This window comes from Castanea sativa, chromosome 9 (assembly GCF_040712315.1).
Source record: "Castanea sativa cultivar Marrone di Chiusa Pesio chromosome 9, ASM4071231v1".
Lineage (NCBI taxonomy): Eukaryota > Viridiplantae > Streptophyta > Magnoliopsida > Fagales > Fagaceae > Castanea > Castanea sativa.
Genome location: NC_134021.1, coordinates 33,824,755 through 33,892,601, shown reverse-complemented (window position 1 = coordinate 33,892,601; position 67,847 = coordinate 33,824,755). Strand labels below are relative to the sequence as shown.

Here is a 67,847-nt window from a genome sequence, read left to right as displayed (position 1 = left end):
AGGTTTGAAAAAAGAATTTCTACTTCTTCTTCTTCTTTTTTCCTTTAACAACTGAAGATTTGAGTTTAAAATTTGGGCATTGAGAATGGAAATTTAAAAAAAAAATTGGGAATGAAAATTTTGAATTGAAAATTTGGATTTCTAGAAGATACTTGAAGACTTTTGGGATTTTTTTTTTTTTTTTGGGTTGTCTGACTCAACTCAGTTTGACTAAGTTGGCTCAGCCTTGGTTGAGTTTAAGTGTGTGGGGGCTGAAAATTTGGCGCCCCACTTCCTTTTTTTTTTCTTTACTTCATCTTTCTCTACCTCTCTTCCTCCATTGTCAATATTCACTCTCTTCTTCCCCTTGGATTTTCTTCTTCATTTCATCATTTCTTCTCACAAAAAACACTTTTCTAAGCTTCTTAAGTTTCCTTCATTTATCTCTATCAATATTTCTTTAGATCTTTGTGTTTTGGGCATTTTCATCCCACACCCATTTTGGTGAAAACCCATCTTTCAAATCCATTTTTCTTTGCATCAAGATGGCTTCCTCTTCCAAAGGACCTTCTTTTCTTACTTTTCATGGTAAGAAATATAATCCGACATTTAATTGGCATGAGGAGGATGGACTTCTTCAAGACCCTTGGACCCATGCTCCATATTGTCATGTAGACACCAAGGTGAGTTTTTCTTTGAGTTTCTTTGCTTGGAAAATGTTGTTGCATGTTTCATTGAAAGTTTCATGATGAGATTTTGTCATTTGGTTGTTTTAAATTTGGGGCATTGCTTGATTGGTTATGTTGGAAAATGTTGGCTTTGGAGCATTCTTGAAGTATTATTTTTGTGATCATGGTGCAATTTGAATAATGTGGGTGGCTTATGGAATTTTGACAATGTAAGTAGATATTGATGTTGTTGGATGAATTTTTTGGATTTTGGGAATATTGTCATTGTAAAAAATTGATGGTATGTTTATGTGAATGTGTTCATGATAGATATGAAAAAAGTTTATTGGCATGTGTAAACTTTGGCAAAAATTTTGTGGGTATGTGCATGGAAAAAAAAATTTGAACATGGAAAAATTTTATGGGCATGAAATTTTGGAAGAATTTTGTTGGGCATGTGGTGTTGATTCTTGGAAAATTTGTGTGGTTATGATTTTGGCTATATGAGAATTTATTTGTGTATGAGCTTGTGGGATTTTTTTTTTTTTTTTTTGGTTATGTAGGGGTTGTTTTATTTTTTTGGCTATAGAAAAATTTGGTAGTTGTGTATGGATATGTGAAGAACTTTTTAGTTATGTTGAAATTTTGGTGGGGCATGATTTTCTTTTGTGGTGGTAAGGCATTGACTTTTTTGGACGCATGGAAATTTTTTGGACATGTGATTTTGGTCATGGGAATTTGTTTAGGCATGTGATTTTGGTCATGGGAGTTAATGAGCTGAATTTGTGTGTTGCAAAGCCTCAAGAGTCAAGGTAGTCTCCAAATGTTGAGAGGTGCATGGGCAACATTGTCTCCTAGCATCAAAACCATTATCAATGACGCAGGCTTGGTACTTTCTTCGAAGCCTTGTTGAATCATAAGACTCATGAGTACAACGATCTTCAGTTACTTCTTGCTTTGGTAGAGCGCTTTTGGAACACTACTTGCACCTTCTATTTTCCATGTATTGAGGAGGTAATTTTGACACCTTATGACTTCTCTGTTATCACTGGTTTGAGGTTGGGTGGTGAGAGAATTCTTGTCAATGATTCATTTACTTAAGCCGAACTCAAAAAACTTCTAGGTGTAATCCCTTCTAGAATGAGGAGTAACAATATCCCCTTGTCTTGGCTATGTGAAAGTATTCCTCATTGTGAGACTTTGGCAAAAGGTGCTCGCATGTTCATGCTTCTTTTTATTGGAACTTTCTTGTGTCTGGATTTAGGAAGTACCGTGAATCTGCGCTACCTAGAAAGTTTGAAAAGAGTTGGACAAATCCGAAATTATGAATGGGGAGGCATGGTTTATGCCACTCTGATGCACTTCATGACCCAACTTTCTAGGCAAAGTCTTTTAAGCTTGGGTGGAGCTCCATTTGTATGGTAGGTGAGGTTTGGAAATTTTTTTTTTTTTTTGGCTATGTGTAGGCTTTGGAAAATTATTTTGGTTTTGTGGTAATGGTGTTTTGGAGTTTTCAAGTCTGGATGTATGAGTATTTTGGAGTGGGCCATGAAACACAGGAGGAAGTTGCTGGCATTTTTCCTAGATTTCTCTATTGGTTGCCCCAGTAACATTTGTCTATACTCTCCAGGCGTTCTATGGAGATTTGGCGCTTAGTGATTGACAATCTGGCCATTGATGATGTGAGTTTTTTCTCCTTCTCCTTTTAAATCTTCAGCACTTGGTTATGATTCAGTCTCTTCTCTTTTTGAGCTCCTTTTTGTGATTTTTCAAATGAACTTAAATCCTTGGGCTGGATGTGAAGGGTATGCTGAGTGTGAGCGGGCTCTAGAATTGAATGGCTGCCAAGTGTTGTTTGAATATGGGCATGAAAAGTATTGGTATCTTGGTGATCGAGTGTTGACCCAAGTTGAACATGTCTATCCTCCTACAACAATTCTCGCTCCTCCTTGTCTCTCTATTTGGTTAGCTGACCTTCTAACTGATGAAGAGATTGTTCAGGCTCGTGTAGGCTTTGTTGTTCCAAGAACAGAAGGATCTTATTCTGAATTTATGAAAACTTGCCTGCAAGGTTGCTTGGCTAATCAAGGGGTGCTTCTTTTCTTTCTAAAGTCAAATCTTCATTTTGCAAATTCTTTCCATATTTCTACTTGGTGACAAAATTTGCATGTTGGATTTTCAGTCTCCACCTTCTGAAAGAGGGGAAGAAATTCCTTCTCCTCATCATGCTGGTAGTTCTTCAAGTTCTTTTGCAGAGACTTATCCTCATTTTTCAGCATGGCAATATGATGTGATGAATCCTGATGGAATGTATAATTACATGCCTTTGAATAGGCCAGAGCACGTGCCGAATATTCCTTGGCCCGATCCAGTGGGTTCTTAAATTTTCAGCCTTTTATCCTTACTTCTTTTTGGCTTATTGAATGGCTCTTGATCTGGCGGATTTGTGCTTCAAGTTGATGTGGATCTTGTAGAAGAAAGTATGAGGATGATTGGAGGCTTACAGTCACTGGCTCGTACTCAATCTTCCCAATATGTGCTCAACGATGCGAGCTGGGTATGCCTTGTTACTCTCTAAGTATCTCTTGCTTGAACTATACTTGATGGTGCAATTAAAACTTGATTCTGTTGACTTTTCAGGCACATAGAATGGAGGCTACTGATGATGCCAAGAGAATTTTGGAGGAAAGGATCAGGAGCCTTGAACTTGAAAATCACCAGTACGATCCTCGCTTTTTCTCGAGTGAAGAAGGTAATACTGAAGGTGGCTCCTCTAGAAGCAGATCAAGAAGATCCTCACGCAAGTAGACTCAAAGTCCCAATGATGTATGACTTGTGTTTTTATTTTTCCTGCAAAACAAAAAGAAGTGCTCCTTAGACAACCTTGTATTAATTTCCATGTTTTAGCTCTCTTTCCTGGGCATAAACACGAATCATAAGGAAACTTTAGCTAAGATAAATTTAGAATTCACTTGATGAGATCTTGTAGTATCAATTTAAACATATCTTTATTAGCTCGGTTGGAATCTACACTTGCTTAAATGAGGTGTAGCCGAATGCCCCTAGTTTAAAAAAATGAATGCATGATTTTTGAAAATCTTGATGATGAAATTTTTTAGAAAAATGATGGTGGCTCCCCCTTTTCTTTTCGAGAATAAATGAGCCACGGGCAAATGCCCATAGTTTAAAAAGGAATGCATCAATTTTGGAAATCTCAATGATAAATTTTTGAAAAGATGATGATGATCTTCTTCTTCTTTTTTGAAAATTGCATGAGTCATGGGCGAATGCCCCTAGTTTGGAACATAAATTCATGAGTCTTTGAAAAAAACATGATTTGATTAATTTTTGAAAACAATGATGCAAGTGATGATTTTTTGAAAACAAATGTGTTAGATATGTCAAAATGCCCCAATTTGATTAAAAAAATCTTTTTGAGTGTCACATGGCCTTTAAAAATTATTCGAGAACGTAAAATTGCATGGAATTGCATGAGCGTAGGATCGAGAGGCTGCATGCCACTTGACGAATGAGGAGTGCCATTCGGCACTTTTGGAGTGTTGTTCGGCACTTCTAGAGTGCGGAATGGCCCCGGGCCATGTTATGGCCTCCGCACCATGGTGGGCCGATTCCTTATGATTTTCCAATGCATGTTTCGCGTTTTCGCATTTTTTGAAAAACGTTTACTTCGTTTGTGATCATGAAACACTCTCCTAGTTAGCTACAAACTCTATGAAACCTATTTCAAACCTAATTGGGAATTGATGTGGTTCATATAAATAAATCCTCCTGCTACAATTCTCTGCATAAAGGTTAGCAACACACAATAATCACAAGCAAAAGTCATCCATGGCTAGCAATCAAAATTTTCCTCATCCAACAATTCATGATATCAACAGATGGGTTCGTGGCTTTGATTTTAGCACCAAAACCAATTTTACAGCCTTCAAACTAGATGGAATTAAGGCTTTGAGGAATGTTAAGATCAAGTGGGAGTTCCTTTGTGCTGCTGTGAAATTCTAGGATCCGGAAGATCATGTGTTTCGTTTTAACACTACTGAATTCTGTTCGACAATTGAAGAGTTTTTCGCTATTCTAGGCTATGATCCAAGCAGGAAATCTGTTGCAATTTCTTGCAATCCCAGGCATAAGGAATCTGACAGGCCAAAAATGTATTGACCCCTTGTGACAGATTAATTGATTAATTAGCCAAGTTTAATTAATTAATCAAATTAACATACAATGTACGTGGCAACACAAACAAATCACCAAATAACTAAATATGCAGTGGAAATTAAATGATACGGGGATTTGTTTACAAATGGGGAAAACCTCCGAGGCAAAAACCCCATCAGGTAATTTTAAGATCACCACTCTTGAGAATCCACTATTATCAAAACAAGCGGTTACAAGTAAAGTAATCTCAGTACCTTATACCAACCTACAGTTGAACCCTTACCCCAATACCCAATTGGATTTGTTCTGTAGTGACAATCTTTCCTTGTATTGCACGGCTCCCAATACGTGACTAACCAAAAGTTGCACGGATCCTAGTACGCGACTTAATCTCTAACTTGAGAAGGATGTTGGCTGCAAAGTTCTTCTGTTCATCAACCGATGAAGATCGTGAAGTTTCTTAGTCACAAAACCCTATGGTGTACAAACATTGAAGATGAACTAGGGCAAATATTGTCTCTGGTCACAATTTGCATGAACAAGACTTTGCTCACTCCTTGCGCAACCCTAGACGGCCCTTAAAATAATCCTTATATATGTTTAGGGTTGTGAGAAAAGAAAACCTAAACACATACTCACGAATTGGATGAAAAACAGCTCTGAAAAACTGAGTTTCATAAACCTCGATAGATAGCCATCTATCGAGCTAGCTGTCGAGCCATAGGCTTCAACAACTTTTAAACCTTGATAGATACTAGCTATCGAGCTAGCTGTCGAGATTTAAAATCTAGCACTTTCTTACTTGATTCTTGGACAGACTTGTATGGCTTCAATACTTGGACTTGAACTCTTTTTCCTTGAAGTATTAAACACATCCTAGATCTACCTAATTACAAGTAAGGTGCGTTTTGTCAAAAGATTAGCCAATACATAAAATGTTGACATATGTTCCTAACATCAAATCACATATGTCCTAACAGAATCTTTGTTTGATGCTATTGGTCTTTCTACTTCCATTACTGATAGTATGATTAAAGGCCATATGGTGAATCTTCATGCAATTATCTTTCGGCTGATTGACAAACGCACTTATAGGGTGGCCGACAATATGCAGAAAAACTTTGATTTGGCCTTATGCTTCATGGGAGAATTTTTACTTTGCTCTGGGAGATACAGTTTTGTGGATGCTTGACTATAAGTGTTGTGAGCCAAATTAAGGATGGTGACAACCCTATTTTTTTTATCTTGGCAGAAAGCCTTCTTGGATTGGATGTTGTATTTCATGGTGGAGAGACTCAGAACTTCTTAGGGAGTCCTTTGACTTTGTAGATATGGCTGATGGAGCGACTAGACATGATTACCAAGTCTACAACTGGTAATTATGAACCTAGCAGTTTTCTTAGCAGGGCTGTAATCAAAACTGAGTGTCAAACTGAGAGTGATTGGGTGAAGTTTCTGGACAAGAAATCTAGTACTTTAATTCAATGTGACTGTTATTGGTGGAAGTGCCCACCCCCTACTGCGGTCTCCAGGATTAGATCACATCTTTCTTATTAGGTTGTGGAGGGCAACTTTCTACAAGGAAGATAGACTCTTGAGGCAATTCAAATATGAACAAGGAATGACAGGTGGCAAAAGAAGAATACCTTTCTCTCCTGTGGACACAAATCCTACTACTGTAAAGAACATGTTGTTGGGTTTAGAGATGGCTGACCGGGTGGACCAATCTTTTGTCAATGTTCACTTTCACAGGATGACTACAGAATATTCTAACTGGCTAATAGATAAGATTGTTGACAAGGAAGCTGAGAGGATTGCTATGAAAGAACAATTTCTCAAAAACAACTGTTAAAGACTCGATGAAGACAACTATGAATTCAAAAGAAGAGATAGGGATGATGAAAATCCTAACACAAAAGAACTTAACGATCAGAAGAAAAAGAAAAGGCTGAAGACAAAGTGACTTTCTTATTTTTTGGCTTTGAACATGATTGTTTAGAAGTTGACGTAAAAACCCTTATTTTTAGGAATTATTTAGGGTTTGCATGTTAGGGTTCTGTTTATGGTGTAGGCTTTTTTTGTTTATTTTTTTATGGTTTGACTTAGGATTTAGGTTTTTGTGTAATGACATGGTTTAATGGAATGGTTGAACTTTTGGAAAAATTTTGGCTAATAGGCAAATGGTGAGTTTTGGGAAATTGTGACCGAACCAATGCATGGTGGCCTACGTACCCCCTTGGATAGAAGAATCTGGTCATCACATAGTTCATTGATTTTTTTTATTCACCTTAATTTTTGCCTAGGCTGCCCTTTCGGGTTTTCAACCTAGCAGGCTCTCTCACTTTTCTTTTTTTTTCACTCTCATTTTGCATAGATCACCCTTTCGGGTTTCCGACCTACCTTTTTCTCTTCTTTTTTTTTTTTGTTTATTTTTTGGTTGCTCTAATTTTTGCCTAGACCCACCTTTCAAGTTTTCAGCCTAGCGAGCTTTTTTTTTTGTCTTTTTTTTTTTTAATGGCTTGGTTTGCAACTACCACTTCAGACATGGTACTTCTTCAATTGATTCACGTTGGTTGGCTCAGTGAAAGGATTTGCTTCTAAGTCCATCAACCTTACAGCTCCTCCAGAGTATATCTGCTTGATAATGTATGGGCCTACCCAATTTTGCTTGAACTTCCTGTTTGCATCTTGCATCGAGGCTCGGATTTCTTTCAACACTAGATCTCCTAACTTCAAATCTCTGGTTCTTACTTTCTTATCAAAAGCTTTTCTAAGTCTCCTTTGGTATCCTTGAATGTGATATATGGCTTTGAGTCTTTTCTCATCCAGCATGCATAACTGGTCCTATCTGCTTTGCAACCAATCCGCTTCGGGGATTTCACTTTCCAGTACTATCCTTAGTGATTGGACACCCATCTCAATGGGAAGGACTGCTTCCATCCCATATACCAATGAATAAGGAGTGGCTCCCGTGGAAGATTAAATTGATGTTCTGTACCCCCAGAGTGCATAGGGCAATTGTAGGTGCCAGTCCTTGTAGTTCTTTGTGCTTTTATTCAAGATTCGCCCTATATTTTTATTTGCAGCCTTGACTGTTCCATTAGTCTAAGGATGGTAGGGTGAAGATTTATGGCGCTGAATGTTGAACTGTCGAAGTAGCTTCTCGGTTTCTCCTTTAAAATGTAATTCATTGTTAGAGATAATTTCATGCGGTACCCCATATCTGTAGATGATGTTGGTCTGAATGAATTGAGCAACTTTCTTTGAATTCAGAATCTTGTAGGAGACAGCTTCTACCCATTTAGTAAAATAGTCTGTGGCAACGAGTATGAATTCGTGGCCACTGGATGCTGTTGGGTGAATCTTCCCAATAATGTCTATTCTCCATGTAAAGAACGGCCAGGGTGATGTCATAGTATGTAATGGCATGGGTGGCATGTGTTTTAGATCTCCATGTACTTGGCATTGATGACATTTTCGAACATGAGCCGCACAATCGGCTTCCATTGTAGTCCAGTAATAACCTTGTCTCATTATCTTTCTTGATAGCATGTGTGCATTCATGTGTGGCCCATAACTTGATTCATGAACCTCCTCAATTATCTGTTGTGCCTCCTTAGCAGTTACATAAAGGAGATAAATTCCATCATATGATCTTCTATAAAGTCTTTCACCACAAATAATGTAATCGGTGGATAACCTTCAGATGGTCAATTGGTCATTTTTGTCTGTGAATGGTGGGTATATCCCATACTTGAGGCACTGTAGGATATCTAAATACCATTCGCCTTCCCCATTCTTTCCCTCATCTTCTTCTATTGTCATGTAGTAGGTTGGTTCTTCTTCCTGTTCCAACACTATCGGTTTGGCTGCATCTTCTTTTGGCCCATCCATCATGGATGTCATGGTTGCTAAAGCATCTGCAATTTGATTCTACATCCTTGGCACATACTGGTATTGAATCTTACTTAATTTTGATGTCCATTTCTGAAGACTTTCATGATAAGGCATAAGTCTTTCCTCTTTGACCTTAAAAGTCCACTCTAGCTTCATTCTTCTTAATTTCTGCTTGACCAGCTTCATGGTTGGATCTGTGGGAATGTAATGTTGTACTATATCCATATCAATTCTAGGCATGTCTTCAAATGACCAGGCAAAGACCTCTTTGAATTCTATCAGTAGTGCCACTAATGCATCTTTCTCTGAAGTGGTTAAGGTATTGCCAACTTGGATTATTTTGGGTTCATCCTCAGCTCCCAGGTTAATAGGTTGGGTTTCTTCTTTTATAGGTTCTAGGTGTCCATGTTTTAATTTCTTATTATTAAGAGTTTCTTTACCAATTTCAAATATAAAAACATTCAAAGCCAGCAAATAAGCAGAATCAGAAATCATATTAAAAGGAAAAGAGTTCTCAACAGACTCAACTAAAGCTGACTCAATTGGAAAACTATCACAAACAGACTTAACAGGAATAGAAATACTTTCACAAATAAACTCAATAGGAATAGAAACAATGTTTTTGGCAGGGGCGACTAGCTCAACAGCTTTGATCTTCTTGGCAAAGGTGACTGACTTGACGGTCTTGATCTTCCTCACAGAGTCCTCCATAGGGTGGGCGGCTCCCTCCCATGCCCAATTCTTCAACTCGGTCGTGGCTTCCACAATGACAGGTGGCTCCCGGTAAGCTCCTTCTTCCCTCAGCATCAGTACTGCGGGATTTACATCCATATAATCTATAGCTTCTTCTACAATCTCCATGTCTGTAGGCTTGTCGGTCACAAAAGCACCTAGGCACTCTATACTATCCATCCATTCATCAAATAGGTAGCGCTTGCCTCTGTTGCCCAAGTCAGTGGGTTAAGGGAGATGTTCTGGCTTGCCTTCTTCTTCCCTCTCATTACTACATTCAGCATTCTCAAATGTCATGATTCTAAGACTTTGGATCATTAGCTTATGGTCTAGTGCGGCCAACCTAGCATCTATGTCATCCTCCTCTTCAGTAGTGGGTGAACTTGATTCTGAATCATAATACGACCCCAATTCTAGAACTTCTCTTCCATGCTTGTCATACCTTGGGCCAGATCTTAAGCTAACACTCCAATCTGAAAGGTGCTCATGGAGATATTCTTCATGGTACATTCGATTGGCTTGTGCATTCTCTTCTCTTGCATTCTATAACACATTCATCGGTTTATTTTGATCACTATCAGTATCGCTCCACCTGTTAGCTTTGGCGTCGTCTTCAATGTCTTGATCATAAAAGTCCACATCACTATCATATTCTTCATAGAATATATCTGTATCTTCATCTTCTCTATCACTAGGGGGTTCACCCCAATCATCACCACTATACAAGCTATCATAACTTCTGTTGCTTCTGTCTTCACTATCAGTGCTACTGTCATCACCATCATGTCCACTATCATTGCTGCTATTGTCCACTATCTTCTATGTTACAAATATGATCTTCAAGAAGCGTTGTCATGGCGTCAGGATCCATGTAATCAGCCCAATCAGTAGGAACCCACATTGTATCTTCTTTCTTTGATTCTGGAACCTTGTTATGGCAGTCAAGTAGTATCTCAAATCCAGGCACCATTGTCTTTGTCATAGAATCAAATCTTGGCTTAGGGAACCCCCAATAACGTTGACTCTCCGGCTTTTACAAACTTCCCATTCAACGTAGGAGTGTAGGGCTTTAGAGGTTCTAGAGGACAAGTGAGTCCTTTTGCTTTGGCTTTGGCCATTTTTCTCACTTCCATCTCTAGCAAATCATCATCAATGGGCTTGTAGCCTAGCCCAAAAGGTGGTATTGCAGTAGGGATCATCGAATCTCGAACATTTGGCTTTTTCACAATTCTTCCCAAATTGATCCCCGGAAAGTAGTTCATCCTTCTCATCATTGCAACCACATTATTGTTACCATAAGAAGCAAAGCCCATTGGAATCTTCTCAACTTCTCTCTCTCTCTTTTCAGAAATAGGCCTTTCGATCATGAAGCCATCCAAGGTCAATGGCGCTTTCTCGAAATCAATACCATAAACAGATCTAGGCACAGTCAAAGTATCTCCATAGATGGTCACAATAGCTCCTTCGTGTGGAAATCGAACCTTTTGATGTAGGGAAGAAGGTACGGCCTTTGTGTCATGAATCCAGGGTCGCCCAAAGAGCATGTTGAAGCATGAGGCTATATTAAAGACCTAAAAATTCACTTGACCATTGGCCCTATAGTAAGCTCTAATGTTATGGTCCCCAATACCTCTCTTCTACTGTTGTCATATGCCTTCACATGTTGATCAGTAGGCACAAAGTCTTCAATATTAAGGCCCAGGCAGCTTGCAGTCTTCAGAGGACACACATTTAAAGCGCTTCCATCATCTATCAAAACCATCGGTATCCTCTTCCCCATAGAATCTACAGTGATATGCAAAGAGTCATTGTGGTGCTTCCCCTTCTTGGTCAGATCCTTGTCAGAATAAGAGATGGTGAGTTCCCTATTCATGGACCCAATCATAGCATTCAAATCCTAGGAGGTTGTGGTTGTAGGGACTTGGATTTGGTTTAGAAGATCTACTAGGTTTTGGCGGTGCTTGTATGAGGTTATGAGTAAACCCCATAAAGATATGTTGGCTTGTGTCTTTTGTAGTTGCTTGAGGACTTCATCTTTCTCAATAGGTGTATGTTAGGTAGATCTATTCAAGGCTTCCACAGGGTTGTCAGTCTCCAAATGTGGGGGTTTGAAGTGTCTCCCCCCTGTGATGTTGGTGATTTTTGTCGGATCATTGAGGTCAGTGTTTTGGGGTTTGAAGTGTCTCCCCCATTTGTGGGTGATTAGTTGTTTTCTTGGGGTTTGAAGTGTCTCCCCCCACTTGTGGATGTTTGGTTGTTTGTTTGGGGTTTGAAGTGTCTCTCCCTGTTTGTGGGCGTTTGGTTGTTTTCTTGGGGTTTAAAGTGTCTCCCCCCACTTGTGGATGTTTATTTGTTTATTTGGGGTTTGAAGTGTCTCCTCCTATTTGTGGATGTTTGGTTGTTTATTTGGAGTTTAAAGTGTTTCCCTCCATTTGTGGGTGTTAGGCAATCCTCGGGTTCTGATTCTTCATTCCATATGTCACATCCTGCGACGGTGGTAGATGCCCTATCCATTAATTCTTCCCATGTCATCAAGAAGCGTGCAGGTAGGTCACAAATCAGGTTGGATGGATCCTTCTTATTCTCCTCTTCAATCATCAAGCAATTAATCCTTGGTCCTCTCCCAAAGTTATGATTAGGCAAGGGATTGTTAGTGATGCTAGGCCTTGTAGGTGGCGTAATCACTTTGTTGTCTATGAAGTCTTGAATTGCATGACGAAGGGTGAAACAATGGTCAATATCATGACCAGGGACTTGGTGGTAAGCATATCTTTTATTTACATCAAACCTTGAGTGCAAGGGGTTTGGAATTGGTCTTGGGTCTAAGGGCTTCAGTAACCCTTTTGCTTTCAGCTTATCAAACACTTGGCTCATGGGCATGTACAACTCATGAAATTCTCTTTTAGGCCTAGGCCCTTGTGGTACTTGCACAAGTGCGATTGGTGCAATCAATTGATATGGATCATTTTTATGAATATTAGAAATTTCTGCAACCTTGGAATTAGATCCTATACTCTTTCTAAACCTTGGTGGGTCATTAGGCTTTATGGTTCCATTATTTAAATCATCCTCAATTTGGGTTCCAGCAGCAATTAGAGCTTTAAAATTGGGAAAGTATTGTGCAAACAAATATTTATGATACACATGTAACAAATTCTTTACAACCATGGCTAATTGTTCTTTCTCACTAGGCCTACACATCATCTGTGTGGCCTTAGCTCTCCACTTGGTAATGAAAGTGGAGAAGGACTTTTTGTCTCTTGCTTGGTAGTCTCGAGGTCTCTTCTTGTGATGTCAACTTCCGTATTGTACTTGTATTGCTTGTGGAACTCTTCGGCAGATGTCTTCCCAACTTCTTGCTCTTACATCATCTAGATTGAGGAACCACCTAAGAGCGGCTCCGATTAGTGTTTTGGAACATTTGAGCAAGCACTTCCTCGGTCGTGCCTAAGGGCTGCATAGCCCTCATGTACATCTTCATATGGGACTTTGCGTAACCGGTCCCATCAAACTTGTCAAGGGTTGGCATCTTGAACATGGGTGGCAATCTTGCATTTGGGAACAATGAGAGAGAATCATAGTCCATAAGGTCCTCCATCTTACAGGCTCTTCTAATCATCTCCTCCATCTTATTCTTTCTCTCGTTGATCTTCTTCTCACTTTCTACGATTGATGAATCATGTTCAATCTTGTCTTCCTCTTGACTACTCTTCAGATTCTGGAACTGTTGCATCATACGGTTCACGTCTTCCCTCAGCTGAATCTGACTAGCTACCATAGTGTTAAGTAGCTCTTGGGTGTTCATGGGTTCCTCTGGATTTGGGTGTTCTCCTTCCTCGGCCATAGTGTGGGGAGTCTCACAATTATAAAATTCATATCTTTGCGGGTTTTTTTTTTTTGGGATAACTCGATATATATAAATTTTCTTTTTAAGTTTCTTAATGACTCTCATAAAAAATATTCCTTGAGCTGCCTTTGGTTTAAAACCCTTTTTTTTAGATAGTTACAATATACTACTAATCCCGCAACTCAAACCTTTTTTTTTTTCTCTAGATCTTCAAACACTTTGAATGTATAGATATGTCAATTAAGCTATAAAGCTCTTGGCAACCATGTTTAAAACTTTAAATCAATGCCCCTACTCCCAAGTTCCAACCATCATAACTCAAACCCAATAATACCCGATGACTATCTATATTCATTATAAAGAAAAAAAAAACAATTAAAAGCTGAAAAGTAAAATTTTAGTTGTGTGGTTTAGGGCTCAACAAAAGCATCTTCAAACTTCTTCTTTTTCCTTTTATTTTTAGGTGCAAACTGTAAAGTTTAGGGTAGTAAAACCATAAATATATATATATATATATATATATATATATATATATATATATATATATATATATATATATATATATATATTGAGAGAGAGAGAGAGAGAGAGAGAGAGATTTAGAATTTGGTTGTAGCCAATGGCTGTAGATCCGTAGCTATTTCATCAATCAAATGTTTAAATTTTAATTTTTTAAAATTATTTATAAAAAATAATTTTATGGATCGAATAATAAATAATATCTGATTCGTGGAAAATTTACCATACATGTTAAGAACCAAAAAAAAAAAAAAAACATGTAATCCAATTAATGGTTAGATTTTCGAAAATATATAATTATATTAATTTTTTTTTAGTGGGAGTTATAGCCATTGGCTACAATCATTTTGTAACTAAACTTTGTCAACAAAATAAGTAAGTAAATAAAGCATAAAAATAATTTGAACCTAGAGCATTAGTTGGGTGAACAGGAAAGCAAGCCATCCGAATTTCCTCTTTGTTGAGGACCCTTTTGTTAACTGAAACTCTAGAAGCCTTTCCACAATTCCAAGACAAAAGGCCCAAGCTATTTCGGGTCTGCATCACAACTCCCTACGAAAGGGCCCACCAGAAAACAGGGCCATATTGCACTTGGCCCACAACAAGACCCAATTAGTTACTGAACAAAACATGGGTATTAAGATAAATCCAACACCAATGAAAGATAGCCCAACAACGCTAACCAACCCATGGGCCTATCTTGGAAACCAAAGGCCCACAGGCATGAGGCTGACAAAAATGAAAAATCAATTAACTTTTTTTTTTTCTTAATTATGATAGTGTGGGGGGTAAAAGGACCCAAGTGGGCATATGGGCCTTTGGACTGTAGCATAGAGGGCCGACCTGCTCCAGAATTAAACTCTACGAATTGGCCCATACGCCGAGGACCCGAGGGTACAGCCGAGAACGAGCTTCTCCTCGGACAAATGTAAGAGAACTCAAAACTTCATTATGAAGGTCAGGGCATAACTCTGGAAAGACTAATGGTTAAAAGGGGACACCCTGAACGTTCTAGATGCACCAGCGTTAAAGAAAATATCAAGTGCAAAGGCTGCCACCTCTGCATTAAAGGCTCTGCACCTACCTCCCTGGCCGCATTAATGGGGAAGTGACCCCTGAACAGTAAGACTGAAGCTTCTAGTCACTGTCCCAAATGTATCAGGGAAGGAAGTATTTAAGGGGGGTGGAGGTCAGAGAAAGGGGGGGATCAGCAAAAAAGAAAGAAACTAAGAATTGTAACTTTTAAGGAAGAAATATCAATAATACAGAAGTGGTCCTCGGTTTGTGTCCGAGGAGGCCTATTTTCAGTTATCCTTTGTTATCTACATGTGTTTGTAACTCTTAGCCCATTATTAAGTTCTCAGCGCTTCTAATCTAGGTTACAAGCCCAAGCTCTACAAATTTTATTGTCTAAGTCTCATTGGGCCTGAGCCCGTAGTTGTCTTTGGGTCCAGGTGCAATTGTGCTCTTACAATTGGCGCCGTCTGTGGGAAATCTAGTCTGGAAGGAGTTGGGATACTATGGCAGGCTTGGGTTCTCACCATGCAGAGTCACAAGGATCACAACAGGAGGATCTTTTCGAGCGTCTTGAGCGTCGAAGGGATCGTGAGGGAAGTGTCCATACAGAATACCCCGGGGCTAGCCATACTCATGGTGGGGGTAGCACCACCCATGAAGATAGTGCTAAAGCCATGCAGAAGGAGATTAATCGTTTGAAGAGAAAGTTACGTCGTGCCAGACGCAGGTCTTCACCATCCTCATCTGATCCTTCCTCAGAGGAGGTACGGGGAGGTAGCTACAGCTCAAGGTCATGCTCACCCCCCAGTGCAATGTCCTCTGGTGAGGAGGACGACCAGCCAACTCGCAAACGCAAGAAGCTTCCTTCTAGGGGCTTAGGTAATGATGCTATGAGTCGGGCGTTGCACCAACTCTCCAAATCTCCATTTTCACGGAGGATTGAGAAGGGGAGGCTTCCCAGGAGGTTTATGCAACCCACCTTTACCATCTACAACGGCCGGACTGATCCGGTGGAGCACGTGAGTCACTTTAACCAGAGGATGGCAGTGCACTCTCACAACGAGACCCTAATGTGTAAAGTTTTCCCCTCTAGCTTAGGACCTATTGCTATGAGGTGGTTCAACGGCCTTAAATTGGGGTCTATAGGTTCGTTTGGGGAGCTTACTAGAGCATTCGCTTCGCGGTTCATTACGTGTAGCAGAGTACCTCGGCCATTGGACTCGCTGTTATCTATGACCATGAGGGAAGGGGAGACGTTGAAAGCATACTCCGACCGTTACTGGGAGATGTTTAATGAAATAGATGGCGACTTTGATGAGGTGGCACTCAATACCTTTAAGGTAGGTCTTCCTAATGATCACGATCTGAGAAAGTCTTTGACTAAAAAGCCCGTCCGCAGCGTACGTCGCCTCATGGACCGTATTGACGAGTACAAGAGGGTGGAGGAAGACCAACAGCAAGGAAAGGGTAAGGAGAAGGTTATCCCGCAGGAAAGAAGGGATTTCAGGTCGGACAGGTACCACAATAACAAGCCGAGAAGAGATTATGTTGGGCAGCCCGGCTCGGCAGCACCTCAGGCTTTGAACACTGTGTTCCGAGAACCAGTACATCAGTTGCTGGAGAAAGTTCGTAAAGAGCCCTTCTTCAGGTGGCCTAGCAAGATGGCAGGAGATCCCACAAAGAGGAACCAGAACCTTTTCTGCCAATACCATCAGGATGTGGGCCACACTACCAAGAATTGTCGGACCCTTTGGAACCACTTGGAGCAGCTTGTCAGCGAAGGAAAACTAAAGCAGCACTTGTGCCAACCTAGCGGGCAGGGTAGTCAATCTGGTTCAAACAATCAGAGGAATAATCCATCTCGGCCGGCGTTAGGAACAATTAATGTTATTTTTGCTGCACCTGGCAGGACTGGCTCGGGTCCCACCAGGGTGATGGCAGTTTCACATCCTCAGGCCGAGGAGTTGGGCTGCAGGCCGAAGAGTTTGAAGCTAAATTTGCCCGTCTTGGGATTTTCCGATGAGGATAAGGTAGGGACTATCCAACCCCATGACGATGCTCTTGTAGTTGCGCTTAGGATAGGGAACTATGATGTGAGGAGGGTGATGATAGATCAGGGCAGCGGTGCAGATATCATGTACCCTGATCTATTTAAGGGGTTAAGATTGAAGCTGGAAGATCTTACTCCTTATGACTCGCCACTTATAAGCTTCGAAGGGAGAGCCGTTGTGCCGAAGGGACAGATCCATTTGCCCGTTCAATCCGGCTCAGAAACGGTTGAGGTGGATTTCATTGTGGTTGACGCGTACTCTCCATATACAGCCATCCTCGCCAGGCCATGGCTGCACGCTCTTGGAGCTGTCTCCTCTACCTTGCATGTTAAAGTTAAGCTCCCCTCGGGGGAATGTGTTGAAGAGATCCTCGGTAGCCAGTCGGTGGCTAGGCAATGCATATCGGCTGCAGTGCTGCACCAGATGGAAGCCGAGTCTTTGGCTCTGATCACCAAAGACTTATAGCAGTTAACAGCTCCTGATGCACCTGGAATGGTGACAGGAGAGGAGGCTCATTGTGAGGAGTTAGAGAAGTTTCTGATAGCCGATGATCCAAAGAGGTTCTTCCAAGTAGGCATATGTTTGCCACACCAGGAGAAGATGGAGTTGTTGGAATTCCTGAAGGACAATATTGATGTTTTTGCATGGGACCCTTATGAGGCTCCAGGCGTAGATCCGAACTTCATTTGTCATCGTTTGAATGTCAACCCTGCCATTGTGCCGAGAAGGCAGCCACCTCGACGTTCTTCCAAAGAGCATGCCGAGGCTGTAAAGGAAGAGGTGCTTAAACTCAAGAGGGCTGGGGCTATTAAAGAAATTTTCTACCCCGAATGGTTGGCGCATACGGTTGTGGTTAAAAAGAAGAATGGAACGTGGAGAGTATGTGTGGACTTTACAAATTTGAACAAGGCCTGCCCCAAGGATTCGTTCCCAATGCCGCGTATCGATCAACTGGTGGATGCCACTGTCGGACATCCTCGAATGAGTTTTTTGGACGCCTTCCAGGGTTACCATCAGATTCCACTAGCATTGGAAGATCAGGAGAAAACTGCTTTCATTACTCCAATAGGAAACTACCACTATAAGGTCATGTCGTTTGGGTTGAAGAATGCTGGGGCTACCTACCAGAAAATGATGACTAGAATGTTCGAACAGCAACTAGGGAAGACCATTGAGGTGTACGTAGATGATATGGTGGTGAAGGGTAAAACAATACCTTCACACGTAAAAGATCTAGCCGACACCTTCCAAGTGCTAAGAAAGTACAAGCTGCGCCTTAATGCCTCAAAGTGCTCTTTTGGCGTGGGGTCCGGAAAGTTTTTAGGATACATGATTACTCACAGAGGCATAGAGGTGAACCCAGTGCAGGTCAAGGCTATTCAGGATTTGCAGCCGCCTCGGAACCCAAAAGAGATCCAGAAATTGACCGGAATGATTGCCGCATTGAATATGTTTATCTCTCGGTCAGCTGACCGATGCCGTCCTTTCTTCCAATTGTTGAATAAATGGAAAGGGTTTCAATGGACCGAGGATTGCATGTTAGCTTTTCAGCAGCTTAAACAATATCTTTCTCGGCCACCCATCTTGTCTCGCCCCGACGCCGACGAGGTCTTGTTTGCTTATCTGGCAGTGGCCGTCCACGCGGTCAGCCTGGTCCTTATAAGGAATGAAAGCGGGGTGCAAAGACCGGTCTACTACGTTAGTAAGTCTTTAAATGAGACCGAGGTGCGCTATCTGCTCTTGGAGAAAGCACTTCTGGCCATAGTTCACGCCACGCGCAAGCTTCCTCATTATTTCCAGTCTCACACCGTAGTGGTTCTGACCCAATTGCCTCTCAAGGCGGTGTTACGCAGCGCCGATTACTCTGGTAGGGTGGCAAAGTGGGGGACCATTTTAGGGGCTTTTGACGTTAAATACCAGCCTCGCACCTCGGTGAAGGGCCAGGTCCTCGCTGACTTGGTGGCAGAGTTTACTGAACCATTGCTAGAAGAAACTCTAAAAGAAGCATACTTGGATGGGAAATCAGTTGGTGTGATCACGGCCGCAGTGCCTTCGACTTGGAAAGTATATGTGGATGGAGCTGCTAATCAAAGAGGGTCTGGTGTTGGACTTGTTCTAATGTCCCCTGAGGGAATTGTCTTCGAAAAATCTTTGAGATTGACATTCTCGGCTACTAACAATGAGGCCGAGTATGAAGCAGTCTTGGTGGGCATGCAGATGGTACGTAGGATGGGTGGAAAGGAAATCCATGTGTTCTCGGACTCTCAGTTAGTGGTCGGCCAAGTCATGGGGACCATGGAGGCTAGGGACCCCAGAATGCAGGAATATTTCGCCCAGGTCAAGCGTCACCAGGCTGAATTTGACTCCTTTGTCTTAGCTCATATTTCTAGGAGTGGAAACACCCATGCAGATTCTTTGGCTAAGTTGGCGACGTCCTCGGCTCAGGACCTGCCAAGGGTTATCCTCGTGGAGGATTTGTTGGAGCCAACTCTTACCGTTGTCAGCACAGTTCACGTTCATCTGATAAGGCCTGGACCTAGTTGGATCGACCCGGTTATATCTTTTCTTAAGAATGATACCCTTCCTGAGGACAAATCTGAAGCAGAAAAGATACGTCGAAAGGCGCCACGTTTCTGGTTGTCCGAGGACCAGAAGCTGTACAAAAGATCCTTCTCAGGACCGTACTTGTTGTGTGTGCACCCCGAATCAACGGAAGCACTACTGGAGGAACTGCATGAGGGAATTTGTGGAAGCCACACTGGGGGAAGGTCCTTAGCCCATAGAGCTCTGACTCAGGGTTATTGGTGGCCCAATATGCAGAGAGAGGCTCAAGACTATGCCAGAAAATGTGATCAATGCCAGAGGTTCGCCCCTAATATTCATCAACCTGGAGGGGTTCTTAACCCTCTCTCCAGTCCTTGGCCTTTTGCCCAATGGGGATTGGACATAGTGGGGCCATTTCCGAGAGCTGCAGGAAACAAAAGATGGCTTCTTGTGGGAACAGACTATTTCACTAAATGGGTTGAGGCCGAGCCCTTAGCAAATATCAGAGATGTTGATTCCAAGAAGTTTGTCTGGAAAAATATTGTCACTAGATTCGGTATACCACATACACTTATCTCAGACAATGGCGTTCAATTTGACAGCAAGGCTTTTAGGCAATATTGTGGTGACATGGGTATCATAAATAGATACTCCACTCCAGCTTATCCTCAGGGAAATGGGCAAGCCGAGGCCGTTAACAAGGTCATAGTCAGTGGGCTTAAGAAAAGATTGGACGATGCGAAAGGCAGATGGGTAGAAGAGCTCCCTCATGTTCTATGGACGTATCGGACCACACCGCGCAGGTCCACGGGAGAAACGCCATTCTCTATGACTTATGGAGCCGAGGCGGTGATACCTCTGGAATCCGGTTTTCCCACCCTAAAGACGAGCTCTTTTAGCCCGGAGAATAACAATGGACTCCTGGAGAAAGATCTTGATTTACTTGAGGAACAACGCGAGGCAGCTATGGTCCAAATGGCCTATTATCAACAGAAGCTAAAACAGGGATATGATGCTCACGTGAAGCTAAGGCCACTCGCAATTGGTGATCTTGTACTGAGGAAAGTTGTGGGCACTTCTAAGAACCCAACTTGGGGTAAGTTAGGTCCCAACTAGGAAGGCCCCTATCGCATTGTTTCAGTAGCAGGCATAGGGTCATATCGGCTAGCTGACTTAGATGAAAGAATTGTACCACGCCCATGGAATGTAAATAACCTTAGAAGGTATTATTATTAATAAAATGTACTTTTGTTAGTTAACATTTCAAAGTTATAAGTACCTCTTACATTTGAAGTTACTATTCTTAAGAATCAAACAGAAACTTGGTTAAGTGTAGTCCTCGGACTACAAACCTTGTGGAAATTGATGTCTTGTCATTTGTTAAACAGAACCTTAGTTATACCGGGTCCTCGGACCTCCTACTTTGGGGAAATTAACATTTGAAGTTACAGTTCTTAAGAATCAAATAGAAACTTGGTTAAGTGTAGTCCTCGGACCACAAACCTTGTGGAAATTGATGTCTTGTCATTTGTTAAACAGAACCTTAGTTATGCCGGGTCTTCGGACCTCCTACTTTGGAGAAATTAACATTTGAAGTTACAGTTCTTAAGAATCAAACAGAAACTTGGTTAAGTGTAGTCCTCGGACCACAAACCTTGTGGAAATTGATGTCTTGTCATTTGTTAAACAGAACCTTAGTTATGCCGGGTCCTCGGACCTCCTACTTTGGGGAAATTAACATTTGAAGTTACAGTTCTTAAGAATCAAACAGAAACTTGGTTAAGTGTAGTCCTCGGACCACAAACCTTGTGGAAATTGATGTCTTGTCATTTGTTAAACAGAACCTTAGTTATGCCGGGTCCTCGGACCTCCTACTTTGGGGAAATTAACATTTGAAGTTACAGTTCTTAAGAATCAAACAGAAACTTGGTTAAGTGTAGTCCTCGGATCACAAACCTTGTGAAAATTGATGTCTTGTCATTTGTTAAACAGAACCTTAGTTATGCCGGGTCCTCGGACCTCCTACTTTGGGGAAATTAACATTTGAAGTTACAGTTCTTAAGAATCAAACAGAAACTTGGTTAAGTGTAGTCCTCGGACCACAAACCTTGTAGAAATTGATGTCTTGTCATTTGTTAAACAGAACCTTAGTTATGCCAGGTCCTCGGACCTCCTACTTTGGGGAAATTAACATTTGAAGTTACAGTTCTAAAGAATCAAACAGAAACTTGGTTAAGTGTAGTCCTCGGACCACAAACCTTGTCACTATTCTTAATATCTTGTCACTGTTCTTACTCTTATCACCCGTTTTATGGAAATCATTATCTCAACATTCATTAATTTGGATCTCAAGTTCTTCATTTTTTAAGTGTTAAACAAATTTTTGTAAGGATTGGTCTTCGGACCTTACATTCTACTGAAAGCAATATGTCAGATTACAACGGTTTAGCTGTCATGTGAGTTGTCTAACTGTGACATTATTTGATGTCTAAATTAAGTTATGTGGCTGTTTTGAAGTCATAGTGGTTTGCATGGTGGAGTTATACTTATTTATTCTGTTTTCCCTTTAACTATTTGTTATTGAAAACTTTCATGGCAAGCACAAAAAGAATAAAGTAAAACGAAGACAACATGAACGAAAGTTGAATAAAAATTTTCTTCATTAATTATATACACAGAAGGAGAGTACAGAAAGTTCCTATACTAGGCCCTAAACTAGGGAAGGGGGGTCTTGAAGGGAGCTGCTGCCAGCCTCGGTACTCTTCAATTCCAGCTCAAAGGTGGACAAGGCTTATTTCCCTTTGTCTGTTGAAGGAATAGGGGGCTCCATGCTTTGGATCTGCTCCTTCTCGGCACCACTGCACTCGTCCTTCTCTTTATGGGAACCTTCAGGTTCTGTAGGAGCAGGAACGAGCTCTTGCACCATAGGAGGAAGGGCAGGAGAGGCAGCAATAGGAGGGTCTTCAATCTCCTGTATGTCTAGGGGAAGCCAGATGTTCTCGGGCTTCCTCAGCTCGGAAGCTTGAGGAACCCCTGCTGCATTCATGGCCTCTCCCCAGACCTGCTGACAGTACTCTCGGCACAAGGCCGCAAAAGCCTCTGTAAGCTCTTCTTGCGTTCTAGCCACCCCCTCCTGATAACTGGCCTTCTTCGCGGCCTCCAGGGTGTGCTTGTGGGCGCGAGCTTCCTCCTTCACCCGCGTAAGCTCCTTTTCCAAGTCAGAGCGTGCCTGTTGGACTTGGGCAAGCTCGTCATCCTTTTGGCGGAGAAGCTTACGCTGCCCCTCCACTTGGCTCTCCATCGTCTTCAAGCTGGCCTTGTCACCATCTCTTTCTCTTTTCAAGTCGGCCAGTTGTGACGTGAGCTTCCCGTTTTCTGCTAGGGCCTGGTCTAGGGACCTTTCTGCCTCTTGTCTTAGCTCCTGCTCCATCCAAGCGCGCTTCCGAGAGTCATCCACGAACTTCTCGGCCATGAAAATCTCTTGGATGGACTGCAAAAATGTTAGGAGGTTAAATGCAGTGAAGTGTTTACAAATAAAAGTAGAATAGAAGTGTAAGATGGAACTTACCAGAGCTAAACCCCTCTTTAACGAGAGGAACAGCTGCGGCTGGCCCATCTTCTCCAAGGATTCCATATCCTTGGGCAGCAGAAGAGGACGCTCCAACACCTCGGCTAAGTGGTGGGCATGGCCCTGTTGGACTGCCCTAATGCTGGAGTGGCAGGGAATTGGGGCGCCGTCCAGCCTCAAGTCAGGAGACCAAGTGGCTGGTGCTCGGCGCACCTCTGCCACGTCCCTGATCTCCCCACTCTCAACTGAGCGGGCGCGCCCTTTGCCCTTGTCCAGCTTCTGCTGCTGGGCCGGCGGTGGCTATTGTTTCAGCTTCTTTGGCTTCTCGCCACCAGCCCCCTCGGCATCCACTTTTCTTTTCTTCTTAGAATCGTCAGTGGGAGGTTTTGGCTCGACTAGAGGAGGGGGTGGTGGCAAGGCAGGGGGAGCTTGGGACCCTCTTGCTCATTTCTTTGCCACTCGGGCGCCTCTATTAGTCATAAGGTCCTTTAGCTTGTCCATCTCTTCTTCAATGGAACTGTCGTCTGGACGCGCTATCACTAGACCCGCGATCCCAAAGGCCTCGGCTTCTTCTTCTTCCTCGTCGGAAAGGATGACAAACGGGTTTCCGCGAGGTCGTGGGGAGTCCTCGAGCCGAAACTGGTCTATCTCCTCGTCCAATGTGTTCGAGGAAGACACTCGCTCCTCTGGGACAGCAATTGCCTGAGAGTGCACGGCGAGTGGGATGGCCGCGATGGGCTGTGTGTACAATACGGTGTTTGGGGCGTCAGGGATGTCGTGATCGGCCAAAAAGTGAGGTCTGGCTACGTTGATTCTCCTACGCCTTCGGTCACCCGCGATTATTGCGTTCTCGATCTCTTGGAAGTCCGAGGAGACGGGATCGTACCCCAGAATCAAGTGGGCTGCCCTAAGTTGTAAGTCTCTGCTGACGAACACCTCGGAACGTAGCACTCTGTTCAAATCTGCAACGTTGCAGTGGCTCAAGCGAGGGCGTACGTTTTGCTTATCTGCAAAGAAAAACATCCAAATAAACAAACATGGTCAGAGGTGCAGAACATATAATAAATTAAAGGTAGACACTCAAGTAAATGCAAATGCACATTCCTAGATGATTTAGGGAGTTATGGGATGGGAAGTTAAATCCTAAGGTGTCACACCTGGAACTCCCCACTCAACTGGGCAGTGGGGGCCGTCGTGCCAGTTGCCAGAAACGATGAGGTAGTCATCCTTCATGCCTTTATTGGACTTGGGCAAACAGGAGATCAACCTAACTACGCTGGAGCGGGATTTGATGTAGTAACCTACTCCAGTGAGTTTGTGGCATTCGTACATAAAGACGACATCATGCCAGGTGAGGTTCAGGCCCATTTGCTCGTTTAGAGCGTCGACGCTACCCAAAACTCTAAAAACGTTTGGGGCGCATTGATTGGGACACAACCGGTGGTTGCGGAGGTACTCCCTGGTTACAGGCTTCATTGGGAGGGTCATCCCACCTTCTACGAAGGCTACCATTGGGATGATAACCTCTCCAGCCTTCCTAGAACCGGCCACGGCTTCCGCCGGGCAATAATCTAAACCTACGTCGCTGGGAATATGATACTTGGCTCTAAAACCTTCCATCCCAGCAGCGGTATCAACTAAACATTTAAACTTTCCCATTAGAAAAGAATGAAAAACTAAGTTCTAAGAGGGAGAACTGTTATAAGGGGAGCCAAGGACAGGATCCGAGGAGAAAGGGTTAAGAGAAAAGAAATGAGAACTTACAAATTTCAAGTTGTGCAAATTTCCACGGATTTCTGCGGACAAAAGGTGATTGCTGATGTTTTGATGGGATTAGCCTCTGGAGAAATAAATGAAGGCGCAGGTTCCCAAAGCGTCGCGACGTGCGGGAAGCGGCCTCGAAATTATATTTGTCCCGCCCAAATTTTCGTGGAGTAACAAGGACCGTTGGATGCTCATCTCACCGTTGAACATGGGGGACAAGGTATAACTTACGGTAATAAATGCACACGTTTTTTAAAATAAAACCGCCAAGTGGCATCCTCTGGAACGCGAAACGGTCTTCACACGTGTAATTATTTACAGAACGTGTGGGGAGAGTTTTCGTTGGATCAAAACCCTATTTTTCTCCTCGGATGATGAAAAATAGAGTTTTGAGGGGCTATTGTGGGGGGTAAAAGGACCCAAGTGGGCATATGGGCCTTTGGACTGTAGCATGGAGGGCCGACCTGCTCCAGAATTAAACTCTACGAATTGGCCCATACGCCGAGGACCCGAGGGTACAGCCGAGAACGAGCTTCTCCTCGGACAAATCTAAGAGAACTCAAAACTTCATTATGAAGGTCAGGGCATAACTCTGGAAAGACTAATGGTTAAAAGGGGACACCCTGAACCTTCTAGATGCACCAGCGTTAAAGAAAATATCAAGTGCAAAGGCTGCCACCTCTGCATTAAAGGCTCTGCACCTACCTCCCTGGCCGCATTAATGGGGAAGTGACCCCTGAACAGTAAGACTGAAGCTTCTAGTCACTGTCCCAAATGTATCAGGGAATGAAGTATTTAAGGGGGGTGGAGGTCAGAGAAAGGGGGGGATCAGCAAAAAAGAAAGAAACTAAGAATTGTAACTTCTAAGGAAGAAATATCAATAATACAGAAGTGGTCCTCGGTTTGTGTCCGAGGAGACCTATTTTCAGTTATCCTTTGTTATCTACATGTGTTTGTAACTCTTAACCCATTATTAAGTTCTCAGCGCTTCTAATCTAGGTTACAAGCTCAAGCTCTACAAATTTTATTGTCTAAGTCTCATTGGGCCTGAGCCCGTAGTTGTCTTTGGGTCCAGGTGCAATTGTGCTCTTACATATAGGTACCAAAGTTACAATCAAATAACTTCAACATTTTATAATAATAATAATAATAATAACTTCAACATTGGTAGAAGGATCTTTTTCTTTTATTTTTATTTACAGTGTATAAAATATTTACTTAATTTTCTAATTATGTTTTTTTTTCTTTTTTTTTTTGAGAAGGTCTAATTATATTTTCTTGATAAATAAGAGTTTTGCGGTGGAAACTAGAAATTCACTAAAGCTAAAGAGATAATAGCGTTTTAGGGAAAAATTTGTTACGCACCATATTTAAATATGAATTAAAAATCTCTAATATGTCTTCAGGTGGACTACCATAAATCACAAATGCTCTAGCTAGATTAGTGCACGTCCTTACTAATCCATTAGCACACCTTTTAGCTTTGCAAAAGTAGTGGTTGATCCACCTATGGAAACAAGGAAACCAACAACCTACAACCATCCACAATTGGAAGAAACAACATTTTTACAGTAACTGGAGTTAGCAAGCAAGTCAAAAATAACTTTTGCATCTAATTCTATCTCTATAAATGTTAATTGTAACCTCTGTCACATTAAAAGACCATCTCTAAATGCCCACAGCTCCGCTAAGGTGATCCCAATTTTTCTTGAGAAATCCCCAACTCAAACTGATCACGAATAACATCCCCACCACCAACCGAACTAGGATTTCCATAAACAAACCATTTGACTTCAATTTAACCCATCCTATGCTAGGCCAATCTCATCTGATTATTTTAACTATTTGTTTAGTAGCAGCTCGATTGGTGAATAAATTATGATGGAATGACTTACATATGGCCAAATGAAAACAAAACCGACAAGTGTTTTCTAAAAGTTATTTAAATATTTTATCTTTCATTAATTATTGTACTATCCACATTATACAATATATTTAAGCAAGCCTATAAATACAAAAGATTTGACATATGATGATATGATAAATTGAGTTATAGGTAAAACAATAATGTCAGTAGTATGACCAAAACCCAAATTATAACAAATAAAAATTTATCACCTTAACTATTGTGAAAAATGTTGTAAAAATTTTTATGTAGGTAATATATATATATATATATATATATAGCCAAAGTTTAGAGATAATCCAGTTAGATTTTAATTGGATTCTTAATTTTGTACCACGTGTCCTATTCAATTTTTAATTTAGTGCCAAGTGAATTATTGAGTGTAAAAATAAAAAATTTCAAATCTAATTAGATTCTAAATTGGATTTCAATTGAAGTCCAATTTTTTACTACACATTCATCTAAATTTTTTATTTTTATGGTAAGTGAATTATTAGGTGCAAAAACTAAAGAATCTAAAACCAATTTAATTCTAAATCATATATATATATATATATATATATATATATATATAATGAAAAACCATTATCTATTTTAGAAATTTATGGTTTAAAAAAAATATAAGCTAATATCATGTATAATTTTAAGTTTAAACCTTTTCTCAAAAAAAATTAATTTGAATAGTATAATTATAACTTATTTAATTATACATATGCATATACACATGGCTTTATACTAGTTTAGATAAAGTTTGTTACGGTTTAAACCAAACTAATTCCTTTATTTTTGGGCAAAATAAAAAAAACAAAACAAAACAATAGGTAAGAACCGAGAACAGTTTGTCCAAGAGAAATATCCAAAGAAAACAAATTTTAGATTCTAGAATCCATCACTTGAAATGAAGGAGGCCACAGGTGCTCACCCAAACCACATCAACACAGCCAATCACCAAACAAGTAATCAAGAGAGGACTAAAATCACCAACCACGTGTCACGTACCCATTCATTCTCGCAGATTTCATTGGATGAGATTATATCACTGTCAGCCACATCTTATCCCTCCCCACCCCTTTAGTCTTTCACTTCATTAAAACTCTAACCACAGCTTTCAGCTTTGCCAAAACTCTGCTCCAAAAAATGGCAGCAGAAATGGCACTTGTAAAACCCATCTCCAAATTTAGCAGTGCTGCTCCCAAATTTGGCAACTTGAGAAGTGGTTCATACTCAAAATTCACCACCATCAAAATGACTGCCACTTCACAGCCTCCTCCACCTACTAGCACTACCAAGCCTAGCAAGAAAGCTGCTAAAACTGCCATTAAGGAGACCCTTTTGACACCAAGGTTTTACACCACAGACTTTGATGAAATGGAGACCCTTTTCAACACTGAGATCAACAAGAACCTCAACCAGGCTGAGTTTGAAGCTCTGCTGCAAGAATTCAAGACTGACTACAACCAGACACACTTTGTGAGGAGCAAGGAATTCAAGGAGGCTGCTGACAAATTGCAAGGCCCCCTAAGGCAAATCTTTGTGGAGTTCTTGGAGAGGTCCTGCACTGCTGAGTTCTCTGGGTTCCTTCTCTATAAAGAGCTTGGAAGAAGGCTTAAGGTATGCCCCTCTCTACCTCTTCAAGCCTGCACATTTCACTGAATTTGAATTTCTTGTACTATTTGAGATTAATTCGTCAAAGTATTGACAGATAAATTTTCTTAATTACTAGGGAAATTTTTGAAAGTTTAGAAACAAGAAGCTTTATATATATCTATGGAATTCAACTTCAGTCAATTGTCTCTTATTTGTCATCCAATTTATGGTAGTGGGTATTGTGAATGAGGTGAAACGTTGTCCTCTAGGATGAAAATCTAACCGAGCTTCTGGCTTAGTGATTTAGAATTCTGGCCTGCAATTTGATTTAGAAGCTAAATGTGATTGGTGGCTTTTACTAATTAGCTGTTCTCTGAAAGGGATGTTATGACAGTTATGTCTAGATTTGTCTCCTATCTAAGCAAAATGAAGGCCTTCCAATTTTCTTTTGGTTTGGATTAATAAAATTTTATCCTAATAGTATTAAGCTTTTATTTGATTTTTTTGAGGATTGATCCTGCAGAAAACCAATCCAGTGGTGGCTGAGATTTTCTCTCTCATGTCCAGGGATGAGGCAAGACATGCTGGGTATGCAAGCCAACTCTCTCTCTCTCTCTCTCTCTCTCTGTGTACATACTGTGTACGTACGTAAGTAGCTGCTAACAGAAATGTCAAATTGTTATACAATATGCAGATTCTTGAACAAGGGTTTGTCTGATTTTAACTTGGCATTGGACTTGGGTTTCCTAACAAAGGCTAGGAAGTATACATTTTTCAAGCCTAAGTTCATTTTCTATGCTACCTATCTATCTGAGAAAATCGGATACTGGAGATACATAACCATATACAGACATCTCAAGGCCAATCCTGAGTACCAATGTTATCCCATTTTCAAGTATTTTGAGAACTGGTGCCAGGATGAGAACCGTCACGGTGATTTCTTCTCTGCATTGATGAAGGCCCAGCCACAATTTCTCAATGACTGGAAAGCAAAGTTGTGGTCCCGATTCTTCTGCCTATCGGTACTTTTCCATTTTTAACAATTTACTCTGACTCTTCTGATTCATTTTCAAATGCAAAGTTTGTCTGTCAATGATAAAAGAAGGCAAGAGAAAACCTTAACAAGAAATGAAAAGAATAAATATTAGAAGTTCGCAATTATATGCAGCAGTCCTGAGAAATTAAATGAATCTGAGTTATTAATTTTTAGGGTAAAATATAGTTACACCACTTGTGATTTGTTGCAGTACTCTTGGCAACACTGGATTTTCAGTTCTTTTTCACCAAATCCACATCATAGCCTATTTCTTTTGATCAACTACACCCATCCACTTATGCAATCAACGAAAATTAGTTACATGAGAGTATTTGGATAACACAAGGGGTGGGATTAGAAAGAGATGACGATGTGTGTGATCATGTGCATCTGTTGTAACCAATTTGAGTTAATGATTTAAAAGAAATTAATAGCAAGTAGTTGATCAGAGAAATTGGATAGCATAAGAGGTATGATAGAAAAATGGAAAGGCAGTGTTAAAATAACTGCATCAAACCATAGGGGGTGTGGGTGCATTTTACCCTAATTTTTATTCCAACTTTCAATCACAATTCTAGCTTCTACTAAAGTTACACGGAAAGCAACATATTGAATTCCTAATTTGAAGTTATTTCCTCCGTTTTTGAGAACCAACCTTATTAGAATTGTTCATACTAAAATTATTACTCCCTAATTTTCGATATTTCTCTCACAACTTCATGAATTTACCTTGCAGGTTTACGTGACAATGTACCTCAATGATTGCCAACGCACAGCTTTCTATGAAGGCATTGGACTCAACACAAAAGAATTTGATATGCATGTCATCATTGAGGTGAGCCTGTGATCTTTAACTACATGCTAGTATGCTACATTTTCAATTTATGTTGACAATTCTATGGTATGTCTCATTTCGTTCTTATTTCATGCCATTTTTTGTGCCACTCAAATGCTAAATGAATTAGGAAAAGGAAAGGGATTATAAATTCTAATCCAAACCCAAAAGTTTGTCGGATTCCAAATTTTCAGTTATTTTCTTGCATTCCTTGGGCTGTCATCATTGTCTACACTAGTCAGACATATACCATAATATAGAATCTCGAATTTTCAATCATTTGAGTTGGGTGTTTAAAATTATGTTTATGCAGACAAACCGCACAACAGCTAGAATTTTCCCAGCTGTGCTAGATGTTGAGAACCCAGAATTCAAGAGGAAGTTGGATCGCATGGTGGAGATTAACGAGAAGCTGCTTGCTGTTGGGGAGACTGAGGACGCATCCTTTGTGAAGAACTTGAAGAGGATACCACTTATTGCAGCATTGGCCTCTGAGCTCCTGGCTGCATATCTAATGCCACCAATTGAGTCTGGATCTGTCGATTTTGCAGAGTTTGAGCCACAAGTTGTGTACTGAGGTTTCATGAGTTCCATCACATCCTTGCCATCTTCAGTTCCTGTAATTCTGTTAAAAGTACATTCACATGATTTTAGTGTAAGAAAGTGATTGTTATGAAGAGTTCATTGTATTTGTTGTAATGATAGAACTTGTTTCAGTACTAGTCATCCACATTTGTTCATGTTAGGGACTACAGTAGCATTACTTAAATTGTTCCAGTAATGAGGTCAGCGTGATGATATTTATATTCTGGTGCAACGTATAAACAAAAAGATTTTATAGAGGCCAAATCTGATTTCATGGATTTGTGGCTATGCTTTTGTCGAATATTAGTTTAATCAAGGAAGCTCCCTTGGTTGGAGTTAGTGATTAGTAATAATGTCATAAAAGAAGAGTTTGGGTTGGGGTGTTGCGAGGGGGAAGCTTTTTAAGACAGCTTGTTTTTAAAGTGAAACACAAAGTCCTACGAGTAGGTCCATCCACACCACCCTTTTTCTTTTATCCATTTTATGTAAAGAAGATCTAAAACTTAGATGTCTTTATTAGAAACACCAAAGATTTCAGAAAACACCAATTGACCTAAAGATCATTGACCCTTCTGCAACACTTTCACCAAAATAATACAGGATAAATAATGAGGTAAAGAGAATTTAGATCTACTATAGATCTAATATGAACCAGACAGAAAATGCCAAATTTCAAGCAAATTAACTCTTACAAAAGGGTTCAAGAAGATTACAACTTGTAGAAGAAAATGAGGTTGAAGTTGTAATAGTAAAAATTCAAATTCTAGGCTCAAAGGTTCGTATTCAAATATGAAATTTCATAAGTTAGATAAGGAAACTTGTGTACAATATGATTCAAAAATGGTTATCCATTCATCTTATATTTAACTAAATCCTAACCATCTAATTTTATTTAAAATCGAATACCAGTCATGACTATATAAAATACAACAAAATACTAAAGACATAAGGAGGACTAGTCAAGTAGTTAATAATATCTTTCAAAAAAGAAAAAAGTAGTCAATAATAACTAGGACTAGACAAAATGGATTAATGGACTAACGGTATTTTTATTTCTATTTTTTTTGCTCAAATTCTCCTACATCATTACTATTATATGAAATAATGCTATTAGGATTTAGGAAGACACTTGTGTTCATATCATATAAACTAGCCTAAATTATAGCATGGAGCAACCCTGCCCCCACCCCACCCCTAAAAGCCATGGCATGTTAACATTCTCTTCACTTGTGATGGATCCATTTCATGATTTAAATTAAACATTACAAACCGAAAAGTATATATAACGAAACATCATTTAAAAATTATTGTCTAATTCAAGAAATAAAATGTTAACCATGAAATAGAGGAGACCCCTCCCCCCTCTCCCAGTGTTGCTCTATTTTAGTTCACTTTCCAGATGCAGTTGACATTATGCTTGACATTTAACTAAATAATTCTGTGTGCACTGCCATTATAGTACACTTTCAGGAGTTTCCTTTATCCTCCCCAAAAAAATGAATGTCGGTATATCAATATCACTGTATACGAGGGGTAGAAAAGTCATTCTGTTGTAGTTGTAAACATTGGCTTACAATATTGGTAAATCACCGTATAGACTTCTCTTTTTTTTTTTTGATAATCAAGAATGTAATACATACGAAAAACTACTCTATGCATGAAAAACATAGAGCAAACCCAGAAAAAACAAGAAGAAAAAAAAAACTGAAAAAACAAAAAAGAAAGCCAAACAACAAAATAATTACAAAAGAGAAAGAGAGCTAAGAAAAGAGGGAAGAGGATCACTTGTCGTGAGTCTCCAAGCCCGAGACCAATCACAAAGAATCTCACTAAAAGAGGCAATCATCTGAACACCGGAACTACCTAAATGTTCTTCTCAATCTTTTGCTTTCTATGGAAATGTTCAATTTAGTTACATACCGCAATATGTTAATTTGGCATTGCCAAATTCTTCTGGAAGAAGAGTTACTTCCCTCATTATGCTGTTCTTGAAATTCAATTCAAAAAGTTCATATCATGCTAGCATCTTAATCATTTCTTTTTTCTAGTGATGAGAAATCTAGAGGCTCAGATTTATTTTGTGATATTATTGTTACACACGTGTGCAAGCACACACACAATCACAGATTTGTAAATTGCGAACGGATGGGTGATTCTACTGAACACAATGAATAACATTTACAAATTGATCACCTGAAGGAACCGAAAACAATGTACTCTGTATTCCTTCAAGTCTGATAGTCTTCAGGTTTACCCATATCCTACTCAAATGTCAACAGATTAAATCATCTAATCCAAGTTTGAATACAAAGTGGAAGTCCATCATTCTGATTTGCTCTTCATATCTGCTTTATCCTCTTTAGGCGACCGAACTACCAACCTAAATATCCATACAGCCAGTAGAGTTGCCTCAATTGGGGCAAGCCAGTATACAAGTATATGCTCCTTGGTTATATGATCCCCACGAGCAAAAGCCCATCCCATCACCTACATAAATTGGAACATGATAATCCCTTGAAGTTCAATACTTGGTGTTCTGCAGTTAAAATGGTGAAATTAAAGAAAATTTTAGAGTTATAGATAATTGAAAGTACTTACAGAGGCTGGGTTCATACAACCACCAGTTAGATCAGAGCCAAGTATGTGAAGAGTTAGCTTGGAGACACTTGAGATCCAAGTCTTCATGAAGAAATTTCCAGGGATTTTTTGGGCCAGACCAAGTGAAATAATAACAATTGCAAATGTCAGGAATCCTTCTGTTAGTGCACCTCGATGGATGTCAACACTTAAACGCGGCCCAAGTCCAACTTCAGGAAAGGTGTCAATAATGAGCCTTACCCCAATAATGGATCCAATAACCTGAAAAACAAAGAAAATCATTTCAGAAAACCCAAGCCAGCAAGCCTTATTATTTTAGCATAGCAAAATATTTACTCCAAACAATATTCTTGCAAATTCCTAATCATACAGAATGAGAATAATCAACTTTTATCAAATCCAATAGTTTCTCCTTCAGCCTTGCATTTCTTTTCTTTTTCTTTTTCTTTTTTTTTCTTTTTTTTATGTATCCTTAAACTAATTTAGTCTCAAGACTGCAGGACATTTCACCAAGAATATAGACTGAACCTATACAAATAGGGAAAGACTTCAATACATTGGCTGGTTAAATTTTCCTATCATTTATTCATAAAATGTATGTAATGACACTGATCCACATTCCTCATGATGCACATGTAGTAAGATCAGTAGCATAAGGCTGGATCGGAAGTCACAAGATTTCCAACAGATCAACCTAGTTAGTTCCATCCAAGTATTATGGATTTACGAATTCATGTTTGTGGGTGTGTTAGCAACCTATTTATGTGTGTATGCATCTGTGTGCATTTGTGTGTGTCCGTACATTTGAATCTTCTTAACTGTGTATTTATGGCTATTGGTACTCTAAACAGATAATAGAGTTTAAAATGACATGAATACTAATGAAAAAGTAAAAATAAAGCGAAATTTCTAAAATATCCTTTACACTGTTAGAAGTGGCAAGACTTAATTTAGAATCTTGTTTGCTTTTTGAAAAAAGTGTGAAGATAATATAGGAAATTGAAGACATAAAACTTTAACTTCAAAGGTTCATATATTTCAAGATAATTCAAAAGGAAACTTTCTGTTTTGAGACGAAGGGAATACATAACATGTATGTTATGCATGTATTTACATCAGTGTTTGTGTACTACGTTAGGTCAATACGGTAAACAGTTTTAATTCTTAAAAATTTGCAGCTGTACAAATTAGGACAAACTTCACAATTATGTCAAATAACCCTCTCTTCCTTTTCAAATAATATCAAGAGAACATTTAAGAATTAATGGTCCGTTTGGATTGAGGGGAAGGGAGGGAGAGTAGAGTAGAGTAGAGTAGAATTGGCCCAAAATTAGCCTATGTTTTAGCCAACTCTACTCTACTCCCCTCCACTCCCCTTCCTCGCCCTCAATCCAAATAGGCCCTAAGATAACAGTACAAACAGAAACATGTTTTCAAACATAGGGCAGCATATTATTATATCTGTCCTGTTCTTACTTTTACATCATAGATTCCTCCAATTTGCCACAACCACTATTTTCAAGTTAAATTGCAGTCTCTATTCATAAAGAGGGGTTTACAAGTGGTTTGTAATGTCATCAACACAAGGTGAAATTAATTAGTGTATAACACCATATCATTTAAATCTAAAGTAGTGTTTATGCTAGGATAAGTAGAGCATTATTTATATTGGTAAGTTTACAAACACCAAGAGGATTTTGAACTCACAAGTCACGACCTAACCCTCCACCCTTTCTTATGGGGGGCAAGGAGATGCCATTTAGGGTGCAACCCCTTTCTTTTTGTGTTGTAAATGTAAAATCATCAATGATTTATTAAATAGAGCCCTCTGTTTATTCTTACGTAAAATTACCGTAATCACTTTATAAACTTATGCTGTGACATGAGACATACAACACATGATAGATAGATGAGACAACAATTCTTCAAAACTGGGACATGATATGATTTTTTGATAAGTAGGAAAAAAAAATTGATAAGTAAAACTGGGACATGATATGATGGGGACACCTTAATTAATTAAATCAATTTTCTTTTTGGTCTATATATTATATCCAATTTTGATATTTAGAAGATAAATAACAAGAACTAAAAGATTTATAAAAATCTAAAACTAGATTTCAAAAAATAATAGATAGAAAAGAAGCACATATTTTGAGTATAAAATAACTATTATCTATGTTTAACTTGCACAACTCAAAATACACTATCCATAAATATCCTAAAATGACATCAATCAATTTGCTATTTGGTCCTTCAAATGTTTAAAATAAAGCATTCATATGTCCTTTTCCAATAGTTGACCCCAAAGAATTTTAGAATAGCATTTAAACCCCCATCTTAAGTTTGATAAAATTTTATTTAGCCCCACCCATGTCCTAGCTGTAACCCAGTTGTGTCCCAACCATATCCCAGCCATGTCTCAAAGTATCTGAATTCAACATTTATATTTTGATTTATGACATGTATGCAGCCATACCCAAGCTTTATCTGTGTCTGACTAGTGTCAAACAGTGATAAATATATAATATACCTTTCTTGTTCATGGAAAGATTTTTAATCTGACATATATGCTCTCAATTAAATTTATCTCATTAGTATTTGCATTATTAATGAGATAAATGTTCAACCAATATTTTTTTTGTTTGAAATTAATTTGGATATGGGACATTTAAAATGACCAACTATATATCATTCTCTTTAATCTCTCTATCTAACTCTCTAGTAACACAAATATACCGAAACTCTCTATAAACACAAGTATGTTCACGTACAAACAGTGTAGATAACATGAACACAACCATTTTCTTGCATGTTTTACTCTAGCTACCTCTCTGTAAACACGCTCTCATGCCATATACAAACAAAATAAAGAATAGATATTTTCAAATTGCTCATCCATGCATGTACATAACATGGATGAGCTCACTAGATCGATTCAAGATGAAGTCACTCAATGTATTTTTTTGCAGTTCATATAGTTTTATTGGATGAAACCAGACATGGAATCAATTTCAAGTTAAAAATTTGGAGGCTTTAGAATCTAAAGACTTTCGGAGATGAAAAGGTTGTAAGACTTGGTAAGTACTTTTGACATCTTGGATCAATAATTCATAAGGATGAAGAGATTGAAGAGGATGCAAATCATAGGAAGAGCAGGATAGATGAAGAGGAGAAGCACATCAAGAGTATTGTGTGATTGTAGATACCTACTAAGTTAAAAGGGAAAATTTTATAAGACAACTGTTAGACTAACTATGCTCTATGGTATTGAATTTTAAAGTTACTAAGAAGCAACATGCTCATATAGTAAGTGTAACTAAAATGAGCATTTTAGATGGAAAAGTATAAGCACAAGGAGATATGAGATTCAATATGAAGAAATCCGCTCAAAGATAGGGGGTGGTGAATAGTTAGTTATTCTCTGGAGTGATTAATGCACCAATGAGGAAAAGTGAGTTATTTGAGTCAAGTCTATTAAGGATCTATAGCCAACCTCAAAGTTTTGAGACGAAGAGTTGATTGTTGTATCTTAGGTAGACTTCCATATTTGCATAATCTTCAAATTTGAGGAGAGGAAAGTAACAGAACTATGTATCTAGCACGAAACGATGATGTTTTTTTCAATAGAATTAAAAACCTTTTGCGTAATCCTCTAATGTCATTTTTTTTGTTGGGGGTGAGAGAGAGAGAGAAATCAAAATCTTAAGCTATTAAGTAAAGCACGAAAGCCTATGACATCAAATCAAGAATAAGACATAAGCTATCCTTTGTCTCAAGTATAAGCTATCAGACCAATAACTCATTTATTCAATAAGGAATTATCAAACAGTAAGTGCACAAGGACACATTCAAGAAAAGGTGCATTTCAGATTTTCAACTCCAATCAGTAATATCAAACAGAAAGTGCGAACAGCACAAAGTATATATTCAAGAAAAGATGCTCCTGATATTTCTACAAAATTGCATTAAAGAAAATTAACAAAATTTCTTTGATTTAGATTTTTATTCTGGAACGAAGAATATTAAAGAAAAATAATCCACTAATTAAGCCTAAAACAAAAATTTGCCAGTATTAAGGCGAAATTATTCCATAATTTTTCAATCAAAACGACAAAACCAGAAACCTGTTTCCTCTTATAATCCTTCACTTTCTCTCCAACCAAACATGCAAATAAACCAAACCCAGTTCACTTATCAATCAAACAAACATATCTCAAAATCAGACAGCGCTTCAACACCCAAGATAAAGAAAAAACCCAATTCTCATTTTCAATCAAACCAGCCGATTTACCAATAGAATCATTGAAAGCACCAAAAAGAGCATACCTGCGCCGGGATTCTAGCACCAACATTAAAGATGAAATGCCTGAAATCACCAGAAATTGCATCAGCCAACACAGTGAGAGGATTATAGGCTCCACCTTTGGTTATCTTGCCCAAGAAAGCAAAGAAGAACAAAACAAGAATAGAGAGCATGCACTTGATAACCTCACCACGAGGTTCATGGCTGCCCAACCCCAAAATATTGTTCACAAAAATCTTAGTCAAAGCCCCTGACCAAACCCACATGAAAGAGATTATCAAATCTGAGACCAATAAACCAACCCCAGCCATTTTTTTTTTTTTCAAACAAGGATTCTGGGTTTTTTGTTTTGTAACTGTTTTTGGGTGTTGGCTAGGATTTAAGGACACGACTTTTTCTATGTGGGTGTGGAGAAAAATCTAGGAAAAGTAAATGTAAACGCTTTCAACTCATGTTGGAAGATCTTTGAGATGATGACTATGAATGATTCTAAAGAAAAGCAGAGATTCCATTGGGTTTCGAAGCGAAATTTCGTGTATTTGTTAGTTTTAACGTGTTGTCGTATGTTATATTCTCCGTGTTGGCAAGTGGATACAATAATGGGTCCCCACATTAGGGCGTTCGTGGATCATGATGCATGATTCGTGAGTCATGAAGTTAGGTTTGGTTCAAATTCAAATACTTTACCCAAGACTTTGTTTGGGAGTTTATAGGGAATGAAATAGAATGATGATACTCCTCAAAAAAAAAAAAAAATAGAATGATCATAAATTCATAAGGAAATAGAATGAAATAGAATAGAATGGAACATTTTCAAGTAAGGGAATGGAATGGAATTAAGTAATATTGTTTGGATATTTTAAAATGAGCAAGACTTAGGTACAGGTATTGTTCTTTAGATTCCCTTCTAAGATTCTGCCATGTGAATTTTTTCTCATGGAAAGGAAGTGTATTTTTAAGTTAAGTAGCCACATGGTTAAATCTTAAGAAGGGAATCTAAGGAACAACACCTAAACTACTGTACCTAAATTTTACCCTTTTAAAATAAAGAAATTAAAAGGAATGGAAATGAATGGAATTTAAGTAGCTTTTTTTTTTTTTTATGGGATAAGTAGCTTTGTTTGGAAGTAACATAGAGGGAAATGAATGGAATCTGTGCGCACCCAAGGTACAGTCAACAAGCTCAATCTATACTTGGACTCACAACTTATTTGTATTGTGGGCTTTGGATTTCCTACAATAGGTAGTTGCCTCTCACCTTCTACCCCCTTTTATAGTTGTAGGTAAGTGGGGGTGTTATGATTATTTCCTAATCTCACTCGTGTGGATGGGAGTCCAATTCCATTGCTTCTAAGTGGAGGTATTGTTGGGAACAGAGGTAATGGCATTAGGACTAGTTCCTGCCACCAAAAGGCTGTTCGGCAGCGATATTCCCCAAGACACTACTGGACCGTCGAGGCCTTGTATCCCCGAGCAATCATATTCTCGACCAAGTTAGAGTTGATCAAGAAGGGCTCGCTTTTGACGTTCAAGACATGATGGCCCCATTATGGTTTTTGGGGTTTAAGCTAGGCTTTGAGGTGCGTCCGAACTAAGGTCATAAGTCTAACGGGGATAAGGTCAAGTGTTGTCTCTCAAGGTCAGGGCCCAAGGCCCAATGGGCCTAAGGCCCTGCCCCATATGGTGCCACAAAGCTAAGGTCCAAGGCCCAATGGCCTGAAGCCCTTCCCCGTACATTAGCCCCCTTTATTTCGTGCCCGGCTACCAGGAGTGAATCAAGGACGATCTGAACGGCATTGTTGACCCCCGGGAAGCCCAATCGTCGACGGTTAAACGAATAGAATGGCCATCAATGCTTTCTTAAAAGTAGCGTCGCGCCAGGTTGTCACATCCATCAGTAATTACAACCTAATAGTTCGTGAATTGCCTAACGGTTCATGAACCGAGCCCACGCGTTTGGGGGTTATAAAAAGAAAACATAAGGGTTTTTCCCGCCTCCCTCTTCATTAAATGCTTCTAGCCCTATAAATGGTTTCTCCTAACCTCTCACACTACTCTTTACATCCTTTCTTCTTCAGTTTTCTCTCTGCCGAGCATATTTCTCCTGTGCGTAAATTCTCCAGTTCAGATGACCACTTCCTAGAGCCCACAATAAGTTGTCTTTACTCTTTCCTTTTCTTTCAATTTTTTTCTTTACTCTTAGAATTTAAGAATGGGTTACTCTGATCTCCTTACTTCTGAAGTGACTTTGGCTAGTTTTAAAGTGGCCTATGGCGTTCTTGGAGATGTCGATGTCGCCTACTGTCAAAAGGGCGATATTGCCCTCCAGAGGTGCTCTGATCCAAACGTAGCGTTTTTTCCTTTGATGTCCATCCTAGAGGGTGGGGTTAGGTTTCTCGTGAACCTTCTCATTGTAGGTGCCCTTAGGTTCTATGGCCTATGCCCCAACCAACTCCCCCCCAATTTTTACCAAGTTGTGAGTTATGTCAGTAGACTAAACCAAATATACGAGTTGCAACTAAACCATCACGACATCAACTTTATATATAGTTTATACAAAAATATTAAGACAGATTACTATTTAAAAACTAGGGACATGCGAGTACGGCTTATATCATGCCTTCCCGACTCTAACAGAAACTCGGCAAGAGAATTTGTCCAGGTGAGCGGCAATTGGCTTGCCGATGAGCTCCCCTGCCCACTTTCGCCGTGTGATGTTGGTCGGTACTGAGTACTTTTACTTGTTTTGAATTTGATGCTTTTGCTCATTTCATTCTTGCATACACTAACCAGCCTTCTTGTTGTTTTGGTGTAGAAGGAAAAAGATTTAAACCAGACCTTAGGGTCGTACGCGTGAGGGATCTCAATTTTGTACTTAGGTCGGAGATCTTTGTGTATACCGATGGTCAGCTCCGGGCGTCTCACTTAATTCTTGGTTGCAACCCAGTATACTCTACCTGGCAACCATTTAGCCAGGCTTTACTGGTGGACAACCCCCTTCTGTCATATATCGACGTTCGGCAAGCAAATTTGCTCCCTCCTTCTTTAACAGTTAGTGAAGCTCGAGACCTTGGTCCCCGGTACACTACCGCGGATGATCTTGCACCGATAAGGGACACCTCAACTGATATTGTATCTTGGAGCCGTAGAACCCACTTGCCCATTGGAGAGCTCGAAGCCCCAATTCAAGCAGTCGAACCAGCAGTAGCCGAGTCGGTGAATTCCTCGAAAGCGAAAGTCGATCAAGCGGATAATGAAATGGTGGTCCGGCGGAAGATGGGCCTAGCTCGTTTCGTGCCCAACGACCATCCACTAGGGCAGCAACAGCCACCTTTAGTCAGAAGTCAGACTCCTCTCCTACTCTTGCCCGTTCTTGAAAAAGGCAGCGAACAACCGACCAGCCATCCAAGGGCCCGGGGATGCTCCACCGAGAATTCCTCCAACTCAAGCAACGGGGGGAGTAGTTATACGGGAGCCAGGTGGTGCTATTCAGTCGGTCATTCAGTTAAGGTCAAATGTGGCGTCTTCCTCTTGTCAGGCAGCGGGCTGGCAGCCCGTCTTCAAGCTAAAGAGTGAGCCTCTTCCCGCCACAGCCAGTATCAGGACTTAGGCCCAAGGTGAAAGAGTCCAGGTTACCCAGAGCCTGACCTAGGGCCTCCTCTTGCCCAAGGACGTGCACTTCTATGCGGAGGCCACTAACGAGTCTTTAACTGCCCAGCTGCAATGGCACGTTATAACGGTAACATTCCTCATCCGTTTCTTTTTAGGCTAACTTATATTTTATTTAACTCAAGTGCCCGGGGTGTTTCTGTGTCCTCAGGCTGCACAATTGACCCATATAATGGATGAACGGCTAAAGGAGGCGGCTGAGGATGTCAGGCAGGAAAGGGCACTGAAGGATGTTGCTATGGCAACAGCAAATGACAAGGGTGAGGCCGCCGTGGCTGCCGAGAAGAGGGCTGTAGATTCCAAGAATGCCTAGGTGTTAATAGAGCATAGGCTGACTGAGCTGGAAGAGAAGCTGGGCGACATTGAGCTCAATCTGGTGAAAGCAGAGCATCTCAATTTAGCACAGGTAAACGAGATAGCAGACTTGAAGGCATCCTTAAAAGCATGTAAAGATAAGTGGTATAATTTGGCTTTACCGACGCTAAGAATTCTGCCGAGCCAGTTGTTTATGAAGCGCGGAAGCTTGGTTTCCAAGAAAGCTGGATGGCTGCTCTTCAAGCCATGGGGGTGTCGGACGACTCCCCGTTGAGGAACCCCGAGCAGATACCCTTCCTCGAGCCTCCGCCAGTCCAAAATCTTACCGGTGCTAGCGATGAGGACACCCCTAAGATGAGGGAGTTGGTGCAGGAAATCGATTCTCACGTGGTGGCCATCAACATGGAAGTCACCAGCACTCCTGAAGCTCAGCTTACCAGGAACCTGTTAGTTCTGCTCTCCTCTGCCACTCAACTAGCTGCCGACGAACGAAGCTCACTAGCCATAGAAATTGACCCAACTGTCCAACCATGAAAGTTTTTTTAATTATTCTTATGTCTTATCTTTATTTTTTGCTTTAAATGGTTTGCTTATAGTCACCGGGTTGTGGTGACAAAATAATGGTTTAATTTTTAGTTGTTTGACTAGTCATCGCAAGATGATGACTGGACGCCTTTTTCATCACTGTTTGTAAATAATAGCCGAATTTATGAATGATTGTGGTTGTCAACTTGCTCATCATACCTTACTTTCTCATTTATGATGACCGGCTATTCAAATCGAAGTTTACTTTCTATCTTTGAATGTTTTGATTTAAGGTTTCCGCTTGCTCGGTGATTAGGATTGAACCAAGAAGCAGGTTTTTGTCAGAATTATTTGATATAAGGTTTCCACCTGCTCGGTGATTAGGATCGAATCGAGAAGCAGGTTTCTGACCTTAGAATAATTTAATGTAAGGTTTCCACCTGCTCGGTGATTGGGATCAAACCGAGAAGCAGGTTTCTGTCCTTAAAATGAATAATTCGATATAAGGTTTCCACCTACTTGGTGATTAGGATAGAACCAAGAAGCAGGTTTCTATCCTTAGAATAATTTGATATAAGGTTTCTACCTGCTCGTTGATTAAGATTGAACCGAGACACAGGTTTCTATCCTTAAAATGAATAGTCTTAGTTCTCTTCATGTTTGTTAACCGGGGTTAGTGAGTTAACAATGATGGAACTATAGGTACAAATACATCTGCATAAATAAACATCACCCTTGTATTACTTTGTGAGGGTCCTTTTTTGGACAGTACCCAAACCCAAGTAGAAACAAGGATCCTGGGTCCTTTACTTGTTGTTTGGTGGACTGAGCTTGGTTCACCACAACTAAATGAGGGCTGATTACGAACCAAGTTGTGCACAAGTCACATAAATCTCCTCAAGGCAAAAATGCGATTTCTCCTAAACAATAAAATACTATTATAAGTATTTTAGTGTCATAAAATGACTCTTTACTCTTACAAAATAAGTAAAATAAGTATTCATAATATTCACAATGAGAATAAGATTGAAAAAGAGTATTTGAGGTTTATTTTTTATTGTATGAACATTTAAAAGAATTCCTTCACTTGGTACCCCGAACGTAATATCGTGGTATCCTGGACGTGATGTCGTGGTTCCCAGGGGTACTAGGCCTGTAAGAACCCAGAATGTTGATTCTCTAAACTATACGATATTTCTCCATGCTTATTATGCAATAAAGTTTTGTCATTTCCCTTTACTTCTGTAGGTCCTGCATAAGAACACACTATACAATACACATATCTTCCAATAATTGTTAGTTTCTTAGATTAGGATATACATTTTAATACATATACATATATGTAAATGAATTTTATGAGAATGAGTCAGCCGCGAGGATCCTAACCCCAATTCTCACAGACTTAATGCTTTTGCACAAGACTTGTGGGATTTGGAACTCAAGTCCAAGTGGCTTTGCTTGGGCATTACCTTCCAAGATAGTTAGGTGAGAAGGATTTTGTGGGAGAAAGTGATATCTGATGTGTGCATGTTTTTGGCATATGTTTCTTTAAAGGCTAAGTGATATTTCAACTAATCTCAAGGATATGAGACGAATTCCTACTCCTTGGCTCTCTCTTTTTTTTGTCCCTCTTTTCTTCCTCCTCCCTTGCTAGGCTTTTAAAACTCTAAGAATTTGTGTTTTGAATCTCTGAACTCTTCCCCTAAATCCCCATTTTTCTCCCCCTCATTTTCTGCTATGCCTTAGTGTTCCTTTTATAGCAGACCTAGTCTGGTACCCCGGGCGAGGACGTCCCAGGTTTGCTGGGTAAAACTATATCCTCTGGAACCTAAAAAAGTGCATTGGGTAGAGGTTTAGCTTATTTAGGCAATTATAACTCAAAAAGGGCATTTGACCTTAGTTATAAATGAAAGATTCCTTCTTGGAAAGTCAAATAAGTGGGTGAGCTACTCAATGTACTTGATGATAGCTTTAATTGAAAATGACAATTGAAAGAAAATTGTGGAGAGGTGTCATGCACATGGGGGAACTAAGTTTTCCATTAGTTCATGCATTCCAAGCAAATATATGAACCAAGGGAAACCTTCGGGATTCTCATTTCACCAAAAAACACTCTCCTACTGACCAAACCACTTCTCCCTTACTATTCACTCGGGATCCCACGGGCTTGGACCATGGGTTACAAAGAAAATACCTATTTTGCTGGATTTTTAATGGCTTTTTTGCTAGAAATCTAAACATACATCTTAGTTTTCCCATGTACTAGCCAAGGTCCTCTTCTCAAGGTTCAAAAAGACACATCAAGGTCCTAGGGCCTTGATGCACACTGATAGTTAGTGGTAAAACCTCTTTAGATTGTGAGCATTCCATGGATGGGAAAGTGGTCTTTTGTCCAAGTCCTCCAAATAGTACACCCCTGCTCCGGAAATGGCAGTTACTCTATATGGTCCCTCCCAGGTAGGTGCTAATTTTCCTGCATTGGCATCCCGTGTATTCCCTACAACCTTCTAAAGTACCAAATCACCGGCACTAAACTCCCTTCTCCTCAAGTTTCTGTTGTATCTCCAAGCAAGCTTTTACTAGTATTTTGCTAATCGTATGGTTGCCGACTCTCAATGCTCTTCCAACAGGTTCAACTGTCTTACCATTAATTCCTTATTCTCGGCTGGAGAGAATCCCAAAACCCAGGCACTGCACAAATTTACCTCGGCTGGTATGACTACCTCTGCCCCATATGTTAGAGAAAATGGAGTCTCTCCCGTGGACCTCCTCAAGGTTGTTTAGTATGCCCACAGAACATTGGGCAACTCTTTGGCCCACTTGCCCTTAGCACCTTCTAATCTCTTCTTTAACCCGTTCACAATGGCTTTGTTGGTGGCCTCTGTTTGGCCATTACTCTGCGAGTATACCGGAGTAGAGTACCTGTTCCTGATGCAGAGGTTGCTATAAAACTTACGAAAAGTCTTGCTGTCAGTAACTGCAGCCCATTATCTGATATGATAGATTCTGGCACCCCGAACCTTGTTACTATATTTCTCCATACAAACTTCTTAACATCCATATCCCGGATTTTAGCCATCGCCTTTGCCTCTACCCATTTGGTGAAATAATTCACGGCCACTAAAACAAACCTTCAGTTTCCTGTAACCTGAGGGAATAGACCAACAATATCTAGCCCCCACTGTGCAAAGGGCCACGGACTACTAATAGGATTTAGGCTCCCTGCCAGCTGGTGGATCATCAGGGCATGCTTGTGACACTGCTCACACTTTCGTGCATATTCGGTAGCATCCTTTTGCATTTGCGACCACCAAAATCTCTGAGTCATCGCTCGGTGGGCTAACGAACGTCCCCCCCATGTGACTGTCGCACATTCCCTTATGTAGCTCGGTCAGGAGTTCTTCAATCTTGTTGGGGTGTAAACACTATAAGTAAGGCCTCAAAAGACCTTCGGTACAGCTTATGATTAGCTAATAACTAATACCAAGCAGTTGCCCGGCATTTTCTTTCTGCTTCCTTTTCATCAGCCGGAACTCGATCCTCGGCTAGGAAGTTGATGATTGGATCCATCCAACACGATTTGGTTCCCGTTACCAGCAAGACACCTACCCCTGCATTAATACTTGGTTTGGCTACTAGCTCCACCTTGACTAATCGGGGTACCTCTTTAGTTAATGATGACACCAAAGTGGCCAAAGAGTCAGCATGCCGGTTCTCCCCCTACCCATTTGAAACACCTTTGCTTTCAGAAACCGATTCATAACATGCTTCATCAGCTGCAAGTACTCCATCATCCGAGGATCCTGGCTTCAAAACTACTTTGTACCTAATTAACTACCAATCAGGAATCCGAGTAAACCTCCACCTCCCGAGCACCTAAATCCAATACGACTCTCAACCTAGCAAGCAGGGCTTCGTACTCGACTTCGTTGTTAGAAGCCCTAAAGCCTAACCTAAAAGAATGCTCTAGTCTTATACCTTCCGGGGTAATGATGACAATTCTAGGTCCAGCTCCCATGGCGTTAGATGCACCGTCCATAAAGACCTTTCACGGGTGAACCTCCACATGACAAACCACTTCTGCCTCCTTCCTCGGGGAGAACTCCGCCACAAAATCGGCTAGAACTTGTATCTTCACCGAAATTCGTTAGTCTATACCTAATGTCAAAGGAGCCTAGCCGGGTCCCCTACTTAGCTATTCTACCCGCAAAATCTGATCTCTTTAGCAACAACTGTAGAGGATATTCAGTTAGTACATAAATGGTGTGGGCCTAAAAGTAATGGGGTAACTTCCTTGCATGCACTAGCGCTAAGACCAACTTCTCCAAAGGCAAGTACCTCGTCTCGGCATCAACCAAGGTCTTGTTGACATAATATACTGGCTGTTGCACTTCCTGATCCTTTAGAAGCACGGCACTCACGGCGTGTTCAGATACTGAGAGATACATGAATAATTCTTCACCATGTTCCGGGGCTATCAACATAGGCGCTTGTACTAGATACTCCTTCAGGTCCTAGAAAGCCTATTCACAATCCTCGTTCCACTGTAATCCCTTCCACTTCTTCAAAAGTTAGTAAAATGGATGACACCAATCGGCAAACTTGGAAATGAACCAGTTAAGGGCAGCTAACATGCTAGTAAATACTTGGATTTCCTTTGGGTTGCTCGGTGACTTGAGGCACTTCATGGCTTCAATCTGATCAGGGTTGACTTCTATTCCTCGGTTACTGATCAAATACCCAAGGAACTTGCCAGCCCCCACTTCGAAAGCACACTTGTCAGCATTAAGGCACAGCTTATGTTTTCGGAGTACTTCGAACACCTCTTTGAGATCATCAATATGTTGTGCCTCCAATTTGCTTTTTACCACCATATCGTCGATGTACACCTCAACTATACACCCAATCTTGTCTCTGAACATTTTCGACATCATCCATTGATAAGTGGCTCCAACAGTCTTTAGCCCAAATGGCATCACAGTATAATGGTAATTAGCATTAGGGGAAATGAATTCCGTTTTCTCTTGGTCCTCAGCTGCCAGGGCAATCTGATGGTAACCCAGGAAAGCATCCAAAAGCTCATTCTCGGGTGACTGTATGTGGCATCCACTAGTTGATCGATCTTAGGCATTGGGAATGGGTCTTTTGGGCATGCTCAATTTAAGTCAGTAAAATCGACACAAACCCTCCATTTGTCATTCTTCTTCTTCACCACTATGGTATTCGCTAGCCACTCCGAAAAGAAAACCTCCTTTATTGCCCATGCCTCCTTTAACTTCTTGATCTCTTGCTTAACGGCTTCGACGTGCTCCTTAGCTGTTCTCCTCGACTTCTGCTTCTTGAGAGGGAATAATGGGTCCACATTAAGCTTGTGAACTATGAATTCAGAGTCTACCCTGGGTACCTCGTACGGGCTCCAAGCAAACACGTCTACATTCTATACAAGGAACAGCAACATCCCCACCCTATCCTCGTCCTTCATACTTGCTCCTATCTGGAAACTCTTATCATCGTCTAGCAGTATCCTTACCTTTATTAGTTCCTCTGCACCACAAGCCCCCCTGTCCTCCTAGAGCCCCTGTAATTGCTACAAGGGAAACTCTTCGGCTGGCTCCTTCTATTTGATCTCCCTGTTAACAGCGGCCACCAAGCATTGCCTGGCCACTTGCTGATTTCCCTTCATTATAGCAATACCTTGCCCGGTGCAAAATTTGGCTTTCACATGCAGGGTGGACGGAACTGCCCCCATTGCATGAATCCATGGCCTTCCTAGAATTGCCGTATACAGCAAAAATGAGGCGACCACTATGAACGTCACCATTACCTTTTTGCCTTCCATGTTTGCGGGAAGTGAAATCTACCCTTCTAGGATCAACATCTAACCATTAAACCCTACCAGGGGTGTGTCGTATTTAGTGAGATCCTCATTTTTCAACCCAAGCCCCTTGAATAGGTTAGGATACATCACTTCAGCACCACTCCCTTGATCTATCAATACCCTCTTCACTATGAAGCCATTTATCTAGGTGGTGACCACTAAAACATTGTCGTGTGGCTGGATTGTTCCTTCCAGATTATCATCATTGAAGGTAATGGGCTCCCGAGTGAGCTTTAACTTCTTCTCGGAGGGTTGTTTTTTCGAGCAACCTTCTGCTGGCACCATAGTCAATACCCCTTTCCTTCCGGACATCACGGTACCCCTTAAAGCGGCATGGATGACCTCTATCACTCCCAATGGGGGTGGGAGAGGGTTTCCCCTAGGCAGAGCTCCCTATCCGGTGTCTTGATTCCTTGCGTCTACCACAAACTCTTTCAAGTACCTTACTTTCACCAATTGCTCTAGATGCTCTTTCAGCACCTTGCATTGCTCGGAGGTATGCCCCTTATGTTTATGGTAAGTATAGTACATGTTTTGATTTCTCCTTAACAGGTCAACCCCCATCTTATTCGGCCACCGAAAATACGACTCGTTTTTTTTCGATCTACAATTTTGTGCACCGGCTCTTTGAACGTCACGTTCACCTCCCCAACCTGTGTGCCCAACTCCTGAATCCTCAAATCCCTTCAGGGCCTCAATTGAAAACTCCCCTGTCGAGGCCGACTCATGATCGGAGCTTTACCTTTGTGGAGATGATTCAGGAGCCACATTCTCGTGGTGGTTGAGACCATCAAACCCATACCTCTTGTTAATACAAACATCAAAACCCTTTTTTTTTTTTTTTTTTTAAAAAAAAAAAACCAAATCTCAACATTTAGTTTCATCCAAGGACATGCAGATCAATTTCACGACAAGACTTGGTTCTTTGTCTTCTTTGGAAGACTTTATTTCCATCAATGCCTTCATCAAAGTGATTCTAATGAACATTGCCAAAAGCTTGTGAAAATCATTGGGTGGGTCCCTCACCAAATGTTGAAGCAACGATCACCACGCAAAGGTGCCAACTGTTGTTTCCAGAGCTCTAGTGGCATCTTTAAAAGGTTGGAGATAGTGGCTCTTCAACCGAAGAAACAACAGTTTGTTTATTTGATGAGATTCGATTTTCTGAAAAAGGGTGTTAATGAATATGTATTATGTATGGTAGGCTTTATTCTTTAACGTGTGAAACATTGACATGGCAAGCTAGTATTAGAGGGTGTAAACCAAAAAGTTTACACGAGGTCCTTATTGAATTTAAGCTCAAATGCAAAATCTACCCTTTAAATTTCTTCAAAGTTCATTTATGTGCTCTAACTTTGCTTTTATTCAATTCAATTCTTTAAATTTCAAAAGTGTTCAATTAAAGCTTCCATTAGTCTTCTGTTAAACTACCCATTAAATCTTCTTAAAATGACATTGCTTTGGTCCATTCATAATATTTAATTATTATTTTTTAAAAAAAAATTATATAAACATTAATTTAAAAAAAAAAGAACAAATGGAGCCAATAAAACCTACCCTCTAAGTTTCTTCAAAATTCATTTATGTGCTCTAACTTTACTTTCATTCAATTTAGTTCTTTAAATTTCAAAAGTGTTCAATTAAGGCTTTCATTAGTCTTCTGTTAAACTGCCCATTAAATCTTCTTAAAATGACATTGCTTTGGTCCATTCATAATATTTAATTATTAATTAAAAAAATTAAATAAACATTAATTTAAAAAAAAAAAAACCAAGAACAAATGGAGCCAATTTAGTCCCTACAACGTATTCAATTTTTTTCCTCAAAAAAAAAAAAAAAAACCTATTTGATTTTGTCTCTTCCGCCTCTCTTCTTCCGATGCCGAATTCGTCCTCCAAGTCTCCAACCCATCCTTCTCACTTTTGATTATGCCTTCAAACTCTTCTCCTTCAACCTCATCCATAACGAAATCAATCGGCCTGAATCCAATTCAAACTCCAATTTTGTTTACAAGATCATATATTCGGTGTGCAAGTTCGAGGACTTAGAGAAGAAAAACTTGAGCTCAGCATGCTTCGGGTTAGATCTCCCACCGAGTTAATCTGTGGTGAATGTTTGGTTTAATAGTGCAGGCTTCTTACATGTCTATCTCGGTGGATTGAACAGTACCAATGAGATCTGTGCCAAGTTCGTTCTCATTCAAATTATGGCCATCGTTTTCACACAATACCAAAACAAATGCAATTTTTAGGGGAGTTAACAGAATACTAACAAAGGCCTTAATTGGAAACTTTTGAAATCTAGAGGACTAAATTGAATAAAAGTAAAGTTAGAGTACTAAAATGAATTATGGTAAAACTTAAATGGTGAATTTTGTATTTTAGCCAAAAGAAAAAGTGGGTGCTCTCTCTCTCTCATTTTTTCTTCCTTATGTCATTTAATGCATTATGAGTATATTAAAATAATTAACATATATTACTCTAAAGTGAAAATTTATAAACGAAGTTTGAAGAAATTTAATAATATTACTCTAATTCAAATATTTTAAAAATCGCATTATTTATTTTATATCATTTTAATAACTTATAATAATTTGTTGTTTTAATAATATAAGTTAGGTTACATACGTTAATGCGTCATGAGCTTCAATACCCGATTTTGGTCCCCGCCAACAAATTCAAAATGATCAAGCATTAGCCCAAGCCCAAAAAAATCCAAAGCCCAAAAACAAACGTTGACCTAGGCCATCACTGTCGCATACAATATAAATGTGACAACTTTTGCATAAACAGTGTATGAGGAACAAGAGGCACAAACATTACTTCCTAAGTCCTAACCAGTTTACCAAAAAAAAAAGTCCTAACCACTTGCGACTATGAAAAATGGGCCAACACAAGAATTTCCATTAAATTAGCTTTTCTTATAAAAAAAAAAAGAGTTTCTTTATATAAAATATATACTTTTTATATCTTTTTTCCTCTGCTCTTAAGAAGACACATAAAATTGAGTGATGCTATAAATACTATAAATTTTATTACATATTTTTTATAAATTTATGTGTCACCAATCACAAAAATAATTACAAGTCTTATTTATTATGTTGTTAATTTGTAAACTTTTTGCAATAAAATTAGCGACAGTTTGAGCATTTTCCCCAAAAAAATTATGGTTAATAGAAATTTAACCAAATCACCATTAAGTGAATGAAAAATGCTAAAATTATTTAAATAATTTTACAAAAAACTTAAAAACTAAAGTAGTATATGAGTAAAGCGTATGATCATGTGGAGTAGAATATTTTTTGGAGGCTATTATTCGAAAGTTGGGTTTTAACGACAAATTTATTACTCTCCTAATGCTTTGTGTTACATTAGTGTCGTACTCTATCTTAGTTAATATGGAACCAAAAGACCTGATTAAACCTTCTAGAAGTATTCGATAAGGGGATCCCCTTTCCCTTTTTCTCTTCCTCATCTGCACTAAGGGTCTCCACGACCTCATCTGCCAAGCAGCTAGCCTAGGTGATATTCACGGGTTCACTTTGAGTAAGAAGAGTCCAAGTTTAACCCACCTACTATTTGCTGATGACAATCTTTTATTCTACACATCGACTTTTGAAGAGGTTCAGAATGTTTTAGAGGTTCTAAAAGTCTATGAGGAGGGCTCAGGGTAGCAAATCAATCGTACTAAAACTACTATTTTTTTCTTCTTCTGTAAATTAACAACGGAAGAGAGATGGTAGAATATCAGGAACTTATTGGGGGTGGCTAAAATTAGAGAGTATTAAAGATATGTGGGGTTACCTTCTTTGGTGGGAGAAAAAAGAAGGTTTGTTTTGAGCACATTAAAAAGCAAGTTTGGAAAAAATTACAAGATTGGGAAGCTAAGTTACTCTCTCAAGCTGGAAAAGAAGTGTTAATTAAAGCCATTGTCCAAGCTATTCCCACCTATACTATGAGATGCTTCAAACTTCCCTCAAGTCTGTGCAATGAAATTGAGAGTTTGATAAGAAGATTTTGGTGGGGGTAACATGGTGATTGTAGGAGAGTGCATTAGGTTAGATGGGAAGTTTTGTGCAAGCCCAAATTTAAAGATGGTATGGGTTTCAAAGATCTGAGTTTTTTTAATGATTCCTTATTAGCTAAACAAGCATGGAGACTCCTCCACAACAAAGATTCATTATTTTATCGGGTTTTTAAGTCTAAATTTTTTCCCAATTGCACAATCATGGAAGCCGTAGCCTTAGCAACTAGTTCATATGCTTGGAAGTATGGATGTTTGCGGAGTGGTGCAATGCAATTTTGGGTCACTTTTAGCACTGCACTTTGCAGTGCAGTTTAGCCAAAACTATAATAACACTGCACCTCATTTTTGCAGTTATATGTGCGGTGCAGTGCAGTTTAGAGTTTAACTAAAATCATAACTGTACCGCACCTCATTTTTGCAGTTGCATGTGTAGTACGGTATATAAAATGCGGTTTGAAGTCAGAATATTTTTCAAATTTTGGGTTTTTCCTGCCCAGTCCAACACTGATTTTCCCTTTATTTTGGGCAAAGTTTTAAACTATTGAGCTAATTTTTTTTTTAATTTTTTATTATTATTTTGAGCTGACTTTTCTAATCAACACTTGCTAGGGATAATAAACTTTTTTTTTTTTTGAAAACTAGGGTTATTAAACTATTAATAATATATTTAATATTAAAAGAATAAATATATTAATATATAGAGAGGGTGCGGTGCGGTTCGGTTTGTGCGGTTTTCTTATTATAAAACCGTAAATTGCATTGCACTATGCGGTGTGGTGTAGTGCAGTTCACTGTTATTTGTGGTGCGGTGCGATTATACTTTTTTGCAGGCAGTTTGGGTGCAATTTTTGTGGTTTGTGCGATTTTGTACGGTTTGGTGTAGACCCCTACTTGGAAGAGTGTTTTAAAAAGGAGGGATATGTAGCGTAAAAGTCTAAGATGGAGGGTGGGAATTGCTGATGCCATAAGCTTATGGTCAAACCTGTGGCGCCCTTCCACTGCTCACCTGAAAAATCTTTCTCCCATTGTACCAGAATTTGCAGAAGCACAAGTTAATTTTCTCATAAACCTTAAAAGCAGTGGGATGTTGTCTTATTGAATCATCTCTTTAGTTCTCATGAATTTGACCTGATCCAGTCCATTCCACTTTGTCAAAATCCATCCGAAGACAAGCTCATCTGGCCCTTCACTCAATCTGGAGTTTTCATAGTGAAATCGGGCTACAAATTTCTATCTTAGGGAATGGAGTCTTCAGGTCCCAGCACACTACATGAGGGGCAAGCTGTTTGGCAGAAGGTACGGGGTCTAGTGGTCCAAAGCAAGGTAAAAAATTTCTTATGGAGGGCAATCCGAAACTCTATTCCAGCAAAAGTTAACTTGGTGCGTCGAACTATTCTTGTGAAAGATACCTATGACCATTTTCATCAAGCTCAAGATGTTCTTCATGCCATTTGGCAATGCCTGAGTCTTTCTCCTGTTTGGGACACTGACCAAAGCTGAAACTTTCGAGACAACAACCATTTCCTCAAGTTTCAAGACTTGGTGCAGTTTCTAATTAAAGAAGGTAAGAACATTGAGCTCTTTGCACAGATTTTTTGGACCATTTGGCATTGCAAGAACTTACTCAGGACCAGCAATAGACAATTCCCAATCAGTTAAGTCCTCCCAAATGCCTTTGCTACCAATGCTGCTTCTGCTTTCCTTAACGCCATTCCACCTAAACCTCCTGATCTGGCAAACCGTAACCCACCAAAGGTCTATTGGAAGCCCCCGACGCAACCTCTCCTTAAGGTGAATTTTGATGGAGCTATCTTCAACGATGTTAAGAAAGCAGGAATAGGGGTGGTAATTCGAGAGATGAAATGGGACTAGTTCTTGCCTCCATGTCTTATAGTGTTCCACTCGCAAATTCGGTTGCTATGGTGGAAATTATTGTTGTTGTAAAAAGCCCTTACATCTTTTGCCGAGGACATAGGTCTTCATTCTATTGTATTAGAGGGAGACTCGGAACTTACTATCAACTCTTTGAAGAGTAAAGATATATCCCTTGCTGCCTATGGGCATCTGATTGAAGAGGCGAAATACCTTGCTGGCATTGTTGCTGTTTGTAGTTTTTCACACACTAAAAGATTGGGTAATTTTGTTGCTTGTCATATGGTTAGACATGTTAGCAATTATTCAGTGTGGATGGAGGATGTTCCTCCGTATCTTAATACTGTAGTGGTAATTAATTACGACTAATTTTCTTAATAAAAATATAACATTCTTCTTAACAAAAAAATAAGTGGTAAGAATATGAATGGTACCACTTAAATAATATAATAAATGAATAGTTGAATCGTTTTTTTTAATAATTTAATTGGTGACACATTAATTTGTAAGATTGAAGTAGAATTTGTAGTATTCATAGAATTTAGGTGAATTAATCATATTAAAAAATAATAACAATTTATTTTAAATAAAAAATTTATAATATAGAACATTAATTATTGTTATTATTTACAAAATAATAATAATTAATGTTAATAAAAAAATATTATTTAAGTAATATTTAAATATAAGAATAAATTGCTATAGTTCTCAAATTGTATTGAGCTGGGCCGGCTCATATCAATGAAATTTCCTTATTGGGCCTAAAGAAAAAAAAAAAAAAAAACGAATTCCACCTCCCATCCCCTTCTAGTCCATGAAGCCCAAAGATCGCAAAAGTTTGAAAAAAAAAAAAAAAAAAAACATTTGCCATATTTCTTGAGAAGAAAGAAATATCGGTAGACAAAAAGGCAAAAGGCCTCTTCTCCCTGGTGTTTTACTTTTAGCACTGTTTTTAAAAACACACACATATAGTAGTACAGAAGAAGAAGAAGAAGAAGAGCAAGAAGAATCGAAAGACAAAGACAAGAATATGAGCAGCATAGGAACAGGATACGATCTTGCGGTCACCACTTTCTCTCCAGATGGTCGTGTCTTCCAGATCGAGTACGCTGCCAAAGCCGTCGACAACAGCGGGTTACCACTCTCTCTCTCACTCCTAGATCGGTTTCAATTATCTATTTACTTTTCCTCAATAAATTTTGAATTTTTTTCCAGGACTGTTATTGGAATCAAATGCAAAGATGGGATTGTTATGGTAAATATCATTACCCTCTTGGGTTTTTAGCATTAGGGTTATTATTATTATTTTTTTATGTTATATATTTATTACTTTGTGGTGAGGAGTTTTTTAGGGTGTGGAGAAGCTAATAGCTTCGAAGATGATGTTGCCTGGTTCCAATAGAAGAATTCATTCTGTTCACCGCCACTCCGGAATGGTACAATCCCTTTTTCTTTTTCCTCTTCTTTGGTGTGGTGGTTTGGATCTAATTACTGCTTTGTAATTTGTTGGTTTAACTTGGTGTGAGGTTTTGGAATGTGATTTTTGTGTGACATGTTTTATTGTTGTAATGTCAATGTGTTTTAGGTCAAAAGGGTACTTTCTTCTTCTGGTAGATAGTTGAGGTCTTGGGTTCTAAACTCACTGGGTGCTTGTGTTTTGTAACTTAAAGGGCTTGGTGCTTGTTTGGATAAGTTTGAAGCCTCAATGTAATGCATAAGCTTTTAAGAATAAGGGGTAGTGATTTTTCTTTTTTGGGTCTTTGACGATTAGCTGGATTGTTAGAGTACCGATGAGCATTAGCTCAAATAGCTACTCCTCTTCTTATAAGATTGAGGTGGAGGAGGGTGGCTTTCTGGGTTCAACCAGCACCGGGTTTGTGTGTAATTACAAATAACAAAGAAAAGGATTAGCAGGATTTCATTAAGTAATTTAAACCCTTCTTTTGGTCGGTTTCTTTAGAATGGGCCCTTAATAAGCAAACAATGTGTGCTAAAATAAGGAGGAACGTATATCATAAACATCTACGTTTGAATATATGATTTTAAAAGCATTTGCTAAATACTGGCAATACTTTATGATGATTAGATTAAAATGTAGGACCATTCATTGAGCCTGATATTTGTCTTTGATAAGTATGTTGCCACCTACCTTTTGTTTGTTATTTCCTTCTTCATTTGTTAATATAATTTAAATTACACCCACCTTGATCTAGTGAATGTTTTGGAAGCTGAAAGCAGAAAGTCGAAAGGATGGTCTTGTTATGTGTTCTGTAATTTATGAGAGCTCTCAATCCTTAAGGCCACCCGTGGCTGCTCAATCAAAGACATTATTTGAACTGGAAATATTTGTGATATAATCAGTTTCCAAGATGGGAATTGAAATAGCTTATATCTTAATTGATGGAACAAGTGAACAACTACTTCTAATTTTAGATAATTTTGTGGTGGTTAAAGGGTCTAATTTGTCGGAAATCTTACCCTTGTCCAGCATCTTGTGGTTGTTTATTATTTTGATGATTTGCTGATGTTTTGCAATTGCAGGCAGTGGCAGGACTAGCAGCAGATGGAAGGCAAATTGTTGCCCGGGCTAAGTCTGAAGCTAGTAATTATGAAAGGTTTGCTTTGTGCTCTAGAATGTTTTAATATGGTCACATTTCTCTTTCCATCATATCTTTCATTTCATTATTTTCTTACTAATCATTCTTTATCGATTTGCCAAATGGATACATTGTAAATGTGTGAAATATTTTGGCTCGATCTTTGGATATTGTAAATATGATTTTTTTTTCCACCATTACTAGAAGAAAACATCACAGCCCCCCCCCCCCCCCCCTTTCTCTCTCTGTTTCTACACGCACAGTTTTCCAAGCGTTTGGAAATTATGAAACAATGGAGACTGTATATGTTATCTAACACCGGCAATCATGGTCATGTCAAAGTAAAATGGCCTATATGGAGCATCTGTTTGACCCTGTTTTTGTATTAGGTTTGATGAAATTACCATTAAATAATATCCATCAAATTAATGTGTGATTGTGTGTGCATCCTAGAATCATGCATGCATCTGTGTGCTTTTACATAGTCAAATAATTATTTTTATGATGGAAAGAATGGAGTACAATTAATGTTGAAGAGAAAGGGATGGATGTGTTATTTGAGAAACAGGGAAATATAATTTATTCATGCTTTAATGTGCAGAGTTTCTTTGAATGGTCAGAAACTGGTATGTTCTTTTGAGGTTCTAACAAATGCAAATTCTTTCATTTGTTAACATGGTTACGAATTGCAATTTGGTGATCAAAAGCACACAAATTTATTATGATCTTGGTCCTGACAATTTGGCCTAATGCAGTTTCGCCTAAATCCAAAATTCCCTTTGCTGATAATCTGCCTTTTACATTGTTACATGTTAATGAGTCTTATCTCATTTTCTTATGACTATTTTGTGCAGTACGTATGGCGAACCAATTCCTATCAAGGAACTTGCTGACCGTGTTGCTAGTTACGTGCATCTGTGTACACTTTATTGGTGGCTGAGGTTTGATGAGAAAATACCAATTCTTGTTATTCATTACTTCCTCTGCCCCATATTTTGTTGGTCCTCTATTCCACTTTAGGATGTTCTAAAATATGGCTCTCTTTGAAAAGTCAATGAGCAAAATATTGATAACTTTCCCAACTCACCCTTGCTTTATTTGAAAAATCAATACCCTTTGTTTAATTGTCTTTTTGGAATTTAAATTAAGGATGGTAGTTTTGGAAACTTATTGCCTTTTTTTTTTGGAAAGACAAATAATGTTTCCTTACAAAGTAAGATTTCCTAAACAGGACCAAATGGGACTGAGGGAGCATTTTCTCTCTCCTTATTTTGTTCCTAATGGGAATATCTAATTGTGTTGCAGACCTTTTGGATGTGGAGTTATTCTTGGAGGCTATGACAGAGATGGACCACAACTGTACATGGTTGAACCATCTGGTGTCTCATATGTGAGTTAATTTTTTTCACATATTACAATAAGTGTACCGGCATTCAATCCTCTGGCTTTTGCATCATCATTATTGGTTAAAGTTGGTTTATGTTAGTGTTAAATGGCAGTTCTTTGAATCATGTGTGTTTTGGCGTTTGTTCTAGAGGTACTTTGGTGCTGCAATTGGCAAGGGCAGACAGGCAGCTAAAACGTAAGTTGATTTATATCTTCATCAAATTCTAAACACAACTAATTGATGTCATTATAATAGGAGAATTTCTTTGATAAAATATTATCTAAATGGCGTTAGCATTCACACTGCTAACTTTACAAATTTACCTGTGAGTCTCCCCTCCCCAAAACCCCATTTCTTCTCTCTATAGCTCAATTAATGATTTGTCATACCTTGAGCTTGCCCATTGGGGACTGCACTCCAACTGAAAGATACAGCTTTAGTGGCTTATTTTTTTTTTAAAAGAAAAAGGGAAAGGAAAACACAAAGAACACACCAATGGGAACCCTTCTCTCTGGGAGGTGGTTGTGCTGTTCAGGCATGAGCTGAAAAGGGGTGCTTGGCCCTAACGGGTGAAGTGGGTCTTGAGGTGGCTTAATAGTAGAGGAAGAAGTTGAAGGGGTGATTATAGAGATTGTTCATTACAACTTTTCCCTGACAAACTCTCCAAATCTTCCTGCCCATATGGTGGGTCTAGCATAGGGCCATGTTTGCAGGTGGTTGAGATTCACTTAATATTAATGTGACCTCATATGGTTCTTTGGGAGATGTGTGGCACTGTGGCTTTCAATATATCATTACCTGCTTTGGTGGTGGTCTTTTTGTTGCTTTCATTTCATTAAGACTTAGATGTGGGCTTGTTATTCTTTGGCCTGTGAGGCTGAAATGTTTTTTTCTTTATTTATTTTTTAATATTAAACCTAAAATTAACTTAAACTGTAACTAAAAAGATCCATTAATTAATTATTTAATGTGTCCATGCCATATTGTATCCCAGTTTTTCAAGAATTACGATGTTTGTGTTATTGTATCATATCTTGTGTTCAATATCAGTATTGGTCCTTCATGGCAAACATCTAATTTTACTAAAATTTTATATATGTGGATGCTGGCTTGGTTATTATATCTTTTTTAGAAATCTAGATGAGGGCATCCATTATGTTATTTTGCATTGTTTAAATTTCATCTCTTATGCATAATATTTTGATGATATTTTGTAATCAAGTTGACATATTCAAGTGTTGCTGCTGTATGATGTTTCTACAGAGAGATCGAAAAGTTGAAGCTTTCAGAATTGACTTGCCGCCAAGGGGTTATTGAAGTAGCCAAAATGTGAGTGTTGTTATAGACTATTATGTGAATTGTGTTCTGCAACTTTGAAATGTCAATATGTAGCTGTAATATTTGCCAATCAATATTAGGGCTGGTTAAAGGAGGAATTTGTGGTTCTGGGATTGTTGTTTTTTGTTGAATTTGAATCCATTGCATCTCTATATTATATTTCTAAGATCTAATTATATACTAGTGAGTGGAGAGGGTCAAAAAATTATTTTTGATAAGTTATAAACTTTATTGATAGAAAAACAAGTACAGGAAAAACCAAAGCACACAGGACTTGTACTAAGGGAAAGAAGGGACAAACAAAGCTAAGAATTTAAGAAGAATAAAACTAAATCTATCGATCAAATCAGACAAAGAAGTGAAAGAGAGAACACCTGACACATTTGTCCACCCAAACAAAGTCTGGAAGAAAGAAGTCTTCAAGTCTTGAATCAATCTTTTGGTTTCTTCAAGATCCGTAAATTCCTCTCCCTCCAAATACTTGACATAAAACAGTGGGGGACCATGTTCCAAATCAACCCATTTCTATGTTTACTAAACTTGCCCTTCCAGCTAGCTAGAAGTTCCACCACATCCTTGGGCATAACCCAAAAAACCCTGAGAAGTGAAAACACCATATTCCACAGTTATCTGGCTCAAAATATTAGAGCATGAAAGGAGGGTGCAAGTTTTAAATCTTGAAAATCAAAGCCTTTATTGTAAATAACCATTGTTACTAGAATTATTTTCCCATGGAAATATCAAAAGAGCTATAAGGTTCTTACAGTTCTAAATTCAAGTGGACATAATGAATTAAGTTTACATTTAAAAACATATTCACATATGTAGTATGCGTGGGTGGAACCTACATTTGGTTCTAAGCCTTCAAATTTTATGTTGCACAATAAGAACCTCCATTCTCGGTTAAGTCATGGCCTTTATAGGTACTTTATTACTTGCATTATTATCCCAAATTCACTTTTTATTGGGTGTACACTCTATGGGACAACATAGTTTTTTCCTGCTTATGCATTTCATGGGATGCAGAGTATTTCTGACACTTAATGGAACACCTATATGGCATATTATTTGAGCTAGCGTTTGAGATGTCATATTATGAAATAATAGATATGTTAAAAAATATCTACTTATAAACTATCAACTTAATGAAATTGTTATTGTTTTTTGCTTTGTTTTTGTTTTTGTTTTTGGGTTTGGGTGGGGGTTGGGGTTGGGGTTGGGGTTGGGAAAGGTTGCTGAACATTTACTAGGAATGTGCTGGCTAAAGCTAATGATTACCTTTCATATTTTAATAATATATAATGTTCAAATGTTATATTGTATGACAATTTCATGTTAATGCTAAGCAGCATTTATGGGGTACATGATGAGGCGAAGGACAAGGACTTCGAATTGGAATTGAGTTGGGTCTGTGACGAGTCAAACCGTCAGCATCAGAAGGTATCTCTATAATTTAATTGGGCCGAAAAGGGTTACATTTATTTTAAGTAATTTTTTTGATAGAATCTGCTCTAACTGTAACAACCTTGCTTGTAGTTCTACGTATGTTTGTCTTATTGTCTTCCTTCTTAAATCCATAAAAGACCCAGTTTTCTTCTCATGCCTTGTGTGTGCCATGCTTCTGCAGTTAATTCTAATAAATCATATGTAGTTAAAAGTTATGGATGTGTAAATTTGCTTTTGAAATCCTCTGTTTTTTCATTGTGGTGCCTAGATTTCAGTTGACTGATGACAAATTTTATCTATGAATTATATAAAAGGAATCACCTTGATGCAGAAGAATTTAAGCCCTAAGGAAAGAAGGCTCATTATGGTTTTTTTTTTAATTAACTTTTAAAGATTGTTAAATTTATATGCACAAGTTGGTGTAGGAGAATTTTATGACGTATGAGAAGTGCTTTTTCATCAAACAGTAACTTGAAAATAATAATAATAAAATTTCCATTAACTGTTATTTGTGCAAGTTTTACGCATATCAAACTGCTACACATAATATATCTGATATAGTGATATTGTGTTAACAACCTTCTTTTTTGTTTTTAAATTATTAGTGAAGAATATTGATTTTAACTTATTTAGAAATATATATATATATATATATATATATTTTTTTTTGCTACATTAAGTTGGGGGAGGGCATCAAACTTTGACCTTCCCGTTGACATTGTGTTATCAACTTAACATGGTCTAATTGAGTTAATCACAACAATGATCCATAGTTGATAAAAATCAGCACAAATTTTACATAGAAATGCTTGGCATCAAGTGTACAATGGCAAATCAATCGAGGCCCCATGGATGCGTAAGCTCGAACAACTGGCTCACCATCATCATGTCGCCCATATTCCCTGCAAGCAAATGTGATAGCATAGACCTATTGTCCTCTTCAACACTAAATATTCCCGTCCTGCCTTAACAACACCAACACTGTTCTCAACAATCTTCACCAACAACTTGGGAATTATCTTCAGAACCTGAGACATCTTGAACGGTATCATAATTCAACAAATTCCAATCATGCAAATTAAAATAACAGAAAATCAACGCAATGTACCCATTAATCTCAACACAATCAACTTCCCACATTCCCAAGCTAATTGCCAATTCCCCTTCACTGCACTTGATTTCATGTCCTGACCCAATTTGGCAACTGCGCACTTGTTGAATGGATAGATAGTGTGGGTGGCTGCAGCCTGCGTGTTGGGTGTTAGGTGTGGCTGGTGAGCAAGACAGAGACCTAGTGTTTTTAAGTAAATATGAGAATGAAAATCCAGAATGAAACTGAAGGGATTAAAAAAATATTCTCATTTAGAATTATTTGTAGAGGTAAGGGAGAATACATTTTCAGAATTAGACTTGGTTAATTTGAATTAGACTCTGTTATTTGAACTATTATACTTGTAAGAAAATTTTTGAATTAGACACCTCTTTTTGTGACTATGGTATTCCTCACAATGCTGTTGCTTTTGATAAATTGAATGCAGTACTTTCCAGAAAATGAATGAATAAATAACATGACTGCTATATTTAGATAACGTTGCTGGATGTGTCATATCTTGGAATAATATTCAACGTGTTAGACTTTCATGTATAATAAAAAATGTGCTTTTAAAAAAATGCAGTCCTCCACATATCCTTCCAATGTGGATCACCTTCTATGTTCTAATTAATTGCTGGCCCTTTCTTGCCCCTTGTCTATTTATGTTATATTGATTTACCTTGGATCTATTTATGGATCTAGCAAATCATTAGTCTCTACGTTTGGTTTTTTGGTGTTGGACTTTACTCCATTACTAATCTCACCAGTAATCAGGGTCCTTTCTGCCCATTACTAATCTAACCAGTTATCAGAGACCTCTTTTCGTATCAATTATCCTAGGACATCAATTTGGAGACCAACATTAATTATTTCCTTTTCAAACCGTTTTCAGGTACCAGATGAGCTTCTGCAGGAAGCTAAGGCAGCGGCCAAAGCAGCCTTGGAAGAAATGGATGCAGATTAGTAGAGCATTGCCATTGTTAACTTATTTTTACATGGTTGCATCTCAAATTGTCATTATATCACTCCAGAACATCCTCAAAATGTGTTATGGCATAGACTGGTGCTTTTTATCTTTTAGACATTGATCTTTATTATGTTGCAGTATTTGTGATAAAATCTTTATTCCTATCAATTGACAGTAGGAAACCATCTTTTTCTGTTTTTGATAGAACTGTATGTGCTAGTCTAATTGTGTCTCTAATCTTCTTTCCCTTTTAAGTATCGAATGTTTTTTTTTTTTTTTTCCCTCATCCTTTTTATTTATTTATTTATTTTATAGTTTTGAAAGTTTATTTCCAGAACTTCTACAATTTCAAAGCGATTTGAAAAGAAAATAATTATAATATTTTGGAAAGAAAATAGTTATAATATTTTGGAAGTATTATTCTTATGTTATTTTATAATGTCAAGCGTTATCCAGATTAAAAATATTCAATTTGCTTCATGAGCACAAACCTTTTCCCAAAACTAATTTGTGGTCAGTTTAATTACCACAATTCAGGCTGCGTTTGGTTGAATGTAAAATATTTTCCGGGTGTATAATATTTTCAGGTGAAAATATTTTCGGGAAAGGAAAATAATTTTTAGTGTTTGATGGCATTTAAAAAAATACTTTGAAAAATATTTTTTAGTGTTGGGTTGTGTTCTTGAAAATATTATAGAAAACACATTTTTCATTTGTTGCTCACATTTTCTTGCATATTTTCAGCTTCCAAACAAATTTATAATATCTCTCAATGCATAAACACAATTTCTCAATACATAAACACAAAAGAAACAAAACCAATAAAAAAAAATTCATCAAATCCGGTCAGAGAAGAACGAAGAGAGAGAGAGAGGCGACTGGGTTCGACATTGAGGGGAGATCGGCGATCGGCGATGGCGAAGGGGCAATGGCGAAGGCAGAGTGCGATGGCGAAGGCGAAGGTGCGGCGGATGCGAAGGCGCGATCTTGCCGGTGCTTGGTGCAATCTCTTCTTGCTGTTTCTCTCTCTCTTCTATTTTCCTGGGATGAAATTCATTTGAAGGTAAAATAAGAGCTGAAATGATTTTACGCCCGAATGCCCTTATTTTACAGTCAACACGGAATACCAATTCCGTTTGACCCAATTTTCAGTACCTACCAAACACACACGCGGGTGTAAAAGCAATTCCGAAAATCCTTTGAAGCCAAAACAAACACAACCTCAGTTTCATAGTGGCAATTATATATGCACGACTGGGTGTCTAGGTAGTAAATAGTAGATGGATAATAGCAAGAGATGGAGAAGGAATCAGAAGAAGACTCAAGATGCAGCCGTAGGGCTGTAAACGAGCCAAGCTTTGTCGAGTAGTGCCTGTTCAAGCTTAGCTCATCAGGAAAAATCAAAAGTTCGAGCTTGGCTTGAGCTTGTAACAAGTCTAAAAATAATGTTTGAGCTTGAATTCGTGGGAAAGCCAAAAAACTTGAGCTTCGCTTAGCTTGATTAATTAGTCAAGTCAAACTCGAGCTTAATATCAAGCTCAAACTGAAGCTCTGATCAAGTTTTTGAGTTTGAGATCTAAAAAAAATTACGTTATTAAATGCTTAAATCTTTAAAATTAAGAAAAAAGAAAATAGTGTATTCATTTTATCATGCATCTACTCTTACTTATGATTAGCTATTATTCAAATTAATAATTTACATAATTAAATTCATTCGTTCATCATTTCTTGTTTACAGCTTCAGTAATTGTTCAAAATACAATTTTTACATTCACGTTGGATGGCGAAGGACTAGAAAAATACCTGTTTGTAACTATTATGAATGAGAAAATACTAATATGTTTCATAACTTTACTTTAGATAATTGATAGGGAAGGATCATGTGTGACCTACTTAATTATTTATTTATTTTTAAATGTAACTGTAGTCTAAAGTGGTTTTTGATCAGTTTAAAGGGAATGAAAAAATTAAGGTAATATAGGTAGTGGTCCCATGTTGGCTATTTCATTATTAAGATATGTGTAATGAGTATATTTAACTAACACATATAAACTTATAAATGAGTCTATGCTTGAATTGTTGTGTATCAAGCCTAATAGCTCACGAGCTTGTTCGTGAACAAATTCTTTTGCTTGGGCTCTGCTTGGTTATTAAACAAGCCTAAAAATAAGGCTCAAGCTTGGCTTATTTATAAATAAATAAACGTGAACAAGCTTTTTATCGAGTCAAGCTCGAGTTGTTCATGACTGGTTTGGTTCATTTACAGCCTTAGATGCAGGAAAACTTTCAATCTTTGGTTAGTGTGAAAATTGTACTTAGGGGGCCAATTGATTATTTTTGATAAGTCTATGTAGTGACTGACATCGGCCCAAAGCTCAGGATTTACCCAATGAGCAATTTGTCCATTCCATCACTATTTTGTCACTTTAACGAAAAAACAAAAATTAAAATTTTTTTATTTTAAAAATTTTGTATCCAAGCCTTCACTAAATCGATATTAATATCCTTGCCGCAGTGTTATAGTTAAGGGAGATTTCCTCTTTGGGAAGAAAAAGGGAGATATTGCAAGGCTGGCATAAGCCAGAGAAAAACTATAAACAAAAGTCTAAATTTTTATTTATCTGAAAACTGAATTGCTTTGGAAGTTTCAATGCATTTAAAGTGTAAAAAGAAAACCTAAGGTGGCTAAGAAAGGCCTAGAAAACCCTAATTCACACTAATCATGTAATTAGGTGGTAAAATTAAGATACTTTAGAAATTGAAACTACTATCTCTAATCTTACGAGACGTCCCAAAACAGACAAGATCTTATATTAACTTTTTATACTTAAAAATAATTAAGGAAAAAATATATTATTAAAAATGGCAAAAAATAACTATATTAGGACCTTAACGAAAGATTCAATAAGATTAGAGTGAACCTCGTGACATAGTCACAAGTCTTGATTAGAAGACCATTTCCCTTCAGTGGTCCAAATTTCATGCAATTCTGACATTATCGCCATGATAGGTTCTACTAGCACCTCTTAATCTTGTGCCGCGATTTTCAGCACTCTTGTTGCTTCCGAAAGGCTTGTGCTGTCTAATTTACATTACTTAGATATTTCATTTTCACTTTGTCTAAAATAAAAATACTTACATTATGGGTCTGTTTGGGATTTGCTTATTTTACTGGAACTAAATTTTTTTTGCTGAAAGTACTGTAGATAAAGGTAAAAGTTAGTTGAAATAGTACAGTGAGATCCATGAATAGTATCAAAAAGGCACTGAGACCCATGAATAGTACAAAAAATAAACTAAATAGTAAAATAAGCTGGCTTTTTAAGCTGGAGCCAAACTCACACTACTAGTGATATTTGGAATTATTGGCCAAAACTCAATACTTTTTTATTGCACTGCTACATCTCTCTCTCTCTCTCTCTCTCTCTCTCTCTCTCTCTCTCTCTCTCTATATATATATATATATATATATATATATATTTTTTTTTTTTTTCTTGTCTTTCAGGGAGTAGATCATCTTTGCTTAGCCAACAACTTGCCAGAAACAGGAATGCACTTGAAGAGCCAACCAATCGGCCAAGACAAAGCTGCAATTCCAATGCAGGCACACCATTGCCCCCAATCCAACCTCTCAGTGCTAGCAAACTTCTTTAGAAACTCCACCATCACTAGTTGAATAACTATGGTACACCCAATGATCATTAAAAATAGCTTGTTCTTGAATAGCCCCTTAAATATGTTTATCTTTTCTAGTTCCCTAGCATTAAATTCATTGAATACTTGACAGAAGACAAAAGTATTGAAAATCAGTGTTTTCTTCACTTTCTCATCCACACCAAAGATGTATCTTCCCTTAAATTGTATAACCAACAAGACTATTACCTGATACAAAGCCTGAGAAAGGAGGTTCCTCCACATGACTCTGGTTATAAATGGCTCAGATTGACCCACAGGTGGCTTTGCTATGATGTCATTGGTGGGTTTTTCAGTGGCCAAGGCTAAAGCTCCCATTGTATCCATTATTAGGTTCACCCATAATAACTGGACTGTAGTTAGTGGGACTTTACCAGAAGAAACAGCTGCAACAAAGTTGATGACAAGGGCAGCAACATTGATAGTGAGCTGAAACTGAATGAACTTTTGAATGTTGTTATATACACACCTTCCCCACCTCAAAACTGTCACCACACTAGTGAAGTTATCATCCAAAATGACAATATCTGAGCTCTCCTTTGCCACTTTAGTGCCTTGGATCCCCATGGACAGCCCAATATTTGCTTCTCTCAGAGCAGGTGCATCATTTGTGCCATCACCTGTGACTGCTACAATGTGGCCTTTCTTCTTTAAGGTCTGTACCATCAAAAGCTTGTCAAATGGGGATGATCTTGCCATTACATTGATTTTATCAATCTTTTCAATTCTCTCTTCAAGTGAGTAATTTCTGAAATTTTCCCCTTCTACTACAGCTTCATTGTCCAATTCGTCGTCAGGACTGAGAATCCCACACTCGAAAGCTATAGCTCTTGCTGTGTGCACATTGTCACCTGTGATCATTTTGATGTTTACTCCAGCAGCTTTGCAAGATTCTACAGCTGTCCGAACTCCTGGCCGACATGGATCTTTCAAACCAACTATGCCTAATAATGTTAATCCAGTTTCTTCAAGCTTCTCAAGAATCTGTCCACTTTCGTCTGCAACTTCTTTGTAGGCAAATGCAATGCATCGTAGGCTTTTTTCAGCCATATTCTTTATAATAGTCCCAAACTGCAGTCTTTCTTCCTCATCCATGGCTTTCAACATCCCTAGCTTGTCATAATAATTTGAACACAGGGCGAGTATCATCTCAGCTGCTCCCTTCCAATGGGAGCACGCAGCCTTATCTCTCTTCTTCCTCTTCACCAAAACCCCACTTCTCTTTTTCACTGAATTGAAGGCCTCAAAATGGATTATCTCAGAAGTCTGTTTGATTTCATCAATATTCATACCCAAATAAAAGGTAGCCCAAGAAAGTATCGCTTTCTCAGTAGGGCTCCCAGAAATCTCTACAAATGTTGCAGAATCTGATTTGAAAATAGTACCTGTCGTGTTTAAACCAACTGCTTGTTGAAATATATCAAGA

The 67,847-nt window shown here is 38.8% G+C and overlaps 4 protein-coding genes across 4 annotated transcripts in view; 2 read left to right on the top strand and 2 right to left on the bottom strand.

Moving 5' to 3' along the window:
* Nucleotides 1–27,742: 27,742 nt before the first annotated feature.
* Nucleotides 27,743–30,863, top strand: LOC142610560 (magnesium-protoporphyrin IX monomethyl ester [oxidative] cyclase, chloroplastic). Its single transcript, XM_075782396.1, has 5 exons — nucleotides 27,743–28,279; nucleotides 28,779–28,843; nucleotides 28,950–29,277; nucleotides 30,028–30,126; nucleotides 30,440–30,863. Exons 1-5 carry the CDS (start codon nucleotides 27,806–27,808, stop codon nucleotides 30,701–30,703), a joined length of 1,230 nt encoding a protein of 409 aa, XP_075638511.1. The 5' UTR covers nucleotides 27,743–27,805; the 3' UTR covers nucleotides 30,704–30,863.
* Nucleotides 30,864–32,745: 1,882 nt separating this feature from the next.
* Nucleotides 32,746–38,159, bottom strand: LOC142610561 (putative aquaporin SIP2-1). Its single transcript, XM_075782397.1, has 3 exons — nucleotides 37,639–38,159; nucleotides 33,310–33,570; nucleotides 32,746–33,198 (listed from the first exon to the last, which is right to left on the bottom strand). The coding sequence occupies exons 1-3, from the start codon at nucleotides 37,924–37,926 to the stop codon at nucleotides 33,034–33,036; spliced, it is 714 nt and encodes a 237-aa protein (XP_075638512.1). The 5' UTR covers nucleotides 37,927–38,159; the 3' UTR covers nucleotides 32,746–33,033.
* A 16,628-nt stretch (nucleotides 38,160–54,787) lies between these two features.
* LOC142611426 (proteasome subunit alpha type-3) lies at nucleotides 54,788–62,928 on the top strand. Its single transcript, XM_075783544.1, has 10 exons — nucleotides 54,788–55,034; nucleotides 55,116–55,155; nucleotides 55,253–55,336; nucleotides 56,442–56,515; nucleotides 57,352–57,438; nucleotides 57,803–57,887; nucleotides 58,033–58,079; nucleotides 59,148–59,213; nucleotides 60,572–60,662; nucleotides 62,654–62,928. The coding sequence occupies exons 1-10, from the start codon at nucleotides 54,931–54,933 to the stop codon at nucleotides 62,723–62,725; spliced, it is 750 nt and encodes a 249-aa protein (XP_075639659.1). The 5' UTR covers nucleotides 54,788–54,930; the 3' UTR covers nucleotides 62,726–62,928.
* A 3,225-nt stretch (nucleotides 62,929–66,153) lies between these two features.
* LOC142609927 (putative calcium-transporting ATPase 13, plasma membrane-type) overlaps nucleotides 66,154–67,847 on the bottom strand; it is a 3,268-nt gene continuing 1,574 nt past the window's right edge. Inside the window, exon 1 of the mRNA XM_075781654.1 lies at nucleotides 66,154–67,847. This exon is cut by the window's right edge and continues 1,574 nt beyond it. Coding sequence (XP_075637769.1) covers nucleotides 66,242–67,847 — 1,606 coding nt within the window. The 3' untranslated portion in view covers nucleotides 66,154–66,241.

Bases quoted from the DNA above. Each gene is read 5' to 3' on its own strand.
- LOC142610560 (XM_075782396.1), top strand. From the start codon at position 27,806: ATGGCAGCAGAAATGGCACTTGTAAAACCCATCTCCAAATTTAGCAGT. The intron at 28,280-28,778 runs GTATGCCCCTCT...TTGATCCTGCAG, and splicing joins AGCTTGGAAGAAGGCTTAAG to AAAACCAATCCAGTGGTGGC. The intron at 29,278-30,027 runs GTACTTTTCCAT...TTTACCTTGCAG, and splicing joins CCCGATTCTTCTGCCTATCG to GTTTACGTGACAATGTACCT.
- LOC142610561 (XM_075782397.1), bottom strand. From the start codon at position 37,926: ATGGCTGGGGTTGGTTTATTGGTCTCAGATTTGATAATCTCTTTCATG. The intron at 33,571-37,638 runs GTATGCTCTTTT...TTTGTTTTTCAG, and splicing joins GTGCTAGAATCCCGGCGCAG to GTTATTGGATCCATTATTGG. The intron at 33,199-33,309 runs GTAAGTACTTTC...CAATTTATGTAG, and splicing joins GTTGTATGAACCCAGCCTCT to GTGATGGGATGGGCTTTTGC.
- LOC142611426 (XM_075783544.1), top strand. From the start codon at position 54,931: ATGAGCAGCATAGGAACAGGATACGATCTTGCGGTCACCACTTTCTCT. The intron at 55,035-55,115 runs GTTACCACTCTC...ATTTTTTTCCAG, and splicing joins AAAGCCGTCGACAACAGCGG to GACTGTTATTGGAATCAAAT. The intron at 59,214-60,571 runs GTGAGTGTTGTT...AATGCTAAGCAG, and splicing joins GTTATTGAAGTAGCCAAAAT to CATTTATGGGGTACATGATG.